The following is a 58,184-nucleotide window of genomic DNA, read 5'->3' as shown; positions in this document are numbered from 1 at the left end:
GGTGAGCCTGATGACGGTGGTGAGCCTGATGACGGTGGTGAGCCTGATGACGGTGGTGAGCCTGATGATGACCGCAAGCGGCTCATGGCTCAATTTTGAGCAGCAGATAAAAATTCATCAAGATTGAAGGCTGAAAACAAATATACTTTCAACTAATCAAGAATTTAAATTATCATTACAAAACTCTTTTCGTATAACCAACGAATGACAGATACTTGGCGCAACAATTGAGTACATACTGTGATGTGATAATTAACTATGCAATAAAAATTACCTATTTGATAGGAATACCACCCACACGCCTCCAATACTCATATCAAGTTTTGCTAGCGGCGCGATAAGTCGAGACCAGCTGGCAGATAAGTTCCATCACGTACGCGCTCAAGGAAAATTTGTTCTGCTGTCAGTTTTAGATGGTGCAATGACCCCAATTCTCTAATTGAGTGCAGGCAATTTTAGTTTCACTCCCAATTATTTAACAATAAAATTCACCAAAGTTTACTTTCATAACAATGTTTCATAAAGAGCTATCAAAAGAGTTAAGAGGTTTAAATAGAGTATTGGGTGTTACTTCTGATTGTATTTCAGTTATTTGAGGTCCATTGTAAACTGCCTCTATAGTTTTGGTTATAATGTCTCTTATACGCAAAACGGATGACAATCAAAAGCGCGTGTTTGATACTGACACCCAATTACACAATTTTTGATCGTGGAAATTAAATATTGGAATTAAAAAATGTTTTCCATTGCAATACGTTTAAAAATATTTTTAAAATAAATTGATAAGAAGATTTTGTGGTCAAAATTTATGAATACGCGAGTTTTTCATCTCAGTCGTGATATCATCGCGACCTCGACGAGCTCCTCGTGTAACGCGGCATGACTGCTGGTCCGTCTTCTCGTGAAAAGTTCAACAAATTCTTTCCCAAAATCACAATTTGTGGAATAAGAAATCTGGAAAAATTTCGCAATCTTTGATGCAAATAACAATGAAAGCTCACACAATTCCAAAAATCATAATCCGTGGAAAAATAAATCTGGAAAAAATTCGCAATCTCTGATGCAAACAACAATTAAAGCTCACACAATTCCAAAAATCACAATCTGTGGAAAAAGAAATCTGGAAAAAATTCGCAATCTCTGATGCAAACAACATTTAAAGCTCACACAATTCCAAAAATCACAATCTGTGGAAAAAGAAATCTGAAAAAATTTCGCAATCTTTGATGCAAATAACAATTAAAGCTCACACAATTCCAAATATCATAATTAATCTGTGGAAGAAAATATTTGGAAAATTTCTGCAATCTTTGAAGCAAACAAAAATTAAGGCTCTCACAAAACAGGAAGATGATTGAAAAGTTATTGCCGACATGATATGGCTTCTTGTGATCTGCATGCGTTAAATTTGCTATTATTTTTACGAGAAAGTAACAATAAATGTTCCATCAATTAAGATATTGGAAGAAATTTTAGGCACACTTGGATGTGAATTTTTGCTTGACCGGAAATAATTTCAATTGTCAAGTGTGTTGAAAATTCTTTATCAATTTTTTCTCGACATGTCTTTCATTGGCTGTTGTGGTTCCAACAAGGAAAGAATGATTAAAATGAGGAATTTATTCCTTTAGTTATATAGCTTATCGGTTTCCCACGCTACCACTTTAGGCTCGTTATCATTGACTATTCCTTCAATTAATCATGGAACGACGTACATACTTGTACAATTATCGTTAACTATCCATTTCAAAGAAACTATTGCGGTATTTGACTGACAGCTATGATCTGAATTGTTTATTCTATCATTTACTGATTCTGATTTCAATTTTGATCGCTTTTAAATTGAAATCTCATTTGGGTTAAGTCTTAATTTTGATGTGCGATGGAATTTTCAAGTTATTCATTGAAATTTTTATTCTATTTATACTTCAGTCTGAATAATTATTCACCATTACAAATCTCTACTGAGCTTTTGATGACGCACAAACAATCCGTAGATTCTCAGATGGCGGTATTCTTTGGCTGCTCAAGTTAACGACTGACTGCGGTCAAGTTTATGTGTATTGAGGCTTGGTTTTAATAGGCATTCGGTGGCGAATAACATTAGCCGCCACCTGCAGACGACACTCACATCGGTTACGGCTGGCGCAGCAAACTCCACGGGGGCCGATTGCCACTTTTGCCTCCTTAATATTGCCAGCCGCTTGGCCAGTGGCCAGCCAATGAGGCGCTATAATCCCATTCGTTCTGGTCAGTCGCCATCATCGATCGCACAGGAAGAAACTGTCCTTCTTCCGATACAAATTTATCTGTGGGATCGCGTGTGTGGTATCGACATCGTCGCTTCCGTGTAATTTTATCTCTATGTTTGTTGACTTAACGAGACGCGTAATGCGGTGGAGGTGATTTTTTGGACAAAAGGTTGTTTGATTTTGTGTTATGTTGTATAGATTAATTGAATGAATGTCAGGTTGTAATTTGAATGCAATGTAGAAAAGTACTAGTATAAAATATATTAGGACATAGTCGAAATTGCGTCATACGTAGTATTAAATAGAAAACATTATCGGCTTACAAAAAGGACGAAAAGCAACTATTTTTAGGCATTTCAAACGATCACGTTAAAATATTTCATATTATAACTTATTGACCCGTACTATGGAATTCATACTTCGAATAATTCAATGACAAATACGTGTTCGTTCATCATCTAGTTGGATAGTTTATAAGATTAATAAAGTACATAAAAACGACTTAACATAGACAAAGACAACTAAATAGGACTTCAGTTCAGCTGTAAACACTTACGAATGGCATGACTTCTCCCAGACACAACTTTTGTTCCATTTTTTAAATTAGTTAATAAATTTCTGAATTTATGTGTCAATAAGTTCTAGTCATTATCATTTAATATAAAATATTCATTACTACTATTTATTGTAAATTATTAGGATTAATAATTACTCATTTCTTCATAAATTTCGCAATCAAAATTTTATAATCATGTCGTTTACTTCAATTTCTTCATCATTAAGAATGTGCAAAATGCAAAATGACGGATTCCAAGAAGTGATGAAGTGATGCTCAATTATTTTATTTGCAGGACCTCGTAACTAGACCAACTCGAGAATTAAACTGACACCAGGCAAACCCTGTCACTGACCAGCGCCGCCGGTGCGGCCACGACGACCACACCAGCGCAGCCCCTGCGCCGGCACACCAGCGCAGTTCCTGCGCCAATACACCAGCGCAGCCCCTGCGCCGCCACACCAGCGCAGTTTCTGCGCCGCCACACCAGCGCAGCCCCTGCGCCGCCACACCAGCGCAGTTCCTGCGCCGGCACACCGCAGCGCAGCTGCTGCGCCGGTACACCAGCTGGCAGGTCCAGGCCGCCGCTATACCTCGCATGCCTGCGAGGAAACGTCCGAGGCAACCGCCGCGTCGGACGAATTGCCCGCAGTGCGGAGATGCGGACATATACTGAGTAACATTAACTCTTAGGTTAACATGTTATGTGCATGAGGGTGAGATTTTTGATGCAAATTTAGGTTTTTTCATCGTGCAGCTTGGAAAAATAATTTTACATTGTGCAGCTTGGCAAAGCAATTTTACATTGTGCAGCTTGGCAAAGCAATTTTACATTGTGCAGCTTGGTAAAAAGTGAAATCTAAAACGTTATGCATTATTATTTATATCTACTCAAAGGCTCACACTAAATGCAATTTGTACGCCGCTCTCAGTTCTCCGAATTGCTGGAATAGCTTGGCTGAGGATCAAAGCTCAGTAGAGATTTGTAGAAGTGCATAATTATTCAAACTGAAATATAAATAGAGTAGAAATTTCAATGGATTCGTTGAAAATGACTGATTCATTCCGGTGTATAAAAATAATGTAGAGGAACAGAAAAAACTGTATTAACGTGCATGAATATGCCCATTGGTAATTAAATGCCGGTCCGTAAAGGCTGTATAGTATAGTAATTTGTAAACAAAAATCGAAATAAATAATATTTTGTTATGTTACTTTCAGTGTAACGGTACAAAGGTGGCCTCGTGCTTCAACGGCTCCATGCAGCATAGCTCACGCCACTGACAGTTGCCGCCTCTGCCGCTGCGATCGATTGACTCCGCTGGACGCGCCGTCGCCAAGCGTTGTTTCTGCGTCCCTCAGAGGACCTGCGTCCCTCAGAGGACCTGCGTCCCTCAGAGGACCTGCGTCCTCCAGAGGACCTGCGTCCCTCAGAGGACCTGCGTCCCTCAGAGGACCTGCGTCCTCCAGAGGACCTGCGTCCCTCAGAGGACCTGCGTCCCGCAGAGGACCTGCGTCCCTCAGAGGACCTGCGTCCCTCAGAGGACCTGCGTCCCTCAGAGGACCTGCGTCCTCCAGAGGACCTGCGTCCTCCAGAGGACCTGCGTCCTCCTGCGTCGCTCAGAGGACCTGCGTCGCTCAGAGGACCTGCGTCGCTCAGAGGACCTGCGTCGTCCAGGTTTGTTTAATAAAGTTGACCTGATCTAACAAGAAGAAAAATATCTTATTTTCATCAGTTAATTGAATGGGATATGTGACTGTAAAGGTTAGCAAATGGATTTCAGTGGCAAAACCGGAACAACCAGTAATGAATAAGCAAATTTATTTCTTTTTCAAGGTAGACGATGGCAGGTGGCAGGTGGCAGTAACTCTGCAGGTGGCAGTAATCGACGCTGCACGTTGCAGCAACCAAAACGGCGCAGTTCAACAACGGACGCTACACATTGCAGCAGTCCAGCCTGCGTGTTGCAGCAACGTAGCCTACACAATGGACAAACAAAGCTTGAATATTCCAGCAACAAATTTTGGAGGATGCAGCAACACAATCTGCACGATGCAGCAACAGACACTGCACGTTATAGCTCACGCTGAAGCAACTCACCTTGCAGGATACTGCGATTCATTTTGCAGCATTCAGTAACTCAACCTACACGTAGCAGCTGCACACGCTGCACGTTGCAGCCCAAATGTTTGCTCCGGTCACACTTGCTTGGAATTTTCTTGCAAAGTCTTGTTGTGCTTCTTGGCTCATTGCATAGAAGACACAACAATGATCGAAGGTCAAGCTAGGAAGGTCAAGTTCGAGCCTGAATGTGGTCATGAATAAATTGAATAATTGCAAGTTGCTGGTAACTCAACCTGAATCCTATTTACGAATGTTGTGATACGATACAGTCTTACTTTGCGGAACAACTGAAAGTCTAGAAACGATTTTAAATCTACCGTCCGTTGAAAAGACTTGATCAAAAGGCCAGTCTAGTCAAGAAAAATACAAGAATCGGCGACAGGCCTATCCAGTCCTATTCTTCTACACCGGCCAATCCAGGAGTATCCTTCACTACACTATACTTAATCTATATTTATCTTGCTATATGCAGTAATTACCACGACAAATTTCTTTTAAAAAGGCAAATGAGTTTATTTAGTTGAATGAATTTTTATTTATTATATTTTTTTATTCCAATTGGGTGGAAATAATTTTGAGAAGTACAAATGGTGGACCGATTAAATTACATTTTTACATTGAGAATGATTCTCCTTTACTTTAAAAGGGTTTACCATAAAAATCTTCTCGAAAATAAAGTCTACGGGCAAGACTAGATATATTTAAATAACTTGTTAGCTAATGGCTCCGAAATATTTACATGCCGAACCATTACTGAAACGAACGCGGATGGTATTTAATTGTGAATCCTTCACGTGTTGATTCAATTTATATATACTTGTCGGTTTTGAATGGACAAAACTATGAATGATATTTAAAAATATAGAAAAGTTTCATTAGACCCATTGAAAATAAGATTAAGTGGCTTGCACAGTTGAGTTCCGATTCAAATTATACATACAACCTTCAATATTTTTATACATAATGATAAACTTATGGATGAATATTATCCATTATTCATCATTAATTACATTAATATCGAGAATCTTCTCCCAATATCCTCATTTATTACAATATATGAGCACAGTGAAGCAGAAATGTCAATGCCAGTGAACCAGAAAGCGCTAAACGATTACAATATGACGGGACTCAATTATTGTAGGTCATTTCAATTTATCATTTTAACTTATAATTTCTCACTTTAAACACGACGTTGTGCATAGAGCAGCTTTACAGTGCAGCGGTAAATGGCTGGACAATATTACAATACGACAGGACTCAAATATTGTAGGTCATTTCAATTTATAACTTTAACTTACAATTTCTAGCTTTAAACACGACGTTGTGCATAGAGCAGCTTTACCGTGCAGCAAAGTCCCAGCCTGACAGTTAAGTGCCGCGGACTCGAGTCTAATAATCGCCTTACTAAACCGATTAGCGCCCCACGCCCCCGCCTCTTGCGTCGTGTTGGAATCGAGTAACTATTTGGATAAAATGACCTTTTCAATTTTTTCAGTGCATGCTCGTCGCATGGGTTTCATGCTGTTACGGAAGCCATGATACAATGGGTGTAACGTCAGACCTCAACCTATCCGCAATAACATAACAGGTTCGGCACTTCAACAGACGGTAGAATAAAGTGCCGAACTTCAAAAAGTGTCTGGCACTTCAACACAGACGGTAGAATAAAGGCAACATCTCATAATAATTTCATTCAAACAACGAGATTGGCAAAATGTGTATAAGCTGAAGTCGTAAGTTCAAACTTCGGAGGCCTCTCTGCGTGAGAGACAAAACACTTGAACCGACTAATGACACTCCTAATGATTCCTGATAAAAAACACACAATAAAACCTATAAGAAGAACTCTCTGCATCTAAATTTATACAGGCTAACTTCACTGGAGGAAATTCCAGGTCATATAATAAAGAACCACGATATTTGTCCTATTTGAACATATCAAATGATTCAGCATGCAATACACACTTGTTCCGTGTGCTGGCGCTGACCGAGTGATACTATAGGATCTTTACTATTCCGCACTTCACTCTCAATCCGGCTGCATCGCGCGGATGCCTCATTTATTTGGGTTAAATGCTTCAATTTGAATGGCATCAATAGAAAGGCATATTTTACTCTTTAACAATGCAGTTCATGCGGAATAATTTACTTTCAATACAAGAGAATATAATCAGATAGTTAAAATTTATAATTCACGTTTGAGGTAACATCTTTGAAGATTGATAATGCCCTGCTTTAAATGAATGATATTATGAATAACTACTTCTTGGCTAAAATAAGCTCTTAAAATATTTTAATTGAAGTAACGGCACCATTCAGGGAAATGAAATCTTTATTACGTATGTTTCACCTTTATCAGGTCGATAGATTGCCTGCGAGCCGCCTTGGTGCTTCTGATCTCTGAGGAGGTCATTCAAGTCAGCGGACGGTCGCGAGGGTTGGGGGTCTCAAATTTGAACTCAAATCGAACAATTCCGAGCAAGAAATGAAATCTCAGCAAAGATTATTAAGATCTTCTAAGGGTTTTTGTAGGGGGAACGGGAAAATCACCCACGAATAATTTTAACAATAGGAGGTCTGCGTTCAAATGTACATGTAAAAAAGACTTTGGTAACAACGTCTGAGTTTGAATTCGGCTGGCCTGCTAAGTAGCAATCTAAAATACTTAGATAGTACGAGCTGGGTGAAACCTTTGGATTTTAAAAACAAATATGTGGCTTTTATTTGCTTTATGATTACAAAAATATTTACAAATTCAATCGCTATAATATGAAAATAAAAGCTGACGCGTAGTGTTCATGATAAAGTTGAAAACAATCATGTCATAGTTCTTCTGCTATAATGTTTAGTATTATGACAGGAAAATTCTAAGTCAATTCACTATCCTACAGCCCAACAAATGCATTACTTTTGACCATCAATGACAATAATTGAGCTTGAATTGAGTAGACTATTTTTAATTGAAATATTAGAGCATAAAGTTATATTGTTACACGTTCTAGTGTTTATAACGTATAACACATGACTGACTGTAACACCTTTTTCATTAGGTCTGGATCGATTCTAACTGAGCGAGTGATTCCAATCCATTTTAATGTCTTTGTTTAGTATTATTTTAGGTGTTGATCAATCATGATAATTTGCAGCAAATGACATAATTTTATGATGGAAAATAGTAATTAGTTTAATTTATCATTGAGTAAAGAACTGTAAGAAGAAAAGAGAGCACGCACTTATTCAATGGATTATTTTTCAAGTCGCGACGACAGACGGAATGTAGAATTTTTTTGCAGAAATGAAGCACCTGTTCTGAAAAATCCTCACGCTAATTTTCAAGTAGGAATTGAAACAATTATTATTTAAAGTTCATCGTTCGTTGTTAAACTGTAAGGTATGCTGAGATTTGAATATTCAGAACTTCTTGGAGGGATTGATCGAGGAAAACTTAATAGCCAACTTTGTCGCAAACCGCCAGAAACTTTCAAACTTTCTCTTATAATAAAATCTGACTTCACGCAGCCTGAGATGGCTTCGTTGGCTTGATGTTCAATGCATGGAAAAGTCAGTTGTGGCATGAAATTACCACCTGACATTTAATTCTTTATCAAAAGACTCATTCTATATTGTTTTGTACGAGTGCCTCTACGTGTTTGCGGACGAGCTCAAACGTACAGGAATCATTTGGGGGTAAGATTTCATTTACGTTTATTCTGCCAACGTAGAGGTATCATTCACAGTATCGTAGTGGTATCATTCACAGTATCGTAGAGGTATCATTCACAGTATCGTAGAGGTATCATTCACAGTATCGTAGAGGTATCATTCACAGTATCGTAGAGGTATCATTCACAGTATCGTAGAGGTATCATTCACAGTATCGTAGAGGTATCATTCACAGTATCGTAGAGGTATCATTCACAGTATCGTAGTGGTATCATTCACAGTATCAGAATAAATATGGTTATGGTTGAGATAAACAATCGAGTTAGCGACTCGCTACATGCGACGTTTGAACAGAAATGAGCACAGAAATTGATAAAAATCGTACATCATGTTCAATGTAAGTTAGAGCTTGGTATTGTAAAATATTTGCTTAAAAATTATTTATTATTCTAAACTTTCAATTGTCATTTTAGTTTGGAGTTCAAGATAATGTGGGAAGATTATTGCGGCGTGTAAAGCAACAGCGGAGGCATGCGCTGCTTTTGGATGCTATATAAATCTGGAAATAAAGATCGAGTGTTGATTTTTTTTAATATTTGAATTTCAAGTTAATGGATACGTTTTCATATTAAGCTTACCATTTGATATTTATCCATTTTATTCGGTTATTTTAGATAGATTCTAATGGAAAGACTGAAACTCAAATCAAAAGTTAGCCATCGGTCGAAACTCAAATCTAATGTCAAGAGAATGAACGTTGATGACTGTTGATTTCAGGTGCAGCACACATCAGGTGCAGCACACATCAGGTGCTTAAAATAAAAAATAAGACTAATCTGTCTAATTTTTAATAAGAATCTGACGAATTTTTAACGAAATATCTTATTTTTTTCCATCAATACTAATTACTGAGATTTCATAGTATTTTGTTTCGTTAGTTTTTAGATTCGCAATGAAACTTGTTTCGTTCATTTTAGCACTAAATTTGAGCTCACTTTACCGATCAGTAGAATTGCCCAAACTAAGAGAAATTGATTAAATTATGTAGTTCAGCTCAATATTAAAGGCGCCTCAAATTAGGTTGATTATTCGCATTTTCAGCAATGCAATGACTCATTTATTTCATTTAAGATTTATTTGCAATATCGTTCAATTTTCGTTCAGAACAAGAGAAGCGGAACCAATGATCACACTCTTTAGAGCCCTTGTAATACTAATTCTCGAATACTGCTGCCAGCTCTGGACCCCGTTCACACTCGGCGCAGTGCGGCAACTGGAAGGTGTCAGCGAACCTTCACTTCCAGGATCAGAGGGATGGAAGAGTTGAACTACTGGGAGAGGTTGCAGCGACTGGGTCTGTATTCACTGCAGAGGAGACGGGAGAGGTATGTCATTCTGTACACATAGAAAATGATAACCGGAATGGCGCCAAACTTCGAGAGCGAGACCTTCAGGATTGAGACACATCACAACGAGGGAAGGGGGAGACTGTGCAAGGTCCCCCCCCACTACGTAACAGATCTGCAGTCAGATTTCAATCCTTGCGAGAAGGATCACTTTCCGTGGCAGGGCCGGGGCTGTTTAATGCCCTACCAAAAGATCTAATTGAGGGGGAGTTCACCCAGGAGACCTTCAAGAGACGACTGGACGTGTTCCTGGGCACAGTCCCAGATCGGCCTCCCCTGCAACACTCCCAGCGGCGAGAAGCAAGCAACAGCATCGTGCATCAGGTGGCCCAAATGAGGGCGGATGAACGATAATCAGAGGCGGCGATCCATCGTGGCCTGGGACTGCTACGTCCCAAGCAAATACCAAGGATACCAAGGATGTAAAGTTATTAATTTTACATGAGTACTGAGCGCCTGCTGCACTGAACGCCACTCTCGCCTGCTGCACCGAGCACCACAGTCGTTCATGCTGCTCTGAGAGCACAACTCTCGCCTGCTGCACCGAGCACCACAGTCACTTGCTGCACTGAACAGCACAGTCGCCTGCTGCACTGAGCTCCACAATGACCACAGCTTTTCAGCTGTAGTCTGCCTGCCGCTATCTTTTCACCACAGCTCGCCATGCTCACGCGTCATATATATGACCGGCACCAGATGCTCCAAGGTAACATAATCTATGGTAGATGACATCAACGAAGTTACCACGGAATTTATGGTTATTGCATCGAATTGTGCAACGCACGACTCTAAATTTTCAAAACTTCCTTGCATTTTTATCAAAAGTCAAATTTTAATTGGAAGCTTCACTGCCCTAATAATTATTTATTAGATATTTCTAAGGTCTATAGGCTGCCAGAAGTTTCGTTCATTTTGAATTTATTCTTCGACCGTTTATTCATTATTTTTTGTCCATTTGAACATCATGTGTGGAATTGATCGTGTGGAGAGAACGATATTGCGGCGTTGAAACTTTATTGGTGCAGAGGTGCATTATATGGTGCAGAGGTGCATTACGAGACACAATGCACAACCATTGTAGTCATAATAGCCTAAGCTCTCGTGAGAGCCACGCCAGTATTGTCGAGCCTACCAGCCAATATACTCGAGTGCCAACCTTGAGGTCGGGGTTTATTTTTATGTTCCGGAAGTCTCGAAGCAATTTCTTTTATTCTGTATAAAGCGCACGCCAAATTTATTCTCCTACGCGAATGAATGGAATGTTTAAGATAAATTTTTTAAGGAAACAATAGTTTTCTTGTCACTAGTAAACTCCTACGGCCGACTTACCATCAGGTCAGATTGTTGCTATTACGAAACACAGCGTAAAATAGAAGAGTTAGTGTAGACTTCTTCATCTTTGAAATTCAATTATGAAGCTCTGTTGTCCTGCCTTGAAATTAAATTTGTGATCCCAATTACTCCAGATATGAGCGGATCTAAGGAGAATTTTGAATCGGTAAATTTTCTTATGTTTTCTAGACGGGTAAAAATTTTTATGATTCACGTAGAATGCACATTATTTTTTATTGTAGGATTGTAATACAGCAAAAATTTGGACGGTAACGTCTAAATTTAATTGTATTAATTTGTACAAATAAATTTTTATGTCTCATTAAACTCATCCGTCTAATTACTAAAGTTGAAAGTGTACATTTATAATTCGATTCTGATTCTCCTAACGAAGTTTTTTTAATGTACTTGTGCAGTGCGTGCTTACTAAACTTGCCGTTAGGTTTGGGAAGAGAGATGTATTTAGTGAATGGCTGAGCAATGCGGTGATCTGACTTTCTTAAGTCAATCCAAAATAATATTACTATATAAATCTTATATTTTACTTCATCTTGATGGGGAGCGTTAAACGGTAAATGCTCCGTAGTCATCTATCCCCAAGGGTGATAGATGACTTCTACCATATTTCTTCCCACAGCGTTACCTTCCTGTTAAATGACGTCGAAACCACGAATTTTTCTTCATATCCTACCGCCTGAAGGAAGAGCTGTAGCCCCTGCCACTGGGACTCTGGAATTTATTATTGAAGTATTTTAATTAACACGCACTACAATGTTAACCAGATTGTGTGTACTTAAATGAAGCTTTTGTGCAACGATGCAAGACGCGTCATGTCAGTTTGCATGTCAGTTCAATTCTCACTAAATTGTGTCCCTGCATGAACTAAAGTTTATCGCATTCGAATAACTTTATGTAAATACGGTTTTGATGCATCCAATACACAGTATCAATCATTACGGAATTACCAAAATATTGGGAGTAATTTTCTTTAAATTATGAGATTATTTTTATATGGAAATGAAAATTAACGAATTTCAGGAAATTATTTTAGACATTACTTAATGGCCCTAGTTAGTTAAATACTTGGTGCATAGTCCGTAGATTTATCGTGGCTTCGTTCACCAGGGAGACGTTCTGCTTGCAAAAAATGTTCATACTGCCTACTTTATCCGTCAAAAACTTTATCTTCACACATACATTAACTTTTCTACTCCATCATCGTTGTCACTTTTTTTTCGGAGGATTAGGCAGCTGAATTATGAATTTTATTGTCATTCAACCCTGTTAGAAGCTGCCGCTGATTTCGAAGCCTCATGCTATTGCCGAAACTGAAGGTGTATTTGCATGGCAAATGCTTACTCAGGAGAAGGCAAAAGATAATGGCTTTCAAAAAACGTCGAGTGTAATCTATTGATTTATAATTATGTTACGGTCACCACCAAATATTGGTGCTAGTATTGCAACTGCTGTCCCAAACGACAACAAACGATAATCACAACATTTCTTAAATTAATCTGATACAAATTTTTCAATCGGCATGCTGGTGTTTGTTACTTCGCAGTTCTTGAATATTATATGCAGATTGTGTTCATTCCAATTAGTTCTCAAATGACGCACTATATGAAAACGTTTGCATGTTGATTGTGAATTTTAGAAGTATTTCTAGCATGCAGATGGTAGGGTCTCTATGACTTTTATTGAACAAGATAAATGAGGCCATAGAAAACTCATGTAGATGCGTTTTGTATGCATTAGTTTAGCTGGAAAATAAAAGTTATTTTACAATGATTTTATTCAGTCAGGAAGACGGAGCCGGCATCAGCTACCATGCATGCAGTGCAGCTCACCCCACCGCTGCTACCATGCAGTGCAGCTCACCCCACCGACCACGCAGTGCACCCCACCGCTGCTACCATGCAGTGCAGCTCACCCCACCGCTGCTACCATGCAGTGCAGCTCACCCCACCGCTGCTACCATGCAGTGCAGGTCTTATCAGCGTTACCACACCCCATCTAACGTTACATCCCCCCAGCAGCACCAGTAGGTGCGCGTGACAAACACAATGCGTCGGTGTGACGCTTCGCTCTGATCGCTGCTTCGGGTATTGGATACTGAGCGGGCGCCCGATATGTGCTACCGCGTTAGGCTGACTCGTCAAATTCTGCGCAAAACTATTCTTTACTTGAGAAATTATTTTGTCAAACTGGTTAGCGGACTATCTACGACATACGTTTTCTATGAATTGAAACGACGAAATTAGAAATAAAACGCGAAATTTTTATTATATTATATTATCTGTCGAATAAAACTTTCAACTGCTCACTCGAAACTGCCGTTAGGAAATCAAGAATTTAAAAGCAAAGAAAACACCAATAAAGTTCACCATATCTTCAGTAAAAGTTTTCTGCGTCTCCATGATTTTAAAAGTTTTTCGAATGCAAGTACAGGATCAAAATATTAAATCTGAATATCCACGGAAGCGATTATTAAAACCCAAGTAACGAGAAAACGACACAGGAAAAAAAAAACAATTCATATACAATTTCAGGAGGATAAGAACAGTATACATTATTGAGACAAGGTTTCCGTTGAAACATATGCAGTGATTCTAAAATCCCTAAATCCGTACCACCAGATGTAGAATCTTGAGTATCTTGAACAAACTCTCAGTCACAGTAACGTCGCACGAACTGTGCAGCTTTGAGGCGCATAGCAGAGTGAGAAGGATTGGAAAGTAGCACGTTCGAACGAAAGCTCATGAAACGAATTCAGAAACTTTGATGTAAGAGTTACGCGTACAAATAAACTTTTCTACTTCTATCCAGGTGCTAATAATGTCCAGGTGCTAATGTAATAATATTTAAATAATGTAATAATTATGTAATAATTATTTTATAAATAATTTAATAATAAATGCTAATGTAATAATATTTAATAATATCCAGGTGCTAATGTAATAATATTTAAATAAGGAGCCAATTTTTAAATTATTCACGTAAAAAACATGAGCTTAAAATACTGAAAGTATTTCACAAATAGGATTTGCACTTTTCTGGACATTGTTTCAGACGAGCTACATACGTAGGGCAAAGTGCAATTAATAGTTTTCCTACTTCAACCTCAATAACAGATTCAGAAAATCTGTTGGTTAAAATAGTTTATCGTGCAAAACGCAAGGCACGAAGGAAACCCATTCAGTTGAAACATATCACGAATGAATTAGAAATCAGATTACATCTATTGAAAAGTGGAACATATAAAGCGAGATCGTGGATCGGAGAGAATGATGTTAACCGTACTACTGTGCGGATCTTCTCCGTGCGTAAAACATTTTTAAAGTTTATTTTTACTGTAAATCTTGCTTGTTTATTGCTTATATTGAATTTGTGAAAACGTGTTTTTCTTTTGTTTAGTTCATATTTTATGTTCGTAATTATGTATAGTAGTCTTTACACCTAATGTGGAAGTCCGTAGGGTGGTTCATCTTCCTGTAACTCCTCTACTATAACCGTCAGCATAGACGTTCAGCTTTAACCTGCTTGAATGCCCCTATTGGCAACCTTGGTAAGAGTTCCATCTAAGACAAGCATACCCATTTTGTTTGCCTATTTTACTGCCATGCAGTATATTATAACTTTATTCACTTGATGGATAGGTAAGAATCCATTAACCGCAACTATGACAACTTGGACTTTTTCAGGTCCAGGCTGATAATTCTTTATACTTCTACTACTTCTGAATATCGGTGAGTGTAAGTTGTATTCGTGACCAAGGATTTTGAATGCAAGACTTTTCCGTAGCTTTTTTTCCATTTCGAATACAAAAACAAAAAAAAAAGAAACGTAAAAACGCGTATAAATATTCAGATTATGATTCATAATAAAAAACGTTCCAAAAAATTCTTGAAACCTTGTTATTCGAGAGCCAGCGATGAACTAAATCGACTACGTAGATTAAAATTGACTTTAGTTCGTTTAATTGCGTGTGACAAATGCGCACCGGGTGGAAAATATGTTCAGCAAATGTACTTTATAAGAACTTTAAATTAAACTGTGAGATTTTAGAGAAAGACCAAAATTTAGCACCTTTGATGCCGTACATTCAGTTTTAAAATTAATAATTGCGTTCAAAATTTAAAGGTCTCACATGAATTTTATTTAGGAGTTAATATTAATCATTAAAGTTCATCAGCATAAATTCACTAGTAGCCCATTGGTTTAACCAGGCCAATCAAATAATGTATCTACTAATAATAATGTATGGCAGCACAGCACATAACCGTCTACACTCCTTTTCTACAGTCAGTTAATTGGTTGGGATATATTAAATAAACGAGATTTGGAATTCAATGAATGAATTTCCCTCTAACGATGTCCCAAACAGAATACTGATTGTTTGCCTGAATGTTAACAATTATTTAACAAGTTAATTAGGAACATTTTCCTTATATAATGAGATAAATTGTTTATGTGATTTTTCAGAGCTGGTAGAAGTGCATTTTAAGTTTGTCAGAAATTGATATGGGATAATTTTGCAGCGAGGATTATTCTGTTCATTTTACTATCTTTTGCAAATCACTTGCATCAAAATTTATAAGCAGTCAAAAATCCAGCAAATTGAAACTGGATTTGATCTCCAATTGTATTTGAATATATGCTTGTAATTTCAGTTATTGCTATTTAGAGAAGATGAGGGGGGAAGTGTTCCGGTGATGCGGGCTATGAGCTGCCGGCGCGGGACGCCGACCTAAAACGAATGCATTACGAGCTGATCCTGCATAAGATGAGCTGCATCATGCCTGTCTGAGTATGTTTATGTTGGCTCCGAGCACATTATTCCTCCACATTATGTCAGATTATGCAGTATATGCTGAAGTAGTGCTGTCATCCAGGGAGCCGCGCTCTCGTATACTGTTGAGGGGATGTGAACAATTCAGTTCACGTCGAAATGTCATCCAAACCAGAAGTTTGACGTATTTTCTTTCAATTATCAGGCAAAAGGTCTTAAATAAACATCACAGAAGCCGTTCCGAAACATAATTATTAGTTTTTATTCAAGTAATAGAAGAATTAGTGGAATCTATTTAAGGCATAAATATCTAATTGCAATGCATTTGCCTTAACAGTCGTTTAACTATCCGAACTGTATGCAGTTTCTATGCGTTGTTGGAACTAATTATATAATTTTTGACATGCTGTGCTGTAGTCATCACCTGCATGATTTGATCACACAATAATATCGTTATACAAGCACTCGTGTATCCTTTGTGGGTTCTTAAAACAATAGGAGACGCTGTAAGTAAAATATTACTTCTATGTCCAGGACCAGGTCAGTTATGTCGGTAGCGCTACCTAATCTGAATTAATTTCGAGATTTCATGTTCTAAAACACATTTACCTGCGGCTGGCCAGAATGTTGTAAGTCTATTGCATAAATGTAATGAATTAGTAAATTTAATAATTTTACTAAATCTAATAATATATTGGAATAAAAATGTGAAAGTTTTTCAATGTGAATTACTTTGAGAAATTGCGTTCTATATTTGTTTTAATATCATATAGCTGAGATGTTCTCATATACTGGAATGTAAGTATTAATTGTAGGTATAAACGATGCCGTGTCTTGAAGAATGAGTTGTTGAGTCGTGTACTGACAACCATGTCTGGTCCTGGTACGTATAATATTAGCTGCCATATAGGCGAGTATTGCCTCTGCATGTGCATCGTGATTTTATTTCAGTTTCGCAGCTACTGCATTTTCATTTTGAAAGATGAACCTGTTTTGGAAATCAATTAAAAAATATTCACTTTCTTTTCAATTAAATAATTTTAGTCCACTCGAATGCCAACCGAAATTCGACACTTTCGTGATACGTATTTCTTAAAAAAGCACTAGTCGTTTAGTTTTCGTATCAGTTATAATTCTTTTGAAGTATCTTTTCGAGTTTAACTATCCCTCTCTAATCCAACAGTATCATTGCCTTTTCAACCACCTCTCTCTCCCTCACCCCTCCTCCCGCTCCAGCGTTCCCTCCCTCCACTACACTCGCCTGTGTGCTCCAGCCACTCCATCATAATGGCTGCACAGACTTTTTAGACTTCACAATTGCCTGGATTTTTTTTCGAGCTCAACGCTGGACGCAACTTGAGTCAAGTTTCTGGATGCAGGGAAACTCAATTCCTGGGTCACAAAACTTGAAATTCACAGCAACAATTTTGATTCGTTGCGTTGTTCATGGTTTCAACAAACGGATTTCATTACAGATTTTCTAATAATCACTGTGCTGCGCATGAACTCTAGCTGTATTATGCAGAACATTTTGTGTATTTGAAGGCTTATGGCTAATTAAAAAATAATTAATTGCGTCGAGATTTTAATAACTCACTTCAATTATATGAGACCATGAGAGATAATAAGCATTACACTAATACAATGTATTTGTAATGTAAAGCGTTGTCACATATGATTTTCTTTTATATACAATTGAGTATTCCCAATTAAGTGTGTAATGAAAATTATTTTAGCTTTATCTTTCGTAAAACGGATTGAGAATTTTGAGAGCTAAAAAATATAACATCGAGACAAATTTCATATTGAGCATTTTTAACACAAAAATGTCAGCCTCTGACGTATTTTATTTCTGTTAAAAAACCGAATGTTGCAGAGCATAGACAATTCATCAGCTTTAACATACTTGAGACTCGTCCTAATATTTGTATCGGTAATATCCAGAAATAGTGAAGCTTGTCTATCAATCCCAGCGAAAAAGTTGAGTGGAGACAGATTAAAAATGACAGAAGCTTTCCTCATAATTTCCACCGGCAAGTCGGCCGCTGAAATTCCGGTCGCTTGTAGAGCCCTTGAGCTGAGCGATTGATTCGAAGCTTTGTTTGAAAAAGAACTAATTGCTTCGGGCGCTTTTTATGAGGCATTAATGAGCTTTGTGCCATTAAAAGAGACAGGACACAGGCGCAAAGAGCGTCAAGAAGAGATTCAGATTGAATCTAACAAGTTTTTCAAACCTTAATTTTCACGATGAAATTTCAGAGAAACAAAGACAAAATGCATCAACTTATTGCAATAAAATGGTGTTCGGTAATAAGTTTTTCAAACCTTAATTTTCACGATGAAATTTCAGAGAAACCAAGACAAAATGCATCAACTTATGACAATAAAATGGTGTTCGGCAAAAACCAAAACGCTGTTAGAGAAATAGACTGCAAATTTCCGAGAAATTGTGGTTTCTGCCGCCATCATTACGTCCAGAAGTGGGCGAAATTTCTGTCGGTGTATTTTTGAAAAATTTCCTTGAGCATCAAATAGATTAAACTATAGACTCCGAAGACATCAAAATTTAGAAAGAAAAGCATTTTCATGCGCATTTCTGGAATGGTAAAAATTTAGTTTTCAGAATGTATGCTTTATTTCTCAGTGAGATTTAATTCAAGGGTTTCAGAATATTTATATCTGAAATAAGGGTTAAAATATGCATATGTGGTAGGTCATGTGGCACTATGAATTGATTGTTTTCAAGAAAGCTGCGATACAATTTCTGGCCCACATACAACCATCTTTATCGCCCAATTGCAAAGATGATCTGCTTGCCGCAATGTACACTTAATTATGGCTTGATTAACTTTTCCTCCCTAACTTTGGCCAAAGAGCAAGCCTGAACTTCTCAATCTCGAACTGAATCGTCAAATAACAATTCTACAAGCCAAAGGTTATGATTGAACTGGAATTATTGCTTGATTTCTTATCGGAATTAGAAATGTTCATGAAATTCATATTAGCCGTAGCCTGTAAAATCGTTTCTGATGCCACCAAAATATAAAAATAATAAATAAATAAACGAGCATCATCGTTATTTTCATTCCTAACCTCAGTTGTACGCCTGGCTGCGAAAAATTTCAGAGAAAATGATCAAATTGGGAAACGTAAAACCTATACGAATGATATTTTCGTTACTTTGAACACAGCTGAATATATTTCTGAATCAAATGATAAAAATATCTTTCTGCTTATGACTCTGAATTAATTTTTCACAAAACTTAATATAACAATTCAACAGTAAAGCCAATAAATTGGCCGTACGGTTTTACGGGCACAAATATTCTTCCTGATCTTTGGGAATCATTTTCCCAGTTTTTTTTCTACGAAAATGTTTGGAATTACATTGGAAATATCCTGCGCGGATCCATAATTGCTCAGTTATTTATTTAATACAATTAAATAAGTGCATTCATTAAAGGATTCCAGAGCAACTATTTTTAAAGTATAATTTCCAATTTTTTGGAAATACTGCCCATACTGTCTTCCAGCTTCCGTAGACATCATTCTCTGTTCTAACGTCATAACCAAAGAAATATAAAAATATTTGCCAATTCAGTCTATTCTAACACAATTTTTCCTGCCCCAAAAACGCCAAAGAAGATTCTTCTCCAACTACTTCGACTCTGCACTTTTGAAAAACCTTTCAAGCCTAACGATAACACGAATATGTACCTACAAATCAATGGCGAAGCCATAAGCAGTCTTCTTGGAATTACTTCTACCGGAAACTACACGTATGTGCGAAATAAAAATCGAGCGATATTTGATGAAGAAATTAACTTCAATTAATATTGTACTGCAGGAATATTGATGTTTGTTATATTAAATTGTAGCAATCATCTTCTATCAGAATAAAATATCCGGTGGTTATAAAGCAGGTCTTTAATTCAATTGTTCATAAGAACATTGCGGAATCAACTTAAGATAACAAAATAACACCATTAATTTACAAAAAAAAAACTTTTTTCTAATATTCACTACATCGGCTCACGACTATGACATTGAGCCGCGGTCTCACCTGCCACCTCCAGTCTGAGGACCAAGGAGTCACCCGAGGGAGGCCCACAACGAGACCGCCGCTCGCACGGTGCTGGAAGAATGCACCAGCATCGTCATGAGATGCCCCGACGCCATTCGGCTGGTGATAGCAGAATCTTTCACCATTATAAGGATTGGGCTCCAGCTATTAATATCCTAACTACCTGATTCGCTAGAACTTTGAAATTATTTTAAGCTTCATTTTTCATTTTTTTGAGTCATGTTCCATTTACCGATTTGTTGCGCTTACGTGGACCAGAATATCGACGATTATATTTGTTAAATTTTAATAAAAATGTGGTTATACTAGGAAGGAAGTAAACATAGCAAAATGCTACAGCGGACATAGTTAGATTCATTGCAAAAACAAACTAAAAAGTCATTAATTATATCTATTTTCTTTATTTTTTTATAGAATTTTTATAAAGAATCATGTAATATGTTTTATTGCGTACTACTGAAAGAAGAATGAGCAGACAAAAATAATTTCATTAACTGTCAGTTTGATAATGTTTCACATAATGTAAATGTTATTCATAATGTTTCCAAATTTCGAAATGATATTGATCGAACACCTTTAGTATTTATTTATATTTCATTGTAAATTACGTACAACTGACAACAATCATGGTTCCTGAATTCCTTTAGATTATACAGCTGCATAAACTGCCAAGTTTTATTTTTGCTAAGAATTGTGGACGATATTCGCAGCGAAATTGAAAGCAGGAAACGCGAGACCGGCGGCAGTGCGGCCTACGGAGCTGTAATTGAGGCACCGGGCTGGTCCTATGATCTGTATTTGCTTTGAATTTAGAGGCCCCCCAACTGGGATTCATACACAACCGCCCCCTGCCTTGCTTGGCAAACAAACACACAAGCAAACCCAAACACACACAAACTCGCACAAACTTGCCCAATCGCAGTACAAACTCACATACCGAAATATGCGAAATTACACAAGCACGTATGAACCTACTTATGTTAATTTCGATGAAAATAATTCGAAGCGAGTTCCTAATTTCGATTGAGATGATGATCGAGTTTCGAATTATTTGATTGTCGGATAATTCGAAGCAAGTTAAAGTTCCGACAATCGCAAAATCGCTGCTGCCTACAAACGGTTCATGAGGTTCTTCACAATAGTAAAAGATGTAATAAATAGTATTTGAAGTTCAATTCAAAATGCGAACCAGAAATATTGAAGAACATTTTCATATACGTGAACTAAACTTACTAAGCAACAAATATAGAATGAAAAAATTGTTCGGTAGCAATCTTCCTTAAAATTTTCATGTAAATTTCTCACATAATATTCAAAGACGTTCAAGACCTGAACGAATGACGTAGATGGCATCAAATGTGGTGTTTGATTATCGTAGATGTTTAGGCTGGAAATAGTCTTAGTATTTGCCTGACTGGTTGTGAAGAGAGTGGCAGTGTGTGGCTATATATACGGCACCACGAAGCTGCGCGAGGTTGGTTAGGTTGCAAGTCAATAAGTTGTCTGAGCGATAGACTTCTTCTCACAACCTGGAGTTGTCTAGTGAGGCATTGAGCCGGAATTATTTTATTTAGAGTACGAGTGCTGTGTTGTTGGGCGCTTTAGAGTTCCATATTGAAATTGATCGATTTATTCAATATTTGAAATATAGTATCTAGGAATATAATTGAAAAGTTGCATACAATTCATTTACCCCGATGTCTCATATTAGTGGTCTCAAGTGTATATGTAATTAGAATTAAATAAATATTTACGGATTTAAATTATATAATTAAGATAAAATTTAACTTATTTGAAACCTCTGCATCAGTGACCATTGAAATGGTATATGCATTTTTGATGAAAACTTTCCATGTGAAAACTCTTGTCGAATTTGAATTCTATAAATCACCAGACGCACAAACTAAATATATTTTTCAGTTAAAAGAAAGAATCATTAGGTACGTTTGCGTTTCGAGATAATTTTTTGCTATGAATGTGATGATGCATTTTTTTAATTTAGAGAAAATTATCAATATAAGAACAGCACTGAAGCATGAAATTGGGTGTTTCCTCTAAATGAAGAGAGCTTATTCAAATACAGCAATTGGCATTCGCAGATTTATGATTATGGAGCTGTCAAGAAACTATAGAATCCGTAAGCTTGTAAGCCTGGTGCTTACGCTTGATATTCAAATGTTACAGCTGATGTCCGCGGACTAGAAAGCCTTTAGCTGACGTCGGATATTAGAATGTTGAGGCAGGCATTTGAGGAGTCAAATGCCATTTGTTGGCGCTGGACAATAACCGCCGATATCCAAGGACAAGTCCTGACGCTGTATATTCAAATGTTTCGAGTTCTGACTGATATTATTTTACAAGTATGCTTAGAGATACTTAGGACATCAATGTGTTAGCTCGATTCCCGTGGAATTATTGTATGCAAGAGCTAACCCAACATATTAAATGTTACGACCGATGTCCGTGGACTTTAACGTGCTAAGCTGACGTTGGATATTTAAATGTTACGATCGATGTCCGTAGACTTGAGGGCTCCAAGCTGTCGCTCTACATACTGTATGTTGGATATTGTGTGGTGAAAGTATCAATGCAATACTGTAGCAGGAAACTACTACATATAATCCTTTCAATTGGTTGCTGCCATCGAGCCCTGCGGTTTGTGAAAGATTGAAACAATCGAAGTTAAGGCCGATGTTTACTTAAGAGACTTGCGATAATTACTTGAAATATTGCAAAATCAATTGCACTTTAAAGGTCCAGATGACTTAGAACGATAACATAGCAATGATGGGCACATCATTGTGAACGATGAAGTCGCTCCCTACTAGAGTCAGACTACATCCGAGGACAGCTCGGCTAGTACATTTTTCTCTGCAGTCTTTCGAGGAGTGCGGCGGCTTGAAAATTGCTACACAAAACGAGGCCAATATCTGGCCTGTTACAATACAGCTAATGAATAAACTAGTTAACATATATAAGTTTACCAATTAAATTTTCTCAGATTAATGGTGAAAAGTTTGTGAATTGAGTTATAATAAAAAGATTGATACTCGAACCAAATTTCACAAACATAAAAAGTGAATATAAATATCTTGAACAATATTCTGACAAATTGTTAGCGCGTTATATTGATTGGAAACATCTTTTAGTCACTGACAAATATTAAAGGTGAAGTTGCCAAGCAGCAGTACTTTAAAAAGATGACGATTCATTCTGAAACATCATTTGGTGTAAAAGGATTCACAGCTTGAAAGAAAAACTTTATGAAGTGATGAAGTAAAAATTTCATTCGAATTAAAATATCATCAGAGCTGTTTGGGAATAGCAGTTATAATTTTTTTCGACGGTTGTTCCAAAAAATCTTTGAACTGAGAGGTCGAATCTTTAGTGCATATTTACGGAGAATTTATGCCCATAAGAACCTTGGCTTTTCAGCTTAAAAAAACACTTATTTCCCTGAGCGGAAACGAGGAATATTTTTGAGCAGCGTTCGTGCGCTGTTCGTGAACATCATCTCAATTTTGCTCATTAAAGAAGACATTTTTGTGATGAAGGTGCAGTATTTTTGAGGAGCTTTGTAGGTTTTCCTTGCAATATCGCGATGTTCTTTGAAGTTATTCATTGGTTTTCTTTAGTAGAGCATTTCTTGGGGCTATTGTTATCTCGAAGAGCATTGTAGAGGAGCGTTCACAAATATTTCAAACGCTGGAGCAGACTTAAGAGGCCGCAGCTCCAGCCAATCCCGTCAAGTGCTTCCGGACCAACAATCCATTGGTTCTTAGAACCAAGAACCGAGGAGGAACCCATGAGCCCTGTCTTTAAGCCACGTCCTCATTGGCTGAAATCCCAGACCTTCTCTAATACGAGGTCTCTTATTGGCTGGTCGAGGAGGGTTTTTTTAAAGCGATGCCTCTCATTGGCACGCGAGCTTCCAATGAGGGCTCTCAAAGGATCGAGGTTTGGAGAGGCGGCTCTTGACGCAGAAAAGTTGAAGCGTCGGTTTTAGGGAAAATGCCGGAGAGCTTGCAAGAGCCCTTCAGAGAACACTCCTCGCCCTCCGAGTATCATATTACCAAGCACCGCACCACACTTCTTATCTCAAGACCAATTCTAGAGCAACCCTACACCCAAAACATTAATTGTTACTACCACTTGGAGAGATGCTGTGAGTGTTGCAATCCTTGCTACGGGTCGCACCTCTTGCTTGCTGCCGCTGCTCCAACTTACTTTGCATTGCTTCGAGTTCTCGAGTTCTGCTCTTCGGTGCCTTCAAGTGCTACTGCTCGCCGCCAGCAAGACCTGCTCAAGCTCACTTCGTACTTGCCGCACTCCAAAGGATTTTTTTTGTTGTCTTCAAGGGCGACTCGATTCCCTTCGATGTGGTGACTTGGGGGATTATCGGGCGATACACCCACGGGGAAAATACGTCCGTGTCTCAAAGACAGAAAATACCAACAATAAAGTGTACACGCGCGTGAAACTGTCTCTATAACGAAGTGAAGGGAACCTAACAGTGAAATATCGATCGGTGCCTAGAAAATGCAAATTGTATGTGTTTATATTGCTTGTGATATATCATGATGGAATAATTATTGAAATTGGGGAACAGTGTGTTACAAACTAATAAACTTCTACTTTCTTTAATTTTGAAAGCAGTTCCAGTGTTAATGTACTAATGCAGTGAAGTAAAAAATTTTCCTATCTGTGCATATAATTTAAAGAAAATGAATTTATTTGCTATAAATTACGGGCGTTCCACTTACTTAATTTCTGAACTCTCAAGGTGCTCAGTCGCCCCCTCACAATTTGAAGCTTACCTTATTCAATTACGGGGAGAATATTAGAGTTCAGCTCCGATGCCTGGTTTGGTCAAAGTGTGTACTGAGCAATGCAGCAAACCCATTCCTCAAAAATCGCAAAGTTCACTGCAGTTTTATTACAGCCATGCGCCACAACATAATTTATTATATTCCTGCATTCATGTTTTATTTCTTGAATGAAGTGAATAATTACATAGCAAATGATAAAATTTGAAAAGACGTTATAAAAACTTCACAAATAATTTTCGAATCACTTTCAATGAATTTAATTATCAAGAATGGAAATAGCCACTGATTTATTTTATAAACTACTTTTTGTTAATGATTTAAAAGCTTTTCATTTAATTGCAGACAAAATTTTCCGTCAATGTTAATATAGAATATAAGTTGAAATGCCACAGATATCATTTATCGTGCGCTGCATTTTCAGAAGTAAAATATCGAATACTCATGTGACTGCATGGAGATTTTTGTGGCTGGTTGTCTGTTGCAGATGCAGTATAATTGCCTTGCCTAATATTTAAAAAAAATTTATGTATATATAAATATTCTTGTTTAAAAAATTTATAGAATGAAAATGATGGACAGTTGTCAAACTTATATATATAAATACTTCTATGCAACAACAATCAGGGAAACGAAGACAATTCAAAGATCTATATTATACATATTATTTTATTATATTATTATAAATACAGGGTGTCCCAAAAAACGATACCCAACTTTGAATGGCTGTAACTCAAAAAAGTAATTAATAGAGTTAAAAAAATTTGGAAGGTCAGGGTTTGTTCCCTATGTTTTTCTGCATCTCTCCACCAAAAATCAGACAGATCGATGTAGCCATAAGCGTTTGATAGAACTTTCAGTGACGTGTGCTAATCCAAAGATTGTCATGATTGCCTCTCACCAAAGATTGTCATGATTGTCTCTCACAAAGATTGTCATGATTGTCTCTCACCAAAGATTGCCATGTTTTTGTCTCACCAAAGATTGTCATGATTGTCTCTCACAAAGATTGTCATGATTGTCTCTCACCAAAGATTGCCATGTTTTTGTCTCACCAAAGATACAAAAAATAAAACAGCGGAAAGAAAATATGTCAAGACATCGTAATGATTATGCAAAATGCTCTTACTAAAACTTTGCGCAAGCACGATTTTAGCACACGTCACTGAAAGTTCCATATAACGCTTATGGATACATCGATCTGTCTGATTTTTGGTGGAGAGATAGAGATAAAAATAGGGAACAAATCCTGATATTCCAAAATTTTTTAACTCTATTACTTTTCGAGTTACAGTCATTCAAATTTGGGTATGGTTTTTTTGGGGACACCCTGTATACTTTTATTCATAACGTTCAACTAAAAATGCTGACTTGTCGCTGATCAATGGTTTAAAGAAAAAACTCGACTCGATTTGCAAAAATCGTGTTAAATGTAATTCATATTAATTATCTTTGGATTGAAAACATGTGAAAAAGCGTGAATTTTTTTCAATTTTGTATAAGTGTCCTGTCCAAGTTTCTGTCCTGTTTAAATAATTAATATCAACCCTAAAAATTCGAAATGACAAATATGTTCTCTGCTTCTCCGGCCTAGTGCATGTAGCTGCAGTCCAGAGAATAATTTGAAATATTGTTTCATATGATGAGGCAGGCATGTTCGTAGAAAAATTCAATCATGCTTCTCATCATAATTAATTTTTTTAATTCTCTTACGCAAATTTACTCATTCCTACAATGAATGCCATGTTTCAGTAGCATTTAATATAAATGAAGATAAAGCTAATAAGTAAATAACGATGGGTGAAGGTTGAACCTCACTTATCTATGTCTTCGCAATTAGATTCATAGAAGCAATAGCAATTTTCGAAGCGAGCATCGTGAATCGTGTTATATAATAAAAAACTTTATACTCGAACCAAATTTCTCCACGAACATGAGAAGTAAATATAAATAAATTAAAGAATATTTTGCCAAAATTTTAGCGCGGTATTTTAATTACAAAACATCATTTTAATTAACATCTTATGAGCCGTATTTATTAATGCAGCAATACTTTCACTGACGATAATTACAGTAATGCATTGCATTTATTATTCAGCTTTATCCGTTATTTTTCAGGTCCGAAAGAAATGGTTTCATTTATTTGTTTGCTTGGCTGTAGTTTGGAAGCTCCACGTCACAAAAATGAACTAGATTGTGCACAGAATAAAATATAAACGGCTGTTCTTTGCAACTTTCTGTTGTTTTATAGAATCTTCATGAAGTGTCTTGGTGAAAAAAATGTAATTCGGTGTCAAACTTGAGCGATGTTTAGTTTTTGCCGCTGAAACAGATAACAATTTGGTTACTCTCTGTAAAAAAACAGGCTGGGCGTTGATGACATCAAATGTTATAGCGCGCCTCCTGCAGTGTACGGATGAGTAACGTAACTACGTCGCGACCATCACACGCGACGTCTAACGTCTTCGCTGCGAGGACTGTAAACCACTGCGTCTATCTGCCACGCTACAGCTCACTGCAACTCTCACTACACTGCATTTTGAGCCATAATACAGCATATTGAACCATAATACATAATACCATAATCAATTTAACAACGCATCACCATGACTCAACAACGAAGATTTTCGATGATACAGTGTTAGAAATACGTGTTTTTCTGTAGGGATTTTCTACCAAGATTACCATCAACAATTATTAACATAAATTACAATATAATACATCATGCTCATTCACTGCTGGGCGCTGTTTTTAGATTTATTCGCTATCATATTCGTAAATTCACTGAAATTTCCCTAATATGTTTTTAAAGTTTGGAACGTACAAGTTTTTTAACTTTTAAAATGTCAACACAAATGAGCTGTTGAGATTTATTGAGCTTTTGATTTCCTTATTGCGCATCATCTTCAAATAAGTTTTGTTAAATTGGTTTAAATCCCTGATAATTCAAAATCACTTTAGAAGAAAGCTTTTTTCACTTCCAACCTCCTACCAGTACTTACCTATTTTTTATTGTTTAGATTCATTTGAGGACTCTAAGTTTCTTTCAAGAATTTATGCAATCATCATGCAATGAATGCATGGTTGCTGATCAAATTTGTGAAAATTTGGCGGAAATAATTTTTTGATTTCTGCAACCTTGGAGGTAATAACTCAGTACGTACACTTCACATGCCATTACTTCTATCAACCGTTACTTCATTCATTTCAAGTTACTTAATTCGGCTTGCATTTTGCTGGAGCTTCTGACATCGTAACTCCAATATAGTAACCCTGGTGAATACGCACCTTCAGAACATTGCCTTCTACATTAGCAGTACAAGAAATATCTACACTAAATAGGAGCGCACATATCGTAACTCAGGAACAAGAGCACTCCATGGCCTGCTCACGGACAATTGCAGCATTTCAAGGTATCCAACTCCCGTAAAATTGGAGCTGGTCAAGGTTTTATACACCGTAAACATTTTAGTTTTCTAAGGCATCCTGCTCCCCGACCATCTGAGTACCGAGGCCTGCTAGTTCCTATACATAAGACCCATACCGAGCCCACCTTGGGCCCCCCAAGACCTACCCAAGCCCACCTCGTACATAAGCCCACTTCGTACCCCAGCCCACTTCGTACCCCAGCCCACCTCGTACCCAAGCCCACCTCGTACCCAAGACCCACCCTGACCATGAGTATAAGTCCCAGAGTGGGTGTGACGTCATCGAACCCTAACGCAGCGTTCTCCGTAACGTCGCTCCTGAGTCCCCTGGACGCGGCCTTAGCATCGCCTTCGTACTCGGCCTCCATCGCCGACCAGGCTGCCAGGGGGGGCATCACGTCCTCTGGTGGGGGGCTCGCCCCCTGTGCTTCTGTCACGGACTTTGCCACGGCGGCCGTGGCGATGCAGAACCCGTATGGCATGAGCCCTATGGCTCATATGGCACAGTTCGGCTCAGCAGCATCCACGTACCAGTACTGCAACACAGATCTCAGCCACTACCCCGCCTCAGCCGCCGCATGGTACGGCTCATCCACAACCGACCCCAGATTTGCCAGTGAGTACATTGGGTTTCTTGTTGCAGTTGTTGTACGAGTAGAATTGTGTCATTAGAAATTTAAAAGCGAAGAAAACGCCACAAAAATTCAGCATATCTCTATTGAAAACGTTTCGCAGACCAGCATCATCGTCAGTTCGATAATCGAACTGGCGATGGAGCTGGTCTCCGAAATGTTTTCAATAGAGATAGGCTGAATTTTTGTGGTGTTTTCTTCGCTTTTAAATTTCTAGTGAATCTGCGATTAAAGCAATCTAGCGACTTTATGAATTGTGTCATATGCCAGCTATTAACTTTATGAAGTTCCTGTGATTTTGGTTGACATGCCCAGCGTAGGTTGTTCTGTCTGACTAAAAGTAACAATTTAAGCTTGCGTATAATGTGTGTTGCATTTTTGGTGCCCCGTAACACGATGACGTCAGAGTTGCGTCATGTGTGAACTACCAAACCCACTCATCCAGCGACATGTAATGGTGGTCGCTTAAAATCATGCGATATGAGTAGAATTTCTTCCATAATAACATTGATGTTGTTGCTAGGCCAGCGCATTTTGTGTGAGTTTTCCAGTTGTTAGGTTTGCTGTTGTTTGAGATACACTCGAGATATTCAGAAGGCAAACTGCTATTAATATGCATCCGAAAGTACTAAACATAAAATCGGAGTTTCGATGGATTTAATAAGTGAAATTTTTTCATTTGATAAGTATATATAAGAGCTTTTCGTGAAGATCATTTTACTAAACTGCATTTGTATCGCATGTAGCACACTTGAGATAAGCTGGCCACTCCACAGTCAGGATTAATTCTATTTCTGTTCTGGTGTCGCTGCTTTTATTGCAGGCAAAGGCTCCTCTAGTCCAGGATTCCTTTGATAAATTGAGTTTGCGAGCGACCATGCAGTAGTTGGGGTTTATCACTGTCATCTGCCCAGTCAAACCGAAATTATTATAATATATATAAAAACACATTATAATTGTCGGTTCAGACGTTTGAGATTGTCATTTTCATGAAATTTTATGTCGCATAAGTAAACTTGCCTGCCAAATTCGGTGTTAATCGTCTTAGTTTCTTCCATCGCAGCGATCATAAATGCCAGCAGAAGTTTGCAAGAATTCAGTTGACGTGAATTCTTTGCCCTCCAGGCAATGAAACAAGCCACGTTTCTGAGCAAAGCTCGTTTTAAACAAGAGCAAATATCTCAAGCTTCTTACAAATGCGACAATTCCTGAATTTAGAATCCAGGCCCGAATAAACGTTACAGAATTCAAACGATTTAGTTTAATATTTTTTATACCCAATAACGACCCATTTGTATTCCTGAGTTATTAAAAATAAGATTACGAACACGACATTAAAATTGAGGGGAACTTCTCGGAATGCGTACATGCATTCCAACACTCTGATCGAAAACTCCGAAATACGGGCGTTGCTGTTAATTCTAGTAGATAATTTATTTAACAGAACTTGAAATGGAAGTTTTGCAGTTTATTTGATTTAGCATTAATTTTGAATGAAGAAAATAATGTTACTTATCTTTTCTATCCATCTCATTATGTGCAATAATCTTGGTGATGTTTGATATACAGGGTGTTTCAGAATTAAGTAACCCTTTTAATTTCATGATATTCAGAGCAGACTCAAACGAATTGATTGACGGACTGAGCTAATGGATAAACAAATCATTTGTTGGTGCAAGAGCTTTACCATTTATTATATTCTGCAAAGAGAGCCAGGAAGGAAGACAAGCGAGAAAAGTGTTCATGATATAGCGCGTGCGACTCATTGATATTCTTGTAACGCGAAACGAGCGAGCTTTAAAAATCCAGAGAATTTTTAAAGAATTGCGGCTACTTTATTATTTGTTCATAGGATCATAATTCACACCCGCAGCACTAGTAAATGATAATGCTTGAAGTACGTGAGGAACAACAGGCTTTGTGTCGCAGGTGTACGAGTTGGAGCGGCGCTTCAAGCAGCAGAAATACTTGAGTGCCCCCGAGAGGGAACACCTCGCGTCGCTCATCAACCTCACCCCACAGCAGGTCAGCCACCTCTACACTAGAAAATATATAAATAAAATAAAATATAAATAATATATACTAGAAAAAAATTAAATATAATAATAAAATACTACAAAATATATAAATAAAATATACAGAAGATAATTCTAGTTAACAGGAACAATGATACCAACAGCGCTGACCATGGTTAAGGTATGCCTGGACACAAGGTTAATGCAAGTATAGCATCAGTACTGAAATAAGCTGGTCGTGGTTGCCTGAATGTTTACTCACAATCAACATGAACTTTTTTACATGACAAATAATACTTCGGTCAGATTGAAGTTTGATTTCGGATGGAACAAGAAAGAAATTTTTTAATCTGTTGAATATTTCGAGCATTATAGTAGTAGTAGCTATGTCCCCGGGAAGGTTGAGTATTATTCTGATGTAGGTTTAGACATCAAGGCAGACCATTATGAATTATTTGCACCCAAAATTATAGATACATTTTAATATTTATTAGAAAAAATTTCTCTGATGATTCATTTATTTTAACAAGAATACCAATAGCGCTGACAACAATAAAGGTATGTCTGGACACATGCTTAATGTAAGCAAGCCTCAGTAATAAAATAAGCTGGTTGCGGTTGTCTGTATGTTTGCCTACGCTCAACAAAAATTTTATTAAATGATCAGATTTAAGATTGAAGGTCATGAAGATCAGATTGAAGTTCGGTTTCGGTTTGATCAAAAAAGGAATTCCTCAATCCATTGAATATTTTTTAGCATTATTATAGCTATGCCCCCAGGAGGGTTTTAGACTTCAAGGCAGACCATTATGAGTTAAATGCACTCAAAAATATAGACGCATTTGAGAATTTATCTGAAAATCTTTTTGAAAAAATTTCTCTGATTATTCATTTATTTTCAAATTTATTTGAAAAAATTTCTTTGATAAAATAAATTCTTTACCGCAAGTGCACCGTGTTACAAAATGAAAATCTGTCACACCTGTGCCGGCTGAGCTGAGGTGTTCATCCCCCCAAATAATTGTGTAATTCATGTAAAAATGTTTGCATAAAAAGAATGAATCCATCGTCCCTTTGGGTCTGATATTATTTAAAAATATTCATTAATTAAATGTCTGTGATTGGAGTCGAAATATATCTGTTTTCAATGTTTAAATATGACGAAGAATTAAAACCCTATGAGAAATGCCAATAATTCGTTGACTAATAACGATTAAGTTCAAGGTTGACGAACAAGATACGATGATGTGCCATTTTCGTTCATGGAATGACTTGTGAATGGTTATATCCACTATTATTTTTAGGAAATTGTTAAATTCACAATATCATGTTGTGTTATTAAAAGAGTTATTCGTTGACGGACTGGCAGTAGGACTGCGATACAGTTGATCGATTGTCGTCCTATTTTGAGTGGACGGTAGGCTCAGAGTTCATATGAGTAAAATGGAGAGTCTGAAAAAAAAATCTTGGGATAAAGTTTTATATGATTGCCGTCGCTTCGTTTAAAAGGATATGCGGAGCCGGATGCTTCTCTTGCAGCTTTGCATGGAAATTGTTTTAGCTACAGCCAATTTCCAACAATTAGAATGCAAAGAAAATCAATAAAATCGCTTAACTCTCAGTATAACTTCCGCTCACTTACTAACTATCGAACAGGCTTAGTAAATAATCATAAAGAAGCGAGTTTTTGTGTGATATAATTATTGAAGGCATTCGCTGGATGAGCTTTTCAGTGCGGCGTCATCTGTTACAATATATAAGGCATCGAACTGCACTTAATTGTATCGCAGTCCATGATCTTAACCACGGAGCTAATCCTGTTGCTGCGTGGGGTGAGATCATGTCAACTTGTAGAGCTGCTCTGACATCGATGAACGCATCGTGAAATAAGTCCAGAAAGCTTCGAATTCAATATGTACCTTTCAGATTTTAGATCATTTATGATCAAATATTTACATGAAATCGCGATGGACTTTTAAAACAGCAATAATCAATTTTTTGGATTAATAATAATTTAAGTAATAACTATTTTTGTCTCAATTATATATATATAGATCAAATTGAATAATGACTTCGTTTTTTGGCAAATCGGCCCCTTTTAATAAATTTCTCATCAAAAACATCAGAAAATAACGAGTAAAAAGATTGGCATGCAAGCATAGACAATAAAGTCTCTCAAAACTGCGTTTGAGCTGCTATCTCGACTTATCACCGAGCCTTCAATAAACTCAGCTCACGGAACTCACATGTAAGGGACAGTCAGAATAGCGATACCAGAATGCAAGTAGTGTTTGTGGTTCAGTCAACGGCTTCGTCACGTTTTTAAGTTAGTTTTAACGTAAATTATTCGGTCACGTTACTACGCCCTCTTTACTCGTTTGCAACTCCATCAGTGGCGACGTGTTCTCTGTTTATTCAATCGCATATACGTAACGCTGTGTTAGCTCGAGCGTAGATCTCGCGATCCTTACATCATCACGTAACTCTGTCGTCACTCCGCGCTACTATACTGATGTAGATAACCACCTTACCAGTGACCGATATCATGCACACTTAGTAGTCGTTCGCCACACTTCATTGAATTGAACGTAGATCATTTGCCCAGCGTGTTATACAACACGAAAATCACTCGATCACCTCATTATCTCGTACGTAGATCACTTATCTTATACGAAGATAACTCGACCACCTCATTATCTCGTACGTAGATCACGGCCCACGTGGCAGCGTAACGGTCTCCTGGAGGCACGTGCTGTGAGCGCGACGACGTGCGATATTGGGGCCCTCGCTGCGCTATCTGATCTTATAAACGGCCGAGGAAATTTCGCAAGCTTCATACGGTTTTTATATTGTAATATTAATCGATTTAAAGAGAGGAGACACGTACGAGTGGGTATACATGATTGAATTTGAAGTTGTTCATTGTTTATTGATTAAAAATTCCAGAACTAGTACGAAAAAATAGAAATAATGGCTATTGCATCACGCAACACATTACCCTCACACAACAAATTACTCTCACACAACACATTACCCTCACGCAACACTTTACCCTCACACAACATCAACACATTACCCTCACGCAACACATTACCCTCACACAAGATGCAGGATGGCAGGTGCTGCATCGCAATAAGGGCGGATGATCTGCGCGATCGTTTGACACGGAACTCCTGCTAATTGGATCGCGCGGCGAGGGGACGGTGAGCTGAGCTTTTTATTACGCCAGATCAAATCCTGTTGAGATCGAGATCACCTGCGTAATTTATAACGCTTATCAATTGACCAACTTAGAGGCGCGCGTCTTTTGTCAGGTTAACACGATTACACTAAATTGCATACCAGTATAGCAACGAGATTATACAATATTGCGTCCCGGTCTTGATACAGCAACACGATTACTCAAAATTGCATACCAGTCTTGATATAGCAATGCGATTATACAATATTGTGTCCCTGTCTTGATCATACAGCAACACGGTTACACTAAATTGCATACCAGTATAGCAACGCGATTATACAATATTGTGCGTCGCGTTCTTGATACAGAAACACGATTATACATTATTGCGTCGCGTTCTTGATACAGAAACACGATTATACAATATTGCGTCGCGTTCTTGATACAGCAACACGATTACACAACATTGCATCCCGGTCTTGATACACTACACGATTATACAATATTGCGCCCCGGTCTGTATACAACTACACTACACGATTAAATAATATTATATCTCGGTCTTGATACAACTACACGACTATACAATATTACGCCCGGTCTTGATACAACTACACGATTATACAATATTGTGTCCCAGTCTTGATACAGGGACACCAGCATGCAATTTTGTATTGCATCGTACAATAATATTATTGTTAAATATTGAAATGATTCATCACTGTCTTAATGCAGTGAAATTTCTGGATGCATTCTCACCAGAAGGGAAATGTCTACAGGAGAGCATTTACTTTGAACAAAATGAGATTGTTACAGTTAGGTTCTGCTGTAAATTAAAGATAAAAGCAATTAAAAAAGCATGACACGTAGATAAAATTTTTTAACAATAATAGTAAATTGTGTCTAACTAATAATACATTGGAGATTTAAAATTTTTAAGGTCTCAGCATTATTATCGGTAGTGAACAAAACTGCATCGAATAATTTAAGTTTTGTATTCTACAAAGAAATTGTCCCTCAATTCAAAATTATTTATTTGTATATATGTATTTAGACATTTGTAATATATTCATTCCCGAGCGACGAAAAGCAACTTAGTAGAAATTATTGTTGATTGAATCTAAATAAGGAAAATCAGAACAACATCTTTACTTCTAAAAAAATAGTTGAATGGACAGATCAAGAAGGAAGTAACACGTACTAACTAAAAAAATTTTTTGCGTCAATGTTATTTTTAATTTAAGTTTAATTTATATACTTTTATATTTTCCTTAGAAACATTTAAAAATATACCCGATAGGCATAAAACAGCGTTTGAACTTATTAACAGCTCCATCGTCTTAGAAGCTTCACATCCCAATGTTAAAAAAAACTCGGAGAGAGCGGAGATTGAAAACTAAAAGACACTCGCAAAGGTGAATTGACTCCGCGAATCAGTGCGGAGATCTGGTCAATCTCCCCTCGTTTGGCTCACGGCAGTCGCGCTGTTGTTCGCTGGTCTTTGATGTGCCGTAGAAGTGCGACGTTAAAACCGTCACATGTTGCACGTCCTCACAAACCCTCGGATTAACTGCCAGTCTCAGCTAATTTCCGTTATGACGTCACGAGACGAGGGCGTGACAACGGTTGTGACGAGTGACCGCAGCTGTGATGGATCCCACGGACGAGGGTGATTATGTGCACATAATACAATCAGACATATACAATCAGGCTTAATAATCTCACCTGGGGTACTAAATCCTGTAATTTAAAACTAAATCCTGTTATTTATACAGGAATCCTGTAAAACTAATCCTGTAATTTATACGAGCATATCCTGTAAAACTAAATCCTGTAATTTATACGAGCCCATGAGCTACAGTCGAAATATCCAAGAAATTGTTGAATAATTAGATTGCTGATGAGTGCAAAATTTAGGGTCATCAGTTTACTCGAGAGATCTTATGACTGTGTTCTCATAGCGAACTGGCTGTTGTTCTTCAGAGCTTCTTACAATTGTGTTATTATAGCAAACTGATTGTTGTTCATTAGAGCCTCTTACGAGTGTGTTCATTTAGTGAACACTTTGTTGTTCTTCAGAGCTTCGACAGATTTCGTACCGTGAGGGTGTGCCGTTCTGTGGTCTAAATATTAGCGTGTCCGTGCACTCACGTATATTCGCGGAAAATAATGTAGTTATTAAATAACCGTAGAATAAAAAATATTTCATTGCAAATTTCTTGAACAATCCAATTAATTGTCTCAAGGACCTTTTGAGAATTTTTATTGTTCTTCCGCCAGTGTTTTTATTATTAGAAAAATTAGAACAGCGTTTCACGAGGAACGAGCAATGTCGGTATAAATTGTGGACAGGTAGAGAAAGGAAGAGGATGATGGGTTTAGGCTGGGGAGGAGAGGGGTGTAAAGGGGATGGGGGGCTCGATGGCCCTTGAAGGAGAGAGAGAAAGGGGGAGAGAGAGGGGAAAGAAGGAAGAGTGGACGAGTGGGACGTCCAGAGAGAGTGAGAGTAACTCACTAGAAACTCAATGCACGGCCTGGACGACAACCAACTGCCTGCAATTTGTGGACTTGCAGACAGGAGTAAAGATGCTCAATATTCTGGTATATTTTTCAAAATAAGTTGTACCTTCGTAAGGAGTTCAATATTTATTATAGTTGAAAATGTTGCTCAAATCATCTCCAATGGCAGGTTGGTACGACGGGTCATTAGCGATAATCGTTATTCCAACGATTATTTCAAGCACGATAATCGTGTATGATATTGCAGTCGAAAATCTTGCAATTGATTTTCTGACGTACATGCATTGCCAGCATCACGTTCCAGCGCAGCTTGATATTCATCCTCGTCCCGGAGGAGTAGAGACCAAATGACATCCATTGACTGAAGCTTTGTTTGTTTGAATGCGACGTGTGTTGCAAACGTTTATTTGAATGCGACGTGTGTTGTAAACGTTTGTTTGAATGCGACGTGTGTTGTAAACGTTTGTTTGAATTCGACGTGTGTTGCAAACGTCATGGTCATCTCAGTGCAACGTATGCCTTACATGCTTGCACTCCCACAGTTTAAAGTCTAACCTTTTGACCTTATAATGAGCTTAACACTTCGTAGTATAAGGTCTCGCTGGTGCACCGCCTTCGTCGTCCTCCGTCTCCAGAGTGAAACATACCACACAAGACAGAGGAGTCTCAGTCGATCATTGATTGCTAACCTTTTCATCCGTCTTTAAATGTTATGTATTCCAAACCCTCGTCCGGCGCTCGCTAAGTTACGAACGACTTTGAATGACTTTAAGTTCGCTTCAGCTTTGAGAGCCATTGTGGATCATTTGTTGAGCCCCCATAAAAGTTCCGGCACGGCAAAAAGATCCAAAGTTTGTCGGCTGAGGAAGAAGGCTGGCGTCACATTGAGCTGTCGGCAGCCGACGAGACGAGCTGACAATTGCCACGCCAGCATTTGTGATCCGACAATCTGCCAGATTTACTGCGGATTACAAGCCGGAACCGTGCGGTTACATCGGGGGATGACGTTGGTTTGTTGCAGCCCAGGCGCCGGCATTTGGCTTGTTATTTGTTTTGTTTATTGACATCATTTATTTGGCCGTTGTGGCTTATGCCGGATTATCTTTTGATGTTGGATGCATTGTAATGTGTACGGCAATATTGCGCGCGAGTTGCATTATTACTGACTGGTAAATTGTGCTTTATATTTCATTGTGGGCCTTATTCATTGGGTTAAAAATTAAGGTAAACTTGCCGATATCATTATGCATAGACGACGCCACAAACGAGCATTTTCTAAACATAAAATCATGTAAAAATTTGGAAAAATGTGCTCATAGTTAAAAAAAGCTTCATGATAGCCAATTAATACTTTGTGGAAAGAAGCGCTTTACATCATTGCTTATCTTATTTATCAGTGTATAATTATTATCAGTGCGCATAAAACGGAAGAAACCTAAAGGTCTTTGTCTGCAATTAGATTTGTTCGATACTATAATCATGTTCATGGTAATCCATCTAGGTTGTGAATTTTCACGTCTGTTTTTTTTTTCGAATTATTTAGGACCATCACAACTTATTTTCATAACAATTATTTACGAATGTGTATAATGGCTCTTCCCTTTCATATTAACAAATCTATTCTTGTTCTACGCTCAACAGTTAAAGCTTATTAATGGTCATGCATGTCATATATACTGGATTCGTGACGTGCACTCGCTTGGCCAGACTTCACGGCAGCATATTTTACTGTAGCAGGTGTCACTGTAGCATGTTTCACTGCGGCAGATTTCACTGTAGCAGGTTTCACTGTAGCAAGTTTCATGTTAGCAGTTTATAATAAAACATCCCTCTGCTTGGTGTTGCAGGTGAAGATTTGGTTCCAGAACCACCGCTACAAGATGAAGCGCGCCGCTAAAGAGAAGGCCATGGCGGAGCAGCCCAGCGGCAACTCGGTGAGCAAGAGCAGCTGTTTATTTGGTCTTGACTTGTTCTTTGAGGGACAGTTTAGATGATCAGAAAATTCCAGAAAGATGTAATACTTGAGAATGGAAACTAATATGCGTGTGGCTTCGATAATCGAAGACAGAGATTACTTAAAATTCAAATTAATTCCGATATGTATATATGAATGTTTCAATACCGCTTTGAATTATTATGACAATTAAACGGTATATATAATTAAACGGTATATATTATATTCTACTCATGTATAGCATTACAAATGAAACAGAAATGAGGGTATTTAAATCTAGAAAAATCCCGAGAAATGGATACACTCAGGTTTTAGAGAGTATTTACTGACGCTTATTGTTTCATCTCGCAGGCAACCACGTCGCCTCGGCGGGTGTCTGTGCCCGTGCTGGTCAAGGAGGAAGGCAAGACTCCTGCAGGAGGCAGCAACTGCAGCGCAACAAACAACAACAACTCCTCCTCCTCATCCACCTCCAACACCCCATCCTCCACCAACGCCTCCAGCACCGTCACTAACTTACCTTCCTCCGATCTGGTGAACGGCAGCGGTGGGCTCCTCGACTCAAAGATTTCGGGGACTCTGTCTTCTTCATCGTTGAACCATCACACTCACCATCATCACCAGCAGCTCAACAACCATCACCACAACCATCATCATCACACACTAAGAGACCACGCGTCTCTGGGCTCCGTGACGCCGACGTCTAACACCAACGCTACGTCGCTCCTAACGTCAACGTCGCTGCTGCATGGAACGCATCTGACGTGCGACGCGTCGCTGGACTCTTTCGGCCGGTCTCAAGGAATGGCGAACGGGGCGGCGGGAACGGGAATGGCGCTCGGAGGGTCATTCCCGTCAGGAATGCCGCCTCTGTATCACAATAATAACGCATACCTGCACCATCAACGCGCGTGGTAATGGTTATCACAAGCGACTATAATGGTTCATGCATGTAGGTGGTTTGTCTATAATGTAATCGTGATAGGTTAATCTACGCGCATCTGCTGCAGGAACGCTGAACTTCTTTAACTAGAAAAAATTCTTGAAGGCATCAAGCCTGACGGGTTCATCTGTTTTTCTCAACTCCCGTTTAACAATAATTATTTTCTTGCTGTCGATTTTAATATTTGATAAATTTGTTAATACTCTCGTCGATATTGCTGTTCATTCCTCAGGAAATTGCTTACAGACCGAAAGGGAAAATGAAAGCGAAAATGTTCACGCTCGATTTACATGAATCGTAGATTTAAGCGGAACGAAAATTCATCCGTCGTTGACTTTGAATTATTGATACACGAATTGCATGATTTATCGAATATATTAATTATGATTATTGAAAAGTTGAATTTTTCCACACAATTGTGCTTAAGATATATTGGACTCAGTAGCCTTCTGATAGTCGTGTCACAAGTGCAAAAATATACTGAATAAATGGAATAATAGAAAATTTTTACACAAGCAAATCGCAAAAGGGCAAAATGTGAATATTTTCCTCACGAGGAGAGGAATCTGCCAAGCAGAAGACAGGCACCGAAAATGTTTGTAAATGTTTGTAAATGTTGTTATTTCTCTATTCTTGAATGTCATATTTATGTACTTAAGTTATGTGAATGAAACGCTTGTTGGCCACTGGCGGAAAACGGTGGAAATTCAAGAAAAAAATTTCCAGTTTCCTCCAAATCCAATCCCAGGCTCAAAACTCCATCTGCTCCCTCCCCAGTGGTGGCTCTGATGTCTTGGATATTGCGAAGAAGCCCGCGATTTGTTTTTAGATTCACATTGAAATCGAGGATGATTCTGAAGCACTAAGTTACTGCTGGCAATGAGGTTGAAATATAAATAATTCTGCACAACCGGAGTCCAGAAGCATGACTGTGACCCCGACATTATTAAGTTGTTGCGGAACCAAGAAAATTGCGACATATTTGTCATGAGAAAAAGACTACTTACAGTGCAGGTAATTAGAGACTAGCAGCAGTATTGTGTACATACGAATAGTTAGTTTACATGTGTGTGACGTGACCTCATGAAGTTGGTGGTAGGATTACATAGCAATAATATGTTGATTGATGTCCGCGACAAAATAAAAGCGATTTCGCAAGCATAATGCTAGCTTGTTTTATTGACTTCATTCTGTGCATTTATTTCTAATGCGGGCTTTGGGTTTTTCCAATCTAAAGATTTATGACTCGAATTCATATTTCTTAAATATACCATGCAAATGGGACAGTTGTACAAAAATGAATGCGGATGAAGATAAAATCGAACCTTAATTCCCTTGACTGGGATTTAAATTACTCGTTGAAGTTCAGTTATTTAGATTGACTTCTCGCTAAAGATTCTGTGATTTAATTTCCTATTGTGTCAGCATTTCTCTTACTAGAAAATCATTACTCGCTGCACGGGTGAGAATTTTGAACAAAACGGTAGGATTATAGTCAATGATGGTGTATTCGTGATGGTGTATTCGAATTCGAAATACGAAAAGTTCGTGAGCCAGGGCATGTGTTCATATAGACGCCAAATGCCATGGCGTCAAGATTTCAAATGGCGTGGCTTCGAGATGCCAAATGCCATGGCCTTAGAACGCCAAATAGGACATTAAGTTGTATTTTACAGGTTATAAATCCTCCAGAAAATTTCTGTCTAGGAATTCAAGAAACAGAATGAATATTCCCTATTTAATTTCATGTTCAAGATAGAGATGAGATATAAACACGCTCACCGAAGCTTACCTGCCGTCGGTGCGCTCTATAGCTACACCCCAACCATTCAAGTCCATGCATGAGCGAACGCCGAGTGCGCGAAAACTTTTGAAGAACGTTTCAGTTAAATAGCTCAAACTGTTCCTAGTGAGGAACATAGCGGAGCTGTTGTTAGAAATAATTATAATTCAAGCTAATATCTAGACTCAATATATTTAATTAAAGAAATTAAGGTTAGACCTCAGCTCAGAATAATAATAATTTTTCAAGTTTCTGGCTGGTCACCAAAAACTGAACCTTTAATCAAACTAGCTTTAATCAATACATTGGTCAGTGTATTAAAAAGTCATTCAATTTTATCTGATAAAAGTGTAGTGAAAACATGTAACTTTGTAAACAGATTTCCAGGAAAATTTTGTTTTGAATAACAATATCAATTATTTTGAATTACAATAACAATAACAAGAAGCCTCTGACTGACATTAGGCTTGTTGTTCCGTCATTAATACACAATATATCGGTTAGTACGTTCATCAATAATGAGAAGTGTAGAATTAATTAATCAGATCTGAGTGAGAACATGCAGCACCATTACCCCGAACTCCAGCGTTCAGTTATGAAACTCATGCCACATGTTGCTGGATCGCTCATGGAATGTTACAGGATTCAAATCGCTGCCGTACAATGACGAGACGCGAGCGTTGCTTATGGAAGAGCAGCTGTGGGATGCCTTTGTTATTTTAGTCCTGATGACTTGAGTTGTTTATGTTATTACTGTACAGCTGTGCTGTCATCATCACTGCTTGTACAGTTGCTTGTACAGCGGTGCTGTCATCATCACTGCTTGTACAGTTGCTTGTACAGCTGTGCTGTCATCATCACTGCTTGTACAGTTGCTTGTACAGCGGTGCTGTCATCATCTCTGCTTGTACAGTTGCTTGTACAGCTTTTTGTTATCATCATTAGCTGCTTGTACAGTTGCTTGTACAGTTGCTGTGCAGAGGTCGTGTTCCAGGGCGCGACGCAACTCAGGTTTAGCGTCCGTTGTTGTCTGCGTTTCTTCAACCTGAACACATTTTCGCTGAATGAATCAATGATGAATATTTTTCTAGGGTTGAAGCACATCCATGGTGCATAGTCTTCTGCCATGCGGCCTGAGTTTTTCAATCAGGTAGAAATTCTTTTGAAAGTAACTTTCGTCGTCGAGGTTATATGAAAATCTTGTTCACCTTTTCATGAACTGAAACCTTTTTTGGGTTAATGTATTTTTAACGATGTCTCGAAATTTTCTGTAGAAATAAATATTTATAGTTCCTTCTACAAATTTAACCGTTTTCTCAAGATCTCAGCCGTTAAATTAATTGAATAAACAAAACTCAGTGCAGCCACAGGAAGCAAGTGAAAAAATTAACTGTTTTCCCGAAAACAATTTTGACTGCGAAAATTGAAAAAATTTTCCGAAAGTTGAATATTATTATGAAAGTTAGCTATTTTTCCGAAAGTTGAAAATTTTTCTGAAAGTTAACTATTTTTCCGAAAGTTGAAGATTTTTCCAAAAGTTTATTATTGACTCCGAAAGTGAAATATTTTTCCGAAAGTTGAATATTTCCGCAAAAATTGGCTGTTCACCAACGGGCAAAGAATAACTGAGCCTGTATGACCAGTAAACGAGCTAGTACTGCACCAACAACAGCAACAATCAGACCAACACTGCACCAGCGTGCATGTTACAACATCATCAGCTGCATCACAGCTGCATCACTAGCTCCAGCTACATCACCAGCATTAGCAGCTTGAGTAGTAGCAGCAGCAGCACCACCAGCAGCACCAGCAGCACCAGCAGCACCAGCAGCACCAGCAGCACCAGCAGTTCTCAAGGGCCGGCACTTGAGAGCTCGAGAGGCTGCGTTCGAACGCGTGGTCGAGGCGCTGGCTTCGGCTTCGCGCGTTCGGGCGCCTGCAAGAAGAGTGATGAGGAATGTCGCTGAGTGAGCCAAGTTAATTGTGACCTAAACAAACGTGATTTAATTTAAGAAACACGTAGAAAAGTTTATATTATTGTTCGTATTATGTAATATTAAATCAATGGGATAAAAAATGTCAAAAATCTTCTTGGGAGTCTGAATTGAAGCGAGTTTTTCGGTTCATTTGACTAATTTTGGCGGCGAGACACAATCAAATTATGACAAATTGACCACTAGTTACGTGGTTTATTTCAAACTACTAACCTGCGAGCCCAATAACAAACTGCCGCGAAATGCATGCGGTGAACTTCAAACTGCCACGAAAATGCGGTCAATTAGAAACATCAGGTGAAATTTCTATGCACATTTTATACGATAATACTCGTTCATGAGATTAAATTATGCATGACTGCTAAAAATTTCTTAACAATTACAAATTATCTCGGAAATTATACTGGCGACAAACATGACCAAGTTGCTGGGACAGCGACATTTCCACAAAATAACTTGAACTTTAATAACGCCTCCAAGTCTATAACGGCGATAAACAAGTGCAAGCGTACACCTGATAACATGCAGACATGTCACTAGTTACAGCTCAGTTCGTAAGCTGTCACTGAGACTGCAATGTAAAAAACATGTCAACGCTGGGACCCTCGCCCACCCTACACCCCCAGTCCCTCGCCCCACCCACGCCCCCTCTATTGATCGCTCCCAATAGAGAGAGAATAGCTTCAGCCAACGCAGTTACGCTTAAGTCAATAGCGCGTAGCTGCTACGGCTGTATACTGCTGCAACTGCATGCTGTTGTTGCTGTATGCTACTGCTGCAGTATACAACTGCAGCTCTGTACTGCTGATGTGTACAGCTGCTGCTGCCGTATACTGCTGTTGCCTGTGCAATGCATCACTGCGCATCACTGCGCATCACATTACGATGCGTTTAATATGACAGCCTTGCGTCACTCCACACCCAATGTAACGGACCGCATCTTCACGCATGGTCACGCACCCCTCAGTCCAGCCGTCACGCACCCCTCAGTCCAGCCGTCACGCGTGTCTCAGTCCAGCCGTCACGCGCCCCTCAGTCCAGCCGTCATGCGTGTCTCAGTCCAGCCGTCACGCGTGCCTCAGTCCAGCCGTCACGCGTGTCTCAGTCCAGCCGTCACGCGTGTCTCAGTCCAGCCGTCACGCGTGTCTCAGTCCAGCCGTCACGCGTGTCTCAGTCCAGCCGTCACGCGTGTCTCAGGTTTCAGGTGTCAGTGAGCAGCTCAGCGCGTCGCATGTCACGCGTGGACCGCGTAACGCACGCGCTATCTCTTGTATCCCTCTTACCCAGCGCTTAGGTTTACTATATGGCAATACTATTCCAGACCAGTCAATGTTGTAAATATACGTACAACTCGTCTTAGATCGTAATTAACTTACGATGGCTCAAGTTGTATGTCGACGATTTCATTGCATGTTATGCGCTGATTGTCAGAGCAGCGCATGGGTGGCATATTAATATAACGATGCGTTATCTAACCTTAATTTAATTAAAATTAATCAGTAATTAGTAGTTATGTCTTCCGGTGCAGCCAGCACAACTATGCAGAACTATGCAGGCCACTGCAGGTCTGAACGGCCTGCAGTGAAGTGATGCTCCAGCCTTCTGGCTGCCGTTAATTAGTTGAATGAGATTAGTTTACTGAGTCCTGAAATGTAATTGGCGCTTGTATAATTTCATGGCAGGCTTATTTATAAATATTGCTATCATGAATGAAGACTCGCCGACATTTTTTCTAATTTATTTTAGTTCTCATTCCAACATGGTACGTAGGCGTAGGTTTTTGACGTCTTTTGACGAATTGAATTTCAAAGATAGATAGTAATGATGAGAAATGTCGGAAATTATGAATAAAGAAAACTCAGTTGACGAACGCGAGGAAATATTAATATTGTTAATATTTCCTTGTATTAATAATATTATAAATATAAGGAAATTAGTCATTATTAGTTCTTAATTATTTTAATTTATTTATATTAAGTTATCCTAATATTACAACACTTCTCTTTAACTTCACTTCTTGTTTGTTTGTCTGTCTGCTACAAATCTTATAATCGAAATTTAACATACTTTTACTTATCCTATCGAAGTGAAATTTTGCACATTTGTGTAAAGTTGGAGACAATGCATGAATCAAATGATAAAATAAATGATTTTACAAATTAATTTTTTTTTTCAATATTAGGAAATTGAAAAAATAATTTTGTTAGCTACAAATCTTACCTAACTCATATATGACACACTTTTACCTGTCCAATTGATCTGAAATTTAGCACACTTGTGTGAAGTCGGTGGCAATGCATGAATCAATTGACAGAATAAACAATTTTGAAAAAATTAAATATTAAAAAAAATTGAAAAATTAATTTTGTTAATATTCGAAAATTAAATGAGAAATTCATTGTTCATCTTTAATATTGGAGACACCGGATTCGTTAGAAGTGATGTCTTTAAAAATTAATTTTTAAACGTATTTTATTATTTATTATCGTATTAATATTACGGAAATCCGCCCCTGCCTTCCGCCCGCATGGACCGGAGCGCGGAACGTGACTTGGACACGACCGCGCCGGCTGCCGTGTGGCTGAGACCCGCGTCACCGATGGCAGGTTTGATGTGACAAAACATTTAAGGAATTGCAATTGACCCGCTATTAATTGAGCGCATTCGACCATGTAAACGATCGTTTCTAGGAACATTTAGCATTAATTAAATTATATAACAGTCCAAACTACTTTGAATACTCGTTGGTATTTCTGATTTGTTTTGAACGAGTTATAGAGCCCTGCAATGTCTTATACATTGCGTTGGGTTGTACATAGTTTACACATCGCGACATAGATTCTTATGATAATTCCCCCATAACGGTGATCTACCAGACTATCTAAATCCCTTTCAACACCTTGTCCAGTAAATAACTACACTCGGAACTGTGTTACGTAAAATGACATAATATACAATATTTAGCAACTTATGGAGTTGCTAAATATTGTATATTATCCCCAGTTTCTTTAATCCGACATTATTTTACTCGTAATTTGTACCTTCCAGATTGGAGCAATTTTCCAGACGTTGGACGCAGCTCGGTTATTGCTTCATTATTGCATGCGGCGTCACTCGCGCGAAGCTTGTCCTCGTCATTTGCTGTCTGGAGCGACGACGATGAAACACTGTAAAGAAAAGTCATGGACTTTTTGCTCCTAGTTGTGCTCAATATACTAGCAGGGGCGTGAATAATGTGTATAAAAAATATATGGAGCCTGGTACAAATTCTTACTAAGACGAAGTCGCTGATTGCCAAGTAGCAATTGGATTTAAAGGACTCGGACAGCCTTTGAAATTGTCGCTAAATTCATTACACTTATAAAATTTCCGAATCGCGAGGGTCAAATAAAATTGAGTCGAAAGATTCGAAAAAACTTTCATTTTACAAGTTTCATGTACGCTTCAATTTATGAAATTCGCTAGATTATTGAATAAAATTTTTATTAATACATGCAAATTAAAAAAAGCTTTTTTAAGATCTAGAAAACAAAAGATCGGGGAACAGCAAATGACTTCTTACAAAAGAACTTTGATGGCATACATTTTCGTGTCACTTTCTAGAACAATCGTACATGATATTTTTTTCAATCACGGGAAAAAGTTTGTGTTTTCTTGCAAATCAAATGAAAGTTCTTTCGTTCAGCGCTTCCGATCGCACAAAAAGTCATGAAAAGGCGACCATAAAATATCGGAACTTTGTCAAAGACGCGAGGTACGAACTTCATCGAGTGGACTTTGAAAAGTTAGGCCATATGAGCGTCAATTCTGACACCATCGAAGATAAGTTTTGTCGTCATGGCATTTTTTCCTCCATTTTCCCGCAGAAATGGAGGACATTTAGCGGCGTTTAAATTATAAGTTAAATTACTGAAAATTTGTCTATTTTGACGGACTGTCAAAATTTTAGAACATCGGTGCGAAGAAGGTACATTTTTTGTATGTGTGTATACTTTTTCTGACAGTCAAGCTACGTACGAGCCTCGATCGTATGTGTTTTCTAGGACGCACAGAGGTAAAATGTATATGAATAAAATCAGTAAATTCTCATACAAAGAATAATTAAACGTTGATTGTTAATATGCAAGACAATGGAGTATGCATAATTAGCGCGAAAACAAGGTTTCGAACGAACTATTATCATACAGCGACTCATGCAGCGGTCGTTCGCACACTAAATTGGATGTTCACATTTACATTTTAACTCACTTCGCAGCCAAGAAGGTCCATTTTATACGTAATTATGGGTCGACATTCAATATCATATCGTAAAATGCTGACGTTATCCTTAATTCAAGAGTTGAAGCGTCTGTAATTATAGAAACATATGAGGCTAAATATTTTCAGAAGTAATATGCGTTTAAAAATTACTTTTTATAGACAACACTTCTAAAGAGGCCAGTGTCTCCGATGTTACGCATGTAACTTGATTTTTGATTTGATTTTTAAATATTTAAAAAACGTGTTTTTCTAATTCCTTTATATATAATTTTTTATTTCTAAAATTATTTATTCTGTCACTTGATACAAGCATTGTCTCCAACTTTACACAAGTGTGCAAAATTTCAGATTGATTGGACAGGAAGAAGAGTGTTAAATATCGATTATGAGATTTGTAACAGACAAACAACAAGAAGTGAAGTTAAAGAGAAGTGTTGTAATAAAGCATCAGGTGCATGTATCACATAGAAGATTCACCTTTAATGTTTTAATTGCCATATTGGCCAAAACTTTACTCTAATTGGCTAAGCGAATGTGATCCCGAAGCTGATTGATTGGAATAATTCTCCAGTGATTGAGCGGATAATTGGATTAAAGAGGATGAAGGAGCTGGTATTTCAAGTCTCTGATTGGATGCGTGGAGCGAACCCCGCAATCTGAGCTCGAGGATGTAGCACAACTCGGATACATTTTAGCGGATATGGGGCTATATTTTAAAACTTTTTAACTCGTATTGAGGTCCTTTTGATTTATGTAGGTCGACAAACTACACTCGAAGATTTATAAATCTTGGCAAATTCGTCGGTTTACCAATATAATTTATTACGATCTTTTATTTCTATGCAATAACTCGTATTGAGTTTAGAGGTCTTTTTGAATTTGCTAGGTCGACAAAATTCATTCGAAGATTTATAAATCTTGGCAAATTCGTCGGTTTACCAATATAATTTATTACGATCTTTTATTTCTATGATATAACTCGTATTAAGTATTGAGATCTTTTTTATTTTTCTAGGCCAACAAAATTCATTCGAAGATTTACAAATTCTTGATAAATTCTGTGGTTTCTCAATATAGTTTATTAAGATGTTTTATTTCCATGCAAATTAAAACAGATGTGTTGAGACTACGTCAATGAATATTAAATTATTTTAGTGAGCTGACACCGCGCACTGCAGCCGCTGACAGCGCCCTAACTGTCAGCCGCAGACGCCCTCCGAGCCGCGGTATTGTGAGCCGCAGAAAAACCTGCCGCGCAGACTTGTGAGGTGGCGTTACTGTCTGCGTGGTGAGGAGGCGTTACTGTCTGCGTGGTGAGGTTGTGGTGACATCCACCACGCGGTAGTTGATTTGGTTCCTCATGCTAATGCAAATATATTGCAGTCAAATAAATGTTTTCTGAAGGAAATTGCGTGATAGAAATTGCATATTATTGAGTGATAAAATAAATTCTGCACACACATCAAGGTGGGGTGCTTCGATTGCCGCGAATAATTTAAGTGGCGGCATTTCCAGCCATATATGGTGACGGTATCGATGAATGGTTGTGAAACTTTATTGAATCACATCTCGAACAATGGAGCGACAAAGTATCTATAAGTAAAATTTTAATAGAATTTTTACTTTTCATAGTAATAAATATATAGTAAACTGCTGACCACCTCATAGAAGAAGTAAAGTTTACAATATTCTGCTGATATTCACTACTCAGTAACATTTGTATATACTTCATGACGGTAGCATCATAAATAAGGTCTATTTTGTCTGATTTTGTCACGCGTCATTTGCATGGAGCTCACGGTAGCGACTTAAACCGCGCGCAGGATACGGACCGCGACCGATCATATTTGCGAGCTGTCAGCAGCAGGCGACATTTGATCCAGATTAGGATTAGTGGCGATGTGGCAGGCGGCCACTGTTGTGTGGCGGCCATATCATTTGTACGCTGCTGCGTTACTGTGAAACACATATTATGAATGTTTACTTTTATTTTTATTTTCAATTATGCAGTTTGAAATTTGATTTGATTTTCTTCCTCAATCCGAGATTCATTAATTTCAAGAAATTTATCTCTCTCCTTAGTATTACCGGTAAAGAAGTCGAACTTTCCAGCAAATTCAATGAATGAAATGTGGGTTCTGCGTTGAATGCGTTTCTTTACCAAAACCTCATTCAAACTTGGTTACAAAATTAAAAGATTACATAAAGTCAAAATGATAAATGGATTCACGGACTATGATTATCAGCATAACGGATATAAGGGTTGAACTACAAAAATAATACACATCTTTATCGAATTCGCCTTCTACATCAATTTAACAACCTCGGGGGAAATCGCAAAATATCCTTTAAATTGACAAGTTTCCTCCAATACGGCACGTATTGTCAGCTCTTGTACATGGCCTAAAAACGGCCAGGACCGTGTAAAAAAAGGCCTATAATTAAAAATATTCTAGTAAATTTACAGGTTCCGGTGCAAAAATTAATTTTTCCTTCTTTCCGTTCTTTTTAAAATTCAACGAGATAGTACTGCCAATTTAAATTTTTGTCGACAAACGCAATTGTAAAAAAAACTAAATTGCGGAATTTGTCCAGTAAAATGACCTAGCAACCCACCGGTGTGTCGTGTAAATATTAACGTGCAACGTAAATGTAAATATTAATGAGCCGTTCTTGAACGGCCGTTACAGCTTCTCTTGTAATTCCAAACGCCGTTCATGATAGTGCATATACTTTGATTACCGCAGTAACAGTAACTGGTTTACTGGTTGGGACAAACGCAAACAAACACAGCGATATCGTGAGTATTTAAAGGTGTTTGTTGACGGAACATTACAGACAGAGTGAAGGTGAACATTACACAATTTGAGAAGGCACGAGGAATAATCTACTAGAAAAAAATTAGAAACTTTCAGTAGCCCTAAGAAATTATTGATATTAAAATAATAACAGATAACGTCTAAGATAAAGGTTTTCATTTAAATACATGGAAATAATTTTGATAAGAATTGAATGTGAAAATTTGATTATGTCTGAAGGTGAAAGTCGCCACCTTGAACACATCAGCAGTGAACCTAATTCCTATGTCTATATAGTGTTTTTTGCCTCGAGTGCCTCGTGCTCGAGTAAGTCCTCCGAAACATAGTAACTAGTATTTAATTTTCTGATATCACAAACGCGATGTTTGTGATATCTACTTTTATCCGCGGTAAAAGCATCACCCACGAGAAGAGCATCACCCACGAGAAGAGCATCACCCATGAGAGAGCATCACCCACGAGAAGAGCATCACCCACGAGAAGAACATCACCCACGAGAAGAGCATCACCCACGAGAAGAGCATCACCCACGAGAAGAACATCACCCACGAGAAGAACATCACTCACGAGAAGAACATCACTCACGAGAAGAACATCACTCACGAGAAGAACATCACTCACGAGAAGAACATCACTCACGAGAAGAACATCACCCACGAGAAGCCATCAGTCAATGGGAGAGAACCTGTGAAAAATATATGTATGACATTTATTTCTTAAGAGCTTAGTAATATGTGCCGCTGAGCAAGTAAGTTTCATTAATATATAAGGAATCGCTTAACTCCTTATTACCGCTCAGCAACACCGATTACAATTTTCCGAAAAATCAAGGACAAGAAGAATGACGTTCATCCTGACGCACATTATTGTATATACAGTATACTGTTTAGGTGATAGTGTATTGAAAGACACTATGATTACCACAGCGAAAGATTGTGCTCTTTAGGTGATAGTTTATTGACAGTTATTATAAATATATCAGACTTGATGGGGCTGTTTTTAAATTTTATATTGCCAAACACAATGAATATCTTTTATTAGTCGGTCTGTCTTCTGAACGGAATAACAGGAAGTTAATTTATGCAGCAATTAAGCGAACGACGGGAACGCCGGGCCTGTTCTTAATGTATGCGAGGGGAAACAGCGATGGACTGCCGCCCGTAGAACAAGAAGGAAAAATCACCAAGAGGCTATGATATCTTGAATAATATTTCAGATAAATCTTTTTCTTCAGCTCCAATTTTTGATTGATAATGTGTTGATGTTAGAACTTTTTTGGTTGATTTTTACAGGGCAAAGGGTTTGGGTGCGAATAAATTCAAATTAATAAGGATGAAAAAATATTAATATAGTTTAGTAAAATAATTGATCTTTGAAATCAAATGACTAGTTATACACATATTGATATTGTGCATGAGGTTTCAGCCTGTAGATACCAGCAAAGCGCTGTCCTGCAGAGAGCGCTGGTGAAAAAAGACAAAATTCTCGGCCATGTCATGGGGTGAACTTCATCAAATTACTACGATAAACCCAGACTCTGTTTCCAGATGTGGCCGTTGAGTAAAGCGGACGGTTAAGTCACTCACTCATGCGCGACATGATATTAAGGGAAATTTTTTGCACACACGAAAGGCTGGAGTCGCGACACAAGTGCCGTCCTTGATCACTGTTCGCTGACTCTGTATGACATCGCCCCGTACGGCGCTACAGGCGTCACAATGACGCTTACGAGGCACAAATGTTACGTTAATACAGCACGTAACACTAAACGTAATACTGGTCATTATTTTACAACGTGGCACAAATGTTCCGTTAGTACAGCACGTAACGCTACACGTAATACTGGTCATTACTGTACGACGTGACACAAATGTTCGGTTAGCACAGCACGTAACGCTACTAAGAGTACCGATTATTACTTTACAACGTGACACAAATGTTCCGTTAGCAAAGCACGTAACGCTACACGTAATACCGTTCATGTAATTACTTTACGAACACTACACTAGACATTTTTATCATTAATTATTAATTGAATCATTGCATACTAAATACGATTTACTATGGCTTCTCCTAGTATTTCTAGGACATGAATGATGCACAGTCGTATAATTGTTAAGCAAATAAAATTTTTCATAATTTGTGAATTATAAAATAAACATGCGACGTAAATCACCATTTCAATGTAGCAAATGTCGAGCAAAGCTAAAATGCAGGCTTTCCCGGAGAGGTTTTAGTTTGAACTCACAGCTGTTACTCAAAAAGGTGGTCAGGGTTCCTGAAAATGTATTTTTTCTTTCTTTTCATTTTTTTCAATTTTTTGGCAAACGCCCGCTCGGGCCACTACGAAAGATTTGGTTTTACCAGAGAAAAGAGTTAATACTTGAACTGTATGGTCACGTCGCAAGATCACAAATTAAATATATAAGTGATGATCTCTTCAATCTATACGCTGTTTTTCATCCACAGCTACCAGCAGAGAATTATATTTATTATTTACGGTATTTTCTACAAGATATCAGTTTCCGTGTCTATCGTTATCAATTGATGATACATCGCAAGACATATATTTATCAATGAATGTCATGCCACTGCAATGTGATTAACCGCGAGTGAAAGTAGATGTTCGGCTGGTTTATGCTTATTCTCAGTAAAACCAAACTGAACGGTACACATAAATCGAAAATTTGATAAATACAATTCAACATCAAATACTCACATATAGGCCCTGCAGCTCTCACAACCGTAACAATTAGGGCATTCCAACTTGAAAACCACACGGCAACCCAATAACCCTGTTTATTTTACTTGAATTAAATTATTTAAATGAGTCCCGTCAATAATTTGAATAAATTTACTTCGAGTCAATAAAAATAACGCATAAGCTTCTTTGCTGGCCGCATGCCACATATTTCACAGTTATGGCCGAAACATAGCCGGCCAACCGCCAGCCATCGAGTCAATATGCTGGCTGATGTTACGGCAGGATAAAGAGTGTACGATGTTACGGCAGGATAAAGAGTGTACTAGAGTGTACGATGTTACGGCAGGATAAAGAGTGTATGACGTCACTAGGAAATCTTCCAAACAAACAGTCGGTCGTGCTGCTGCTTCACAGAGCTTCATTGCAGAAGTGCTGAGTCATGCATGGGCTCGTCTATACGCTGGAGTAATGGACGTCTAAAGACCAGTAGCAGCTTTTATTGTGCCACCAAGGAATTATTCGGGCTCTATCAAATACTAATATTTGCTTTATACTTACAACTTTTTTTACTTCGTTATTTGCTTCCCTGGAACTCTTCCTTAGGAATCTACTCGTCATTCTTCATAGAAATGAACTTTTTAGTGGCGCTGTTTTCGTGGGACTTTATTTGCTCTGCGTGTAAATGATGGAGTGTTGAGGCTCGTATATTGGAGCTCACAGTGACTAGGGAATTATATTTCTATGTATCTTTGAGGCTAAAAATATCAATAACAATTTAATCAGGTTTATCTGATACTTTTCTCATATTTGAATCATAAGCCAATTCTTCACCATATGAATATGAAACAATTTCCAAGCTTTGTTTTATGTTATACTGTCAGTTCAAAATTTTCTAAGATATTATAAATGGCAAATAATCAAAACGAGCTAAAAGTGCCTCCGTATCACTGTTACAGCACATGGGATGGGATCATCAGGTCAACGGAATAGGCGGAACGGTTGAATAGATAAGATAGTGTAATTAGGACGCGTTAACAGCTCCCTTAACAGGCTAAGTTGGTCAGGTTAATAGAAGCCGCGATGCCGCGCGCCACGCAATTTATCTTTGCGTGCTGAGCGAGTAGCGGCATGAGCTACATGTCTGCATGAGGTTCAGAATCGCAATCATTTCAAACATACAGTATTCTATTTTTAGTAAAATAATTGTGATATAATATTCAATGTTGCTTCTGCCTTTCAAAGATAGGGCATAAATATTGCATAGACATACTTTCTATCAAATTCATAAATTTTATTGTCATCATCCCGATGATGTAGAGACTGAAGCAGCTCCATTTCATTACCTCTGTCACATCCGCTACTCTCGTTACTTCCATATTACTCACGTCGGACGAGTACCGCACTCTATAGTAGCTGGAAGTGTAGGGTATATATTCACAATATTCATTATTCATTATATTTATCCATTTTCATTTTTCCTCAAATTGCAGTCAGCCAACCATCCGAACTTCTTGTAGATTGACTTTTTCTTTCTTCTATAGTTCAGTAACCAGTCATTTCATTTCAACCTTGCCCGCCAACGTTTGGGGTTAGACCTTACATAGCTCCTGTTATATTCATATTATTCGTAAAATTTTCTAGTATAATATACTTCATACAATCATGTAAAATATGTATGTTATGCAATTAGCGTTATAAGAGTTCGTTTATTCAACAGGTGCAAAATATACCATACTTACAAATACATTGTTCACAACATCAGCTGGTTAATTACTAATAGATTCCACACTCGCATTTCCTTTAGCTTATCGTGGTACAGAAACACAGAAATATATGCCATAACCATATGGCATATCACGATATGCCATAACCAGCAGCCGTGCTTTACGACGATCGCAAACGTGAGCCATTATCCTGCCATCATTCAGTTTGATACGCTAGGCTCTCTAGAAAATAGAATAAATTGCATGCATGAAAATAGAATGAATTGCATGCTTGATTGCAAACGAAACAAATCAGCACATAAATGCGTGAACAACAGATTAACAGATTAAATTGTTATAATAACTGTTTATGGTTAACCTCGGGGTTGCTGAGTGCATGGTCATGAGCACCAAGATTTGAGAAGCGACTTAGGGGTTCAGATCTCGCAACCAGCCATGATAATTTTATTTCAGATCGGCAGGGTGGCCGGGCGCGATGGTCAGAGATCGGTGACAGGCTAAAATGGCTTAATTAGAGCAGGTGCCGGTCAATATATTATAAAATAATTATAAATTAAATGTATTATTTTAGAGTGTTTGACATCATCGTGATGATCATAGTTATGCATCTGCGTAATTAGGCTTGATTTTGACATTATCTACAGGGCTTGGTGATTTTTTATATATGATATTGTAAAGTAAACTGTACATAGTAATTTTACAGCACCCCAGTACACGTTGTACAGCACGCACGTTGTACAGCACCCCAGTACATAATGTACAGCACACATATTGTACAGCACCCAGTACATAATGTACAGCACACATATTGTACAGCACCCCAGTACATAATGTACATGTGGCGGCCACTGTTACGTGGCGACCACTGTTGTGTGGCGGCCACTGCTGTGTGGCGGCCACTGTTGTGTGGCGGCCACTGTTGTGTGGCGGCCACTGTTGTTGGTCGTATTCTAACGTCTTTCCTGGTAAGAAAGAGGCAAACTGTGGCCATATTGGCCTCGGCATGTAATAGTTGTGGGAAATATTCAATTCCTACATAAAAGCTTTTCATTTATATGTCTTAACGAAATTGCGGAATTACCGATTCCATGGAATCTGCAGCTAGTTTGCCGAATCTGTATAATCAGCTTTCTATACTTCAGGAATCTGGGGTTAGATCAATCATCCAATTCTTTTTTAATAATTAAAATTAAAGAACTTGACCGAACTTGACCTAACCTTTTCGTACTCTAATTGTCGATTCATGTTCTAACTCTAACGTCCGATTTTCTGAATGAGCAGCGAAATGCTGATTCTACAGATTCGGCAAACTGGCACTCCGTCTGCCGTTGCCGTCACGGAACTCCAACTGCCGATTCCATAGAAGCGGCAATTCCGCAATTTCGGCACGACATTTATATATTTTTGGAAAATTGAGTCTGATAAAAGCACAGAAATGATCATTTGTACGCTGCTGCGTTACTGTGAAACACATATTATGAATGTTTACTTTTATTTTTATTTTCAATTATGCAGTTTGAAATTTGATTTGATTTTCTTCCTCAATCCGAGATTCATTAATTTCAAGAAATTTATCTCTCTCCTTAGTATTACCGGTAAAGAAGTCGAACTTTCCAGCAAATTCAATGAATGAAATGTGGGTTCTGCGTTGAATGCGTTTCTTTACCAAAACCTCATTCAAACTTGGTTACAAAATTAAAAGATTTCAGGGACTATAGGTTTATCAGCAGAACGGCAATAAAGGTTGAAAGGTAAAAATAATAAATATTATTTATCGAATTCACATTCTCCGTCAATTAAAATACTGGAGGAAATCAAAAAATTTCCTTTACATTGACAAGTTTCTGCCAAAACGTAAAATTTAAGTTTAACAGAAATTGGATGTTAAATTTAAATAGTAACGTGCCGTTCTTGAACACCCGTTAGCTTTTGTAAATCTAAACGCTGTTTATGATATTGCATATACTTTGATTACCGCAGTAACAATATCGGGTCTGCTGGTTGGTACAAACTATGCATGCAAATAAACTCCGCGATATCATGAGAATTTGAACGTGTTGGTTGACGGAACATTACGCCCTAATTAAGTGAAGGTGAAAATTACGCAGTGAAGAAGGTACGAAGAATACTGTACTAATAAAAAGATTTGAAACTTTCATTAAGACATTATTCATATAAAAATAATAACATCTAACGTCTAAGTTTAAGGCTCTTATATAATTGCAAAGAAATAATTAGGATTGGAATTAAATATAAAAATTGGATTTTGTCTGAAGGTGAACGTCGCCAGCTTGAACACATCAGCAGTAAACCTCATTAATACTTCTAGTGTTTTCCTTTATTGCACAAAAACCTCATATTCGAGTAAGTCCTCTGGAACATAGGTACTAGAATTTCATTATATGATATCAAAAACGAAATTTAAATGAATGAAATGAATATTTTCGACGGATTGAGGATAATGAAGAAATTTAGGTAATAGAGTAGGTACTATGGATAATTACAGAGGGTAAGAAGTATACAGAGCAATGATTGTCTGTGTTGGCTGTGTGCCGACTACACAGGTTTGTGTTGGCTGTGTGCCGGCTACACAGGTTTGTGTTGGCTGTGTGCCTGCTAAACAGGTTTGTGTTGGCTGTGTGTCGACTACACAGGTTTGTGTTGTTTGCCAGCCTCGCCTTCCTCACACTAACTCGAGAACTCCAACGCAGGACTGCGGGCTGTGCTTCGCTGTCGTATTCCTTACGCTTGTATAAGTTACGTCTTTGGTAACTTGTTTTTCATTATAGGAAACAGTTAACTCCTGAAACTAGAAAAGTTTAGCTGCACGTCTATTTGATTCCCGAGCCGCATTCGTTCATTTAAAACGATTATTTTGTACGAGTTTCCAAACGGAAATTTGTAAAGAAACAAAATCTATAATTCGTTTTGCTGTTCCCTCAGTTGGGCGACCGATTGTAACAATTATTTTCGACGACTTCCCAATCGGAAAATCGTAAACTATAAAAATAAAAAATTAGTTTTCCCGTATCCTTACTTAGGTGGCCGTTGCTTGCAGCGCATTTATAAGCTCGCGTTTTGTCGAATAATTGTTCTATTTCTCACGCAACAACACACGCATGAGATTACGCTGGGTGGAAAAGTTGAACGAGGGAAAGTTGAACGATTTATGATTCATCCACGCGACTGAATTT

The 58,184-nt window shown here is 38.0% G+C and overlaps 4 protein-coding genes across 4 annotated transcripts in view; 3 read left to right on the top strand and 1 right to left on the bottom strand.

Moving 5' to 3' along the window:
• LOC125177644 overlaps nucleotides 1-3,408 on the bottom strand; it is a gene marked incomplete at its 3' end in the record, with an annotated part of 5,246 nt that extends 1,838 nt beyond the window's left edge. The window contains exon 1 of the mRNA XM_047879791.1: nucleotides 3,196-3,408. Coding sequence (XP_047735747.1) covers nucleotides 3,196-3,408 — 213 coding nt within the window. The remainder of the gene's footprint in view (nucleotides 1-3,195) is intronic.
• A 23,750-nt stretch (nucleotides 3,409-27,158) lies between these two features.
• Nucleotides 27,159-29,133, top strand: LOC125177639. The gene has a single exon (XM_047879787.1). The coding sequence runs from the start codon at nucleotides 28,711-28,713 to the stop codon at nucleotides 29,131-29,133; it is 423 nt and encodes a 140-aa protein (XP_047735743.1). The 5' UTR covers nucleotides 27,159-28,710.
• Nucleotides 29,134-30,452: 1,319 nt separating this feature from the next.
• On the top strand, nucleotides 30,453-40,859 carry LOC125177638 (homeobox protein Nkx-2.1-like). Its single transcript, XM_047879783.1, has 4 exons — nucleotides 30,453-30,456; nucleotides 31,009-31,118; nucleotides 38,657-38,743; nucleotides 39,115-40,859. Exons 1-4 carry the CDS (start codon nucleotides 30,453-30,455, stop codon nucleotides 39,679-39,681), a joined length of 768 nt encoding a protein of 255 aa, XP_047735739.1. The 3' UTR covers nucleotides 39,682-40,859.
• Nucleotides 40,860-44,379: 3,520 nt separating this feature from the next.
• LOC108681052 lies at nucleotides 44,380-51,249 on the top strand (the record flags this gene model as incomplete). The annotated part of the gene is made up of 2 exons (XM_018170017.1): nucleotides 44,380-44,680; nucleotides 51,008-51,249. Coding segments are annotated over exons 1-2 (543 nt in total), but the record flags the coding sequence as incomplete, so codon positions are not given.
• Between the last annotated feature and the right edge of the window lie 6,935 nt (nucleotides 51,250-58,184).

This window comes from Hyalella azteca, unplaced genomic scaffold (assembly GCF_000764305.2).
Source record: "Hyalella azteca isolate HAZT.00-mixed unplaced genomic scaffold, Hazt_2.0.2 contig408, whole genome shotgun sequence".
In the NCBI taxonomy this organism is placed as follows: Eukaryota; Metazoa; Arthropoda; class Malacostraca; order Amphipoda; family Hyalellidae; genus Hyalella; species Hyalella azteca.
The sequence above is the reverse complement of the archived record's forward strand: the minus strand, read 5'-3'. Positions and strand labels throughout refer to the sequence as shown.

What these genes read in the sequence shown, in the direction of transcription:
- LOC125177639 (XM_047879787.1), top strand. Translation starts at nt 28,711, where the DNA reads ATGAGTATAAGTCCCAGAGTGGGTGTGACGTCATCGAACCCTAACGCA.
- LOC125177638 (XM_047879783.1), top strand. An exon ending in TCAACCTCACCCCACAGCAG is followed by an intron (nt 31,119 to 38,656) that starts GTCAGCCACCTC and finishes TTGGTGTTGCAG; the next exon opens with GTGAAGATTTGGTTCCAGAA. An exon ending in AGCAGCCCAGCGGCAACTCG is followed by an intron (nt 38,744 to 39,114) that starts GTGAGCAAGAGC and finishes TTCATCTCGCAG; the next exon opens with GCAACCACGTCGCCTCGGCG.